Here is a 68,801-nt window from a genome sequence, read left to right as displayed (position 1 = left end):
TATAACTATTATTCGGGATCTCTTTCAATGCTAACTAGCGGAGGCAACCTTTTCTATGGTAGTCCTGTTGCGGCAGATGAACATACGTCTCATCTCATCTTGATTTGGCTATACTAGTATGTAGCCAGTATGTTAGCTTAGCATGCATTTTAAAATAAAGTTTAAACAGGCACTCATCAGTTAGCTTGCCATTTCCTATTTTGTTTTGCCGCCTAGTTAGCGGTCCGCCTTTCATCTAAATCAATGTTATAAATGCAAGAACCAATTAATAGAAAGGATTTGGATTTCGATGTCCCTTTCTAGATGAGAAGCAGAACTCGTCATTAACATTTCAGATTGATCTTAGCTAGGAAGATCTTCTCGTAAATCTCTTCTTGCTTATTAGAGAACCTTGAAGAAGACTATGCAATTGATCCCTTCTTGTGATCAATTTAGCACTAGCATGGAAATTACTAATTAGTAAAGTGATGGTTCATTGTTTCAATTTAATCAAGTTTTCTTTCGTTTTTCTCTTTCTTCTCCACTATTCATGAGCACATTTTCCTTCCAAGATATTTAAAGAAAATAAATGTGTTCATCAATATTGTGATGTTATTACTTGTTAGAGTTGATGGTGCTGGGCACGAATAATTGGTACTTTGATCTTTTGAAAGAGATAATAAATTTTTAAAAAAGGAGTTAAAAAGAAGTTGTTTATGATGATATAGGCACAGGTCATCTACTTAGAGTAATTGGCTAAAAAGATCCAACAAGGCCACAAGTGCTTGAATCATCCCTTCTCTTTCAGACAGACATTAATATTTATTGGGACACGATTAATTAATGATCAAGATTTAATTGATTAAAACAAAACTCTAACCATAGTTTATATAATTAATAACTTATCCACTTTCTCTCTCTTCATATTTAATATTCCATCTTTTTCTTTCAAAATTAACTCTTTAAGATACTTAAAGATACAATTAAATATGTGAATTAGTAAGCATCATAATTGAAAAAATGAAAAATATCACCAATTGAATAATGGGTCTATTAGGGGAAAAATTAAGTGGCAAAAATAATCTCAAGAAATTAGAAAAGATGATGTACGGATAAGTTATTAATACTTGTTAGAGTTTATAGTGCTGAGCACGAATAATTGGTACTTTGATCTTTTGAAAGAGCTCCCTCCATTTTCCCTCTCTCCATTTCCCCCAAAAATTAATAACTTAATGACTAAGATTTAATTGACTAAAACAAGGCCCTCCATAGTTTATATAATTCATAACTTATCCATAAAAATATTTTCTCTCTCTTCCTTATTTTAATATTCCATCTTTTTTTCAATCATGAAACTCAGGTATATTATGTGAATTAGTAAGCATCATAATTGAAAAAATGAAAATATCACCAATTGAATAATGGGTCTATTAGGGAAAAAAATTTAGTGAAAAAAAAAATAATCCAAAATTAAAAACGGGTCCATTAGGAAAAAGTAAATAGGAAGAAAAAAAATATTCTAATATATTTTACCGGAGAAGTTATTAATTATGTATAGTTATTAATTATGGATATTGTTTTAGTCAATTAAATCTAGCCATTAATTATAATTCATGCCATATGTCTTTTGTCACACCCCGATCTCACTAGGGGCGTGATGGGCACCCGACCCCGTAGCCGAGCGATCGACTCTTACAACGTTCTAAATTTTTTTTTTGATCTCTACGTCAAGTAAACATAATAAGATTTCTCGAAATATTCCTTTGTTGCTTTTAAATCAAGCAGTATCGAACTTGTATCATAACCGACTCCCCGAAATCCACGACCGTGTCCGCAAAGCTCTAACTTCGAGCAAGACATCAGGCCGGCCTTCGGGAACAACAAGGCTCGATCGTTCCTGTGTACCGCGCGCACGAAACGCAGCCCCCCGAAGAAGAGGGGTCGCACGAGCAATGTACCTAGCCATGAATAGTATCATCAAAATTAAAGTCTAATACCGTATCTTCGTCTATCTACCCCGACAATTATTATGCAAGTTTTTACTTATGCAGTTACGTAAAACAATAATTTGAGTGAGTCATCTCGAGTGCCCTCGGGGGCACGCCACGCATGCTAGCCTTTTTTTAAAAAGAGCCACGAACAGGCCCGCGTCCGTGCCTCCCGCCCGACCAGGCGGTCGCCCGCCGCCTACTGACCGTCAGTCCATATAGGGAACTGAGCCCGCTGCCATGTAGTAATTCCGCCCACCGCAAATAGAAAACGGCGGCTAACCATGGTCATCATGGTTAGTACTTTATCGTACGAGAGCCCAAGTGAAAGTATCGAGAGGACGTAAGGCGCAACCTCCGGACATGGAACAATCATGGTCATCATGTCTCAATCAAGGAACTAGTTGCGAGACCGTCAACGAAGAATAACATGGAAGGGAATCATAATCCTTATACGACTATATATATACTTTGGAGTTTTTAGAAAAATAAGATCAAGGTCTCTTGATACTTTCACACTCATCTTAACTCCTTAACTCGAGACTCTTAGTCATGGAATCATTAACGTCATACTCATCATAGACATATTCTTTTCCTTAACACCATCGTTACCATTGTTATCATAGAATTTCTTATTAGAATGGTTACAACACTTATCGTTGGTAAATGAAACGCAGTGGAAGTCCGGAACAATGGGCCCGCCGGTCGGGTCCGATGGCGCGTACACAATTTACGTACATTACCTTTTATGACATTCCGTGAGAGCTTAAGATAGTCGGGTGTTGTTCATGCAAGTTCTCGGTGTTTAGGAAGCTTTTTCAACATTTTACACAATTTCTAGTTCAAAGATAGTAACTAATTTCAATCTCGGATTTCTAGGAAAGGAATTGTCCCAGGCCGTGTTCAAACCTACTACATCAAAGACATTCAGCATGGTGATGCCTTACATACCCTTTCCTTTACTACTCCAACCAAGATCAAAAATCTTTTCCAGCCGGAAACGAAAACGGATGGCCTATCTCCCGAAACAATTATACCATGTAGAGGACCTCCATGGGTTTACAAGAAGAAAATGATTTTTTTGAACCATGTTCTTTTCACCAAACTCTCTCTCTTTCTCTTTTTTTTTTTGTTTTGTTTTTTCTTCTCCTTTTTAAAGCTTAATCTCTCTCATATATATATATATTAAGTCATTTGGCTCAATCTTTTTTTTTTTCTTCCTTTTTTTTTCACATGGTCAATATGACCTCCTTGGAACATCAAAAACTTTGAAAGACTTTCTCAATATTACCATTTTGTCCCCGACCTTCCGCATTATTTCCACGCCCATTTTTATTCTCAATATTTGTCCAATAATATTCATAAATAATATTCATAACCCACTTGTATATTAAAATAGTTTTACCTTGTCTTTCCACGTTCCACGCTAAGACTTGGGGGAAATGGAGAGGAGCCCAATCCCATTTTCGTGCTGATCTTAATTATTATTTTAGTTTATGCATGGCGAAAGGGGGCATTGGAATAGTCGCTGAATATTAAAAAATAAAAAGAAAAACGGAAAAAATAAGATTGAGACAGTTATGAATTCCATTCATTTTCCTTTACTTGATCGAACGGCCCAAAATTCAGTTATTTCATAATGATCATTTTCACCAAATTGAAAGTTTATCTCTTCTTATTTTCTTTGGCTCAAAATAAAAATTTGAAAGCTTACCTCTTCTTATTTCTTTGGCTCAAAACTAGTATGCTAAGATGGTTGAATTGCAAAACAGGAATACGCTTTAAACATCCAATACACTTTCTTCTTCTTCTTCTTCTTCTTCTTTTATTTTTTATGTTTTTTTATCCAATACACTTTCTATAAAGGAAACAAAAAAAGTATTTTAACCTCAAAATGTACATTAAGCCCAATCCGAATTTTGACCAAGTGAAAACCGACTCTTATTTTGTTTTGAACATCCGGCCTAAGGCCTGTCAAGACAGCCGAACAAAACCAATTAAGGCCCAGTTGAACTTGCATAGCATTTTTGGATAGATTGAATAGTTTTTCGTTGTATCCCTAAATTAAGCATATAGGCTATAGTCTCTAGTTTTCATGAATAAACAGTATAATAATAATAAGAGAATTTTAAAGGCCGCATACCACATGGCAACAGATTCCCATTTATTTTATTTTAGAATAGAAATATGAACAAAACTATGGGAATGCATGGGGGTATAAAACTGGAAGTTAATGGTACGACGATCAATGAGGCATGTGAAGGAGAGGGAAGAAAGAAACAAAGAGATCAGTGAGATTTAGTTAAGTTAATATATAATAATAATTGAGTTTAAAGTTAAATATTTATAGATATTTAGTGGATTTACTTATGCAAATACAAAATTTGAGCAAAAGCTACTGAATTCAGGCGAACCAAATACTTTAACACTAGATCCGCTTATGATCTGACTTAAGTCTGACTTTAGAATATAAAATATTCAAGTTGAACTAAATTATAAATAGATCTTCTCCTCTTTGATAATCACGAGCTTTTCACAATTCCTCTTGTATGTACAGAGTTACAACACTAAGCCATAGTGATTTCTGCGTATCTCCATTATTGACTATTGCGTCCTTGTCTCCTTGAAACGAGTTAGGTTAGATTCTCACGAACCAAACTTTGAATTTCCCCCTCCCATGTCAGGCTTAAGTTTTAGTCAAAATTTTCACCCTTATGAATTAAACTCTACTTATAAATTATAATATATGAGTCACTGTAATTGTTGAAGGTTAATTATTGGTAAATAATTGCTGAGGATGTAAACAGGAGGGCGATTTCGTAGCCTAAAAATACGGGTCAAACAAAACTTAGATCTCTGCATTTGCCTTGCATTTAAAGCAAGGCCTTTATCACTCTTCACTCTGTTTTTCTATAAAATTAAGAAGTCTTTTATCCTCCCAATGCTTTTCCATGTTCCCACATCATATATTTCTCATAGTTTAACTTGTATGATGAGCCTAAAAGTGGTAGGAGTATACCCTATTATAGCATGTTAAGGATATATTGACTCTGTACAAATTCTTTATACTGTAGTTATAACTTGTGTAAATAACACAAGCTAAATCATATTCCCCCACCTTTTAATTAGTGGTTCTGGTTTCCCTCTTTTTTTCACACGTACTACGTCAGAGATTGCCAACTTTCAAACCATATTTTTGTTTTTAGTCCAAGAAATACCAGTAAATAAAATCAAATTAACTGAAAGACAAAGGAGAAATTAAAAGTGAGTAGTTAAGTGTCCATAAATGATCAGGGGCGGATTTAAAGGTAGGCCAGGGTGTTCGGGCAAAAAATTTGACTGTATATATAGGATAAATTTTTCTGAGTTTATGTAGATATATATGTTTTGAACACCCTCAACAACATGGAAAGGCTATTACTCGGTTTCGAACACTTGGATGAAAATTCGAATCCGCATGCAGATAAATGATACTATTAATACTTCAAATATAGTACTCCTATTTAAGAAAAAAATTGCCTAATAGTCATGTGTAAAAAATTGCCTAATAGTCATGTGTTGTTGTCTTGAAAGTCATTGAAGTAAGAATCCAAGAAGACGTGTAGCCTATTAATTTTTCAACGAGTAGAGGAGTTGGGTTATTGACGCTGACACTAAGAGAAAAAAAGCAAAATAAATAGGAAGTAGATGCCCACAAGAAATTGGACTTAGCTTCCTTGTTTGGCAATTGGCATGGATATACCTGTCTAAATTCATCTCATATTATTATCAGCTGGAAACGAGAATCCACTCACATTAAGTCATCCTATTCTGTTTACCATTCTCTTATACAAAACATATAAGTTCTCAAAATTTTGTATATTAGATATGTTTTTATTTGATTTAAGTTATGTACACCAACAATAATGTAATTAGTGCAAGAACATTTTATACTACACTTAGTTGATAAGTTATTATTATTTTTATCATCAGATTACCTATATTTATCATTAGAAATGTACTCATAACTACTTATAACTTACCCGATTGCGTAAATATTTTTAATAGCGACTTTACATAAAACTTCATGTTTTAAAAAAGTTTATTATTTTACTACTAATAACAAGACTAGAGACAGAAAGAAGAAAAAGAAAAGGTGTAGCAAACCTAAGTTTGGTTGGAATGAAAAGTCAATTGGTGCAATTAGTCACACGTGAGCACGCTTTGACTCGGCTGGCACTCTATAATATTTCACCGTCTCTCTCTGATAGAGAGTAAATTTATTTTTTTTAAATTTCTTCTGAAAGAACATTAATTATCTCTCAAAAAACCTTTGTCTAATTGCCTTTTAAGAACTCCTTTTCTCCATTTCTCTTCTTTCTTCTTTTCCTCTCTCACTCTGAAAACTCAATCTTCATCTTAGTTTCCAATTTATCTTCAACATCATAGAGGCTAACCTAAGGTCTTCTCGAATGTCAAGAGAGAGGTACGTAACCAAATTTACATGTTCAAATCAATAAAGTTTCTCTTTTTTATTTATTTATTAAATCCCTTTCAAGAACTAGATTAATTAGGTCTAATGTATAGGACAGAGCTAGGAGCACAGGGGTTCATTCGAATCTTCATCGCTGGAAAGTTGTATGGTACATTCACTATAAAAAAAATGGGTAATTTGCGAAGGTTGAAAGTTGCAATTCGCGGAGGTTTTAGCCTCCACTATTAGCTAGCGGAAGATAAAACCTCCGCGAATTGCAACTTTCAACCTCCACAAATTATTCCAGTGTAATAGATACGGGTTAGTAGAATACAGGAACTTTGAGCAGCTCAAACCTTGTATTTGTATGAAGAAATTTATTTAATGTGTTCAAATAATCCAGTCATAATCTAGTAAAATAAATGATTTGTATACAGAGCGTGTAAACTAAAAATCTGGATTCCGCATCTGATTTACAAGATTAAAATTATTTTTCATGTATAATAGTAGAAGTTGAATCCCTCGTCTTCTTTGTGCTTTATTTCTTCATATTTTGAATTCCCTAGTCGAAAAGCCTATCTAGCACGGCCGCCGCTAAATGAATTTATTTTTGACTTGTTGTGATGAATAGGGAGAGATTGGATGAGATCGGAAAGAAGTTAAAGACAGAGATCGATGCATCTAATTCACAGTTATATATGCAACACCAAATGGGCAGAAGACAGGTATTAGGGCCTGCTGCAGGAGGAGCAACGTTGAATAATGTTACACCTTGTGCTGCTTGTAAGCTTTTAAGAAGAAGATGCGCTGAGGAATGCCCTTTTTCTCCTTATTTCTCCCCACATGAACCCCAGAAGTTTGCTGCTGTCCATAAAGTCTTTGGTGCCAGCAATGTTTCCAAGTTGCTCCTGGTATTTTTTTTCAATTCAAATAGTTCCAACAAATACAGTTACTCACAATCAGTTAGTGTTTGTGATATCTAACTAAGCATACTTAACCTTCAATCAACTGAAACATAGACTTTTGATTCATTTTCTTGTGAATAATCATAAAATAACCTTGATTATATGCCGATTGTTCCACCACTAATTGATTAGCGATTTGTTATGTTAAGTTTGTACTATTACTTTATACACCATGTATTTCACAGAAATATAGTTCTAAAAATATTTCAAATATAACATACTTCCTACCTAATAGGAAGTTAAATGTGCTTTATCGAAAATCACAAGGACGGAACTCATAATTTACCAATAATTGAGAGACCAAAATACTATTATCCCTTTCTGCAATTTGTCTTTGAGTTTATATTAACTTCTACACGTGTGATAGCAGTGAAATTCTATTAGATCAGTTAAAACAATTGTTCATAAAAAGTGACACTAATAATAGCCTGAAAAATAAAGCCATGTTACTTGATAGAACATGTAAAATACATTAATAGTGATAAAATTCTTGCACTATCAATCAGTTTATACAAGTTAATATAGTCTCTTTCCTTCTATTTTCTATATATCATTTTCCAAGTTGTTTAGCATAAGATAATTCAAACCCCAGTTTAACCATTGACAGGAAAAAAAAAAAAGTTTAACCATTGACAGAAAAAAAAAACAAGTATTTAGTCATATATATCAGAGTGATCGATCCAGAATATTCATTTCTTTCGATGTGTATAGAGTTCGACTTTGAAACACTGAGTTCTGATATTGTGAACACAGTATTGATTCTATTACCGTTTATCTTTTTCCTCCTTTTTCTCTAACCCGTTTTCCAAGTTTTGGCTTATTTTCTTTCTTTATTTTTTTTTTTGTGGTGAAAAAATTGATTAGGAGGTGCCAGTGGGTCAAAGAGCGGATGCAGCAAATAGTTTGGTATATGAAGCAAATGTGAGGCTAAGGGATCCTGTCTACGGATGCATGGGTGCAATTTCAGCTTTGCAACAACAACTTCAGAATTTACAAGCTGAGCATAATGCAATTAGGGCTGAAATTCTGAGATACAAATATAGAGAAGCTGCCAATAGTCTTATTGCATCTATTTCCACTTCAGTGGCACCTGAGCTGCCCCAAGCTCCTCCTACTCCACCGCCACCTCCACCACCACCGTCCGTGGTGGTGGTTTCCTCCTCCTCTTCTTCTGCTTCGTCAGCTTCATCTAATTTGTACACACCTTCTTCTAGTGTGGCAAATTTTAGCGCCATTACCAACAATAGCCTATCGTATTTTGATCAGTAATAGTGTCACATAAAATGAAACACAGATAGTATTGATTTTAGTGCTGATGTGGGGGTGGGAGAAGGAACGAAGCAAAGACATTTGGAGAGTTTTAGTTTACATATTTTTCCTAATTTGTCACTGATAAGAGCATTATTATATATACATACCATTTTGTATCTCCAACTATGACAATTACAGCTAGAGAGATGATGATGAAGTATCTTATTTGCATAACTTTTGTGATGGACAATTAGACATGCATATTTTCTTGCTTGTTTTGTATCTAGAAGTGATTGTTCTTACAAGTAATTTCCAAACATGCAAGCATAGCCCTTTGTTTTATTTGGGGGAAGTCATTTCTCAATTCATATTAGAAAAGGACTTCTAGTCTATTTAACAAGCATTAGTAACATTGAATAAAGCCAAATAATTGATTAAAAGAAAAAAAGTAAATTATATTGATAATGTAAACAAAATTGTACTCCTAATGTATTCACTACAACAAAATATGCTTTTAGCGGCAATTAATTTGCGGCAATAATTTAATTGCAGCTAATTATATTCTAGAATTAATTATTCGAGTTAAGAATACCAAACTTTAGTTCCTAACAATAAATGTATCGGTTAAAGGCTGTTCGACCACTTTGATCTAACGGCATTAACCAATTCTTGATAAATATTTTTAATTACAATAACTATTCCATATATAAAAAGAAAAATATATTGCCACTAAAAGCCTCTTTTGGTGTAATGATTACATCCGTCCTAATTTATGTTAAGATGTTTGAGGGGGTGTAGAGTTTAAGAACAAAAGAAAGATTTTTTTTTTTTTTTTAATTTATGATTTGAGTAATCTTTTTGGATGGCTCCAATTGATCGAAATCGATCCACATCCTTGCCACCAAGTTCTTGCTTACCAAAGAGGCTAATAGTACCTTGTGAGTTGTGAATTGATTTATTGATGGTACATTTTTAAAATCGGAGCACTTTCTTTTAGCTACTTTATTCATTTTGCATCTCGTTAAAATGGGTTCTTTGTTCTTGAAATTTTTTTGTGTGATATCTTAACGGTTAAACGGATAACCGAACCGATACAAAAAATTAACCAATTAAACGTTCTTTAACGGTTTAACATGTCTACAAACCGATAACCGATAAGTTTAATCAATAACTTTCAAATAAAACCGAACAAGATTGTAGAGTTTAAAAACAAAAGAAATATTTTTGAAATCTTTTTTTGAAATATCTTGATCCATAGAAAACTACGATATAAAAGAAAAATAAGTCATTGCACGTGTGAGAAGCTAGTCATGCCTTTAAATAAAGCTAATAAAAGGTCTAGCATATTGTATTATGTTGTATCCATATAGTCGTATATGGAAGAGAGAAAATGTAGAATAGCTTCCTCCTTTCTTAAGTATGATACTGTAACTTGAAAAATGGAGTAATATCGAACTATAAGTAGTTAAAGAAAAGTACATTGAAAATGTCAAATTTCTTTACAAGATCGATATATGTTACTTAAACTCTAATAATTTACTTCATCCACATATACACATTGTATTTCTAGTTCTGTTAAGTTTGTACCTTACTTGCTTTGATGGATGATGTAACTTTAATTGGTTCTTCGCTATACGTGGTTATTACTTTTTTTCTTTTTCTAATTTCCATATTAAGACACATGATGCAAATTGAACTAATCTTCTCATCTAACGAATGATGATAAAAAGTTAAAAGGAAGAATAATAGAACCGCTAATTTAAACATAACAATTTTGCAACTCTCGAGAGATTCCTTAAGCAAATGAAAATCTTTTTTGATGTCAAGACAAAGTAGTGACCATAAATAAATTATTTAGGCTTCTAAATTAAAGCCCTATTAGCTTATAACGTTAATTAGAATTTTCATGTTTGAGTTTTGATTTGTAGTAACGATGAAAAGAATCTCAAAAGCACATTTTCCTAAGCAACTTACCATAGCATATAATTATTTGTTAGTTATGGAGTCAATTAAAACGGAAGCAATTGTCTTTCACACTAATTATTTAAATACTTTAAGTTAACATTGGGTATTGAGTAGTAGGTAATTAAAACTTTAGTTGGATGAACAATTAACGAGGGGGTATCATTAAACCTTCAATAGAGTAGGATGGTTCAATGAATCATAGGCTAGCCACTCTATTGACATTTCTAAAATCACAAGATGTAAAAAAATTTAATTGTAAAAGATTATGAAGAAAATTTCTCTGGACAAAATTTTTAACATTTCCCACAAAAATCTATCAAAGAAGTTAGAGCTGGAATTATATGAATCTATGAATATTATTCATCCACTAATTTGTGTATATAATTAAATCCTAGAAAAAAATGTAATTAATTAATCTTGATTATTTAAACGAACTTTATTAGAAATACGGGAAAATACTCAAAGATCTTATTTTATAAAATAAAAGTCTAAAAAGTCTAAGAACTGAGGATCTTATTCTCAATTAAAACGAGCAATTGTCTTAGATTTTAATACATGGTTGGGTTTTCTCTGTATATATATAAGTTCATCTACTCTAGTCGAATTTCTAAATTGGATCAGTACAAGAAAGAAAGAAATTATGCCAATAAAGAAAGAAATAATCTCTTGACAAGAATGTGACCCATAATCTCAAACTAGGAGTTAATTTCTTGAATGGTCATCTAAGTTTAGAAAATTTTTATACTTTTATTTCATAGAGGACACCGATTCACTCGTATCACCACTTTCCCAAAAAAGTTTTCCTTTCTATACCAAAAAGATTGTCTCTTTCTATATAGAAATAATTTAAACTTTTGTAGATGATTCACCACAAATATAAGGCTTGTTTTAAATATTGTTCAAAAAATATTTTTTATTTCTTAAAATATATCATGTATCAAAAGAAATATTAAAATATTTAAACACTGGTAATCATCAAGGAAAAGCTATTGGTTCTAAAGCCCCATTTTTTTAAATTTTAATAATAACATATTTAACTCATCAAACTATTTATCAAATTCATATTTTATACCCAATTAAATATGACATGGTTAAAAAACAAAAGAATCAAACCATACTTTCTATTAAGACTATTTCAAATCTAAATTTTCTTTAAATTATTTCAAATATATTATCTTTCAATTTAAATTAAAATTCAAGTAATTTAATTCTTTTTCTATTCAAATTCAACTTTTTTTAAATAGCATATTTTTCCACATTAAACTTCATATTCTTTCCACATTAAAATGAATTACATAGATAACACAAAGACTAATTAAGATTTTAACTTTTAAAAAATCTAATAAAATCGTATATTTTAAAAAATAAAAGTGAAAATTTCTTCTGCTTTATTTTTAGTTATTTATTTTTGTAGTGTATAATTTTTGGCATCTCCATTCCATACCATCGAGATCATTTTATTTCTCAGAAATATAATATATTCTTAATTTATTTCATGTTATGATATAGATATTCCGACTTGTCATGTTAATGTCTAGCAAAATATAAACTAAAGCTCTAAAGTAACTCAAATTCATTTTATTTTTATTTTAAAACTTATTTATAGATTTAAATAATTCATCTTTTAATTCTAATTCATTTAGATTGCATGCTAATTGTTAACAAGTCATATTTGATTGGATATAAAATATGAATTTAATTAAATGAGTTTGATAAGTTAAACAAATCTATTATTTAAAAAATATGGGGCTCTAATGATGTGGCATGCCAACTAGTTGAGAATGAGACTTTGAGGTGTTTAGGTACTTTTAGAGGAAAGTAGTGATACTTAAGTGACTTTATTGTCCCAAATGAAACAAAAATGACTTTTGTAGGAAATTCCTTAAACTTGAGTGACCATCCAGGGAATTAACTCCTCAAACTAGTTAGAGCTAATTATATGAATCTAAATATTATTCATCCACTAATTTGTATATCTCTTCCTATTAATACTCAATGATTGTCTTCTTAAACGAACTTTATTGGAAATACGAGAAAATACTCAGAGATCTTTTTTATTTCCTTCTAAGAACTGAGATCTTATTCTCGTAAAATCAACATGATAGATTTTAATACTGCTGTAAGTTCATCTAAGTCGAATTAAAGTTGGATCAGTCAAGAATGCTGCAATTGTATTATACAAACCTCTACAATTGCCATAGAATAATAGTAGTTAGTATATAACGATATGATTTTATACCGATTTTTCATGTTATATTTTAATCTTTGAACAATTTGGCATTAAATTATAGCGATACACTCTTTGTAAAATTAATCCATCACATGGGTCAAATATTGTGTAATAATATTTTGTAAGAAATATATCATGTATAAAAATAAAATATTAAAATATTTATGGTAATCTTCAAGGAAAAGCTATTGAGTTCCTTTTTCTTTGAAAGTTTGGACAAAACTCTTCATCAATTCAAGCGTTATATTATCACTAAGAGGCTGAAATTTACTAAACAACCTACCATTGTGGAATTCTTACGTCAAACTTGAAATATTTAAATTTTTAATTAATTTTAAATGCATATGTTCCTTAGATTTTAATTCTTTATATCAAGTCACTTCAATTTTTAATTAATGAAATATGAAAATCAATTTTTTCAATTTTAACAAGTACTATTTTATTTTTTGGTTTATAACATAAAAGTACAAAAAAAAAATAATTTTCGTCACTTTTGATACAATCTTAAGGACATCAATCAGAAGGTTACCAGCTTTTGAAACGGAATGAATGATAATATGATGATAATCCTACTATAAGTAAATTCCATCAAAATAATCTTTGAACAATTTTAAATTAGGATGACACTATTCAAATATTAATCCATCACATGGGTCATTAATTAGTTTCAATGCAGTCATTAATTATGGTACCTATTTTGTCTTGAAATAGGCCATTGAATTCAAATTGTTTCAATTGTGAGTCAACTTAGATGAATAGCAGAAGAACAGCGTAGACGTACACATTATATGTGTTGATTCAGGGGGGAGTCATCTTTATTTTTTCTTTCTGTATCAAGATTATTTATATAGTTCTTCAATCTCAAGATGTTGGTTGTCAACTGATTCAATCTGACTTTTCGTCATTGATAAATTCAATTAATTAAAAAGCTTACCAGCTTTTGAAACGGAATGAATGATAATATGATAATCCTTTTAAAAAGTAAATTTCACCTAACCCCTTAACTTTAAATAGTCAAAAAATAATAGTATTTCCTTTACCTTTTGAATTGAATTGGTAACCAGCTTGAACAACATTTTCCAGTGGGCTTTAAAATTTTAATAGGGAGATAATAGTTCTTTTGGTCTCTAAGTTATTGAAAAAATCTGTTTTTGATCCTTGTGATATGTATGATTCAACATATCTAAACTTCAATTAATTAAAATGTGCATTTTTGGTTCCTTCATGTAGAGAATATGTTATATTTGACTATTTATAGAATAAAATTTAGTCAAATATCATAGGAACGAAAATTAAAATTTATCAACAATTGAAGGATCAAAAGTGCTATTAACTCATTGTAATAAGTACAAGGAAGAGAGAAAAAAAGTTGATGCCCAATAAGGCGGGAGTACTATAATAAACACAATTGGAAATCAAAGGGGTCATTTGCATTTCCCCCTATTTTGTGCTGGTCTTTAATTTTTGCCCTTCAAATGGGCTGGTCTTTAATTTTTTGTCTTCAAAATCGAACTTATGCCTAGAGGGGCATAAGTTACACATCATAATATCCACAAATTATGTTAGTTCCCCCTTAGGCATAAGTTTGATTTTGAAGGGGCAAAATTAAAGACCAGCCCAGTTGAAGGGAAAACATTAAAGACCAGTCCATTTAAAGGGAAAACCGAGCGATTACTTCAAATTAAAGTCTTCATTCTCGCAAACAGTTATTTAAGTCCCCGCTGAATAATCAATTAAGTAATTGATTTTCCTGCAATTGGTACGAATCTGGCCATTGGGCTTAAATTCCCCATTTTCACTATAGCACTTGCAAAATTTGCATCAAATGTTGCATACTATAAGATTTGACCTGAGAATCCATAAAACCACCGCTAAAGAGTTGTTGGTTGTAGTGAAGAACCCCTTTATTTCACTCCTTTATTGTTCGTTCGTTGGAAATACTTTAAAAATCTTCATCACGAACACGCGTGTAGGGACTTTTCTTCTTGTAATAATGGTTATGGAATAATTAGACCGTAGTCTAAATAGTTCATAAATTGCAAGAGAAATAAAAAGAAGATCTTTTACTAAACTAACAAATTATTTCACAAAAAAAAAAATGATGTAAAACCCAAGACTACAAAATGCGAGTATACGTTTTTCCTACTCAAATAAACACAACTGGAAATTTATATTATATATTATTATATAGCAAACATTTGTTCTTAAAACAATAATACAGACAGATCATAACCCAAATGACGGATTTAATTTAAAAATTTTGCAACTCAGAAAACGAATTCAAGAATAATTATATAATCATATAGGTGATTAATGGCTAGTAAAAGAATAAAGATATTTCTTTTGTATTAAAGCCAATAAAAATTAATAAGTTTATTTTTGAGATATTAAATAGAAAATAATATTTTCTAACAAATTCTTGTAATAAGCGGGTTTAAATTTATAGGGTAGTCTAAATAGTTCATAAATGTTATAGGTAAAAGAAGATCTTTACTAAACTAACAAGTTTTCACAAAAAAAAAAAAAAAATGATGGCCTAAATAGTTGTAATAAACACAACTGGAAATTAATGTCTTTATGGTCACCAAGTTCTTAAAACATAATGGTTATCAAATATTTAAACAATTCATATAGGTGAATTGGCTGTGTATAATAAACTCATAATTAATAAGTTGATAAATCTGGACATTAGTTCCATTTAAATTTATAGGTGGTGCAAAATCTGCAAAAAAAAAAAAAAAAAAGAAAGTGTTTGGCCAAGTTCTTGTAATAATGGTTATCAAATATTTAAACACAATAAATTCAAGAAAAATAAAAAAAGGGAAAATGCAAAAAAAAAAAAAAGAAATGTTTGCCAATAACAGTACTATAATAAACACAATTGGTCAATAAATACCTTTATTCTTTTGGTGAGGGTGAATTAACCCACGTTGTAATTCCCTTCTCATTTCCCCTTCCCCTGCCCCCTATGCAATAATAAAATAAAATAAAATAAATAAACACAATTGGAAATTAAAGTTTTTATTCACGCAAACAGTTGTTCTTCTTAGAACAAAATACAAACACGTTACAAACTTAGAACAAAATACAAACACGTTACAAACTTGAGTTCACTGACAGTTACTTAAACATTGCTACTACCACAACTTATATAGGTGCACCCTGATTAATTAATTAGTTTATTTTCCTGCAATTGCTCCGAATCTGACCATTACTTCCAGTAAGTGGGCTTAAATTTCCCATTTTGACAATAGCACTTGCAAAATCTTCATGAAATGTTACTGGATGAGTACTATAAGTTTTGACCTGAGAGTCTGTAGAACCGCCGCTAAATAGTTGTTGGTCTGAGTGAAGAACCCCTTTATTGTCCACCAAGTTCTTGTAAAAATGGTTGTCGAATAATGAAGGGGTGGTTACATCAAGTGATGAAACGGTGTCGTCTCCGCCTGTACTAGGACAGTTTGATTTCAACGATGTAGCCAGGGTTGAATCAAGGTTTGTTTCGTTGTACACACGTTTTCGGAATGTTGAGCATTGTGCTTTGCCTATAGTGTGAGCACCTATATGAAAAATATGCATTGCATGATTAAAAGGTAGTGATATATCCATGATAGTTAAATACTTCCTGTAATAGTTGGAGTCGAATGGATTAAGTTATTGCATAATAACAATTTAATAATTTGTTCTGCACTATATATAATAACAAGAGTTACGCAATTAATAGCATGACACTACAAGAAAAAAGAAAAAAAAGGGAGATTAGTTACAAAATTTGTTGCTAATCTGTCGTTACGTAGTCCATTGCTAATTACTTTTCTGATAATTCGTCATTAAATAGGATTAATGATGATTAACATATAGGTAATTCATTATTTTTTCAAGTTTCCAATCAATTCTAATTATAAAAAGTTTACCTATAACTATGTAAAATGACCGGATTGTGTAAATTTTTACGCATCTAATCCTATCAATGCATAGAACTTAAACTCGAGCGAATATCTGGACTTTTTATATCCATTTGGCTATATTCGGCCCCCAAGATGCATTTCGAATGATTTTAAAAGAAAATAATAAATTACACAAAATGGTCTTAAAATTAAATAAGTAAAAAACTTTTCACCTGCGAGGGCAACCATTTCTTTAGCAGTGAACCCTTTATTGGCGAAGTTAGAAATAAGGTCACTAAGATCCGATAAAGGAGAGGGGATATCGCTATTTGCTGCACTTAGACTTGCTGTTGTAGAATCTCTTCTGCCTAATTGGACTGTCCACGAAGGCCCACCTAACTGAACCAAGAAAAAAGGAACTCCATTGAGCTTATGGGTTACATTTTTGTTTCGGGAAAATGACACAAATGGCCATTCGGGTGAAACTATTGACACCCGATGGTCCAAGAATCTTAAAAGTCATTTTTTAGTTTTTTCAAAATAATTCCATTTTCTAGCCATTTTTCAACTAATTCTAGCATAGGTATATAAACTGTATCATTGTTGTATGAGTATCACGACTGTATATGTATAGAAGCTGTATCATTGTTGTATAAGTATCACGACTGTATATGTATAGAAAATGTATCTTACGTATAGAAACTGTATCATTGTTGTATAATTTATGTTTAATAAATGTATAATTAATGTATACTTATAAATTATACACATATTATACATGTTTTGGGATATTTTTTGAAGGCTCAATATGAAAATTTTTTTGTCGATCTTTAGTGGCGACTTTTCCATCTTTAGTCGCCACAAATCACTACAACATAGTATACTTTTAGCGGCAATTAATTTGCGGCAATAACTTAATTGCTGCTAATTATATTTTAGAATCAATTATTACCGGCAATACCAAATTTTAGTTTTAACAATAAATACCGCTAAAGGCTTTAGCGACCTTGGATCTAATGGCATTAACCAATTTCCGGTAAAAGTTTTTGTGGCAATGACCAAAAGAAAATTATATTGCCACCAAAAGCCTCTTTTGGTGTAGTGAATAGTCCTGTTCTTTTTGTAGCGAACCTTTTAGTGACGACTTTCCGCTCTTTTGTGGCGACTAAAAATCTGATTTTTTTGCAGTGAACAGGCTGGGCGGCTAGCGCCTGGTATTAATTTGGGCCGAACGACCAACTCGGGTCATTTGCTTAAAACGAGGCCTTTTGGGCCTTTTTTTCATTTTTTTGCGCGGATTGTCCTCCAAAGGCACTGGTCTTTAATTGTTTTCCCCTCAAATTGTTGATCTTTAATTTTTGCCCTTCGCCTAAAAACCCATGGGTTTCGGGTTCGAAACCACTCTCAGTCAAAAAATTTTAAAAAAATCAAAAGACAGAGTTTTGGATTCAAACTCTACCTATGCTTGAAGGCAAACTTTGCCTTAAGGTAGAGTTTTGCCTGCCTTACGAATCCATACTCTACCTTGCGATTTTTTTAAAAAAAATTTGATTGAGCGGGAATTCGAACCCAGAACCCATGAATTTTTAGGTGAAGGACAAAAATTAAAGACTAGCAATTTGAGGGGAAAAAATTTAAGACCACCCCCGAATAAGGGAAATCATGCAAATTGCCCCCTTTTTTTTTTTTGGCTGGTGGTCACACCATGTACTTCCCTTTTGTTTTTGTGGTGGTCTTTAATTTTTTCTCTTCAAACGGGATGGTCTTTAATTTTTGTCCTTCAAAATCGAACTTATGCATATAGGGCATAAGTTACATATTATAATAGCCACAAGCTATGTCTCGCCCTTAAAAAACTCATGCCCCTATAAGTATAAATTCAATTTTGAAGGAGACCAGCCCGTTTGAAGGACAAAAATTACAGACCAGTTCATTTGAAGGACAAAAATTAAAGACCAGTTCATTTTGAAGGATACACCGTGCAATTACTTGCTATGATGACCATTACGGCCCAAATCCTTGTGGAAGTTGAAATTGTAAAAATTGCACGGACTAGCAGCATTTCGGACAAGTTTGAAAAAATAACCAGCATTTCGAAGTTTGTCCCAACTTGAAAGGGGTTGGTAGACTTCAAGCTGGGTCAGCTAGACCTAAGTAAGTAGGCATCGAAAGAGGATTGTAGTAAGGAGTTTTGCGATTTAACTACTTTTTAGTTGAAGAATTTGAAAATTTATCACTTTTAGTGCGGAAATCCATGACAATTTTATAGATTTAAAATTTAACAAGTGAAAATTAATTTCAGGATATTGCCATGAAATAGTCATGGATTTCGAACTTTAAAAAAATAAAAATAAAAACTCCATGAAAATTTCCTAGGTTTTATTCTAGCGTACTGTAATAGAGTTTCACCTCTTAAAGTTTGAAATCCATAACATTATGGATTTCAAAAATTGATTATTTCTCAATGAAATTATCGGGCAAGTTTAAGGGGTCAGTCGTGTATTTAGCCAGTTATAGACTTGTTTTATGGCGAGGGAGAAGATTTAAATTAAAATACTTACCTCTGCAACAGAATCCCGTGCAGCAACAGCTATTATATCAGCACAAGAAACAATTCCAGGACATACTTTCTCTACTTGAGATTTGATTGTATCTATCACATCAAATCCTCTTAGCGAATTTGAATTTGGTGTTGCTGTTTTTTCTCCGGTGAAATCTGAAGTATCATCCAATAGTACGGATCCATCACATCCCTGTCAAAAACAAATAAATACATAAATATTTTGAAAGAAACAAAAATGAAATTGTTAAGATTATTAGTCCAAAACTTAATCGTAATATGTTCAGCCATAAATAAAGTTGATCTTGTCAGTGTAATTTAAGGATTAAAAGACTAATCGATCTTCCTAGCTAATATCTTGTATCTACATAGCAATATTACTGTGTACTTTTATGATAAGCAAATAAGTGATAGCCCTAGGCAATTGCTTGTTTCCTAGCTATCTTTTTTATATCAATAGAATGTAACGGGAAAACAATAAATAGTGTAGTATAATTATCATATAAGTTGGAATTACTCTCAAGGCATATATGTAGAGTCTCATTCTATACAAAGAAATTTTGTCCCTCCTTTTATTTTGACAAGAAGCAACAAAATAAAGCGTGACAGTATTAACAACTAATCAATCAATCGACTACACACCAAATCAATACTCAAGGTGTGTTATATGAACTCTATATATTCATTTCGTTCTAATGTTAATAGAACACAAATTTTATCAACTGAAAAAGCAAAGTTTAAGAGAGAATTAACGTGCATTAACGAAGCAATCATGAAAATGAAGACGAAGCAAAGAGGCCCCCATGCGGCGGTCCTTCCACACAGCATTTGCTACTGCGTTTTTAATGGTATACATAGCTTTTGGACATGATTCCTCATAGTAGTCCGAAGATAAATCTGCCGAACAAAGTCTAAAATTCACTGAAAACAACATCATTAACACAGACAAGTAGAAACTACAATGAAGTAGTTGTGAATAAAATGCCATCTTAATTAAGAAGATTGAAGAAAATACACAGCAAGTTAATTAGTTACTACTGGAATGATGAAGGGTATTAAATTGCTGCATTTTATAGATGATGATTATGATTGAATCTTTGACTTTTCCACTTAATCATATATATGCATTAGGTCAAAGTTCACCCGAGCTTGTTGATGTCCGTTTTTATATAGTAAATAATTGTTGGTGTCAAACAGCACTGAAGATTCTCTAGAAGGACAAGATAGCATATTCTTGCTGACAATGTAAAATTGGTTTATAAAGCACAAAGCATATTTTAACTAGGATCCCAACTACTATTTCCGAGATAAAAACAAGCATATTTTAACTAGGATCCCAACTATTATTTCCGAGATCTTGGATTCAAGCATTGTGACTAGAAAAATTCTGTGGACAAATGCATATATAGCCACTAGCTTTTGGAATCAATATTTAAGTCATGGTTGTAGTCTATTAATGTTTAATGTTTGCAAGTTTTAATCACTTCGGACTTCAGGTATACACAATTAAAGTTGCAAAATTTTTCATATGTATGAAGTTTGACATATCGATTTTGAAAGCAAACTTTCAATATTTTTGTCGAAGTTTGTTTTGCCAAGGCAAAACTTCAAACATGTGTTTGTGCTGAAGTTTCAAACATATATGTTTCGAACTAAAAGTATTTTTTTTGAAGTTTGAACTACCAATTTATCTTCTTCTCTGCCAATATTTCCAAGCTTTTCCAACAAAATCTACTTTATTTAAACTCAATTATTAAATTCAAAATTCAAGATCCACTTCTTCAAGCTTGCAACAATGGTGATTTTAATGCTGAAAACCTTTAATTACTTTTGGTTGGAGATGAAAAAAAAATGGTACGCCTTAAAATGGTGTTGTCAAATAGGTTGTCTGTACAAATTTTCAAAATTCTGGATAAGGTATGCCTTTCCTAGCTGGCTTTATTCTAAGTGAATTCAAATTATTCGGACTAAAAAATTTGAAATACGGGATTGTTATTTCACCGTGCACCATAATGGTGTTCTGTTTAACGTCAATCAATGGTTATCACTTATCTCTTTTACTTATTCCCTTTCACTATTCAAGAAAAGTAGCTTTTGAAAATAATAAAAAAAGATAAACAAATAAAGTCTAAAGCTATCTGATAGTTGGGGTGTTCGGGTTTCATATTTGATACGGATAAATGGATTTGTTGGGTTTGTTCAATTTCAACTCAAATAAAGAACTATTGGGTTACTAGTTTGGTGACTGGTGTGAACAAGCTATTTGTCGAAGAATCTGATAATTAGTTGACACATACAAGTCAAAAGATCCACCTTATTATATAAATAATTGCTCTCTATTGATCTTGTGATGGAATTTAAATGCGTACAAAATTTTAAAAAGAAAAGAAACTTTTGAAATTTATGGGAAAACATTTGTATGGTAATAATTTCATTAAAAACAAATTTAAATTAAATTATTTTCAAATAATAAAAAAACTCATTTTGCATAAAACACACTAAGAAAAATATGTCAAATAAATTAAAATAATTGAAATATTAAATACATGTAAATAATACAATATCTTTATCTGTTTATCTTTGGGAGGACCCCCAACTTGAGAACCTTTCCTAATCGAGTGAGTATACTTCCACCAGAAAAGGAGTTAAGTAAATTTTTCCTTTCTTTTCACATCCTGAAAACTTTGTTAGCTGTTACTTTAAGAAATTTATCAACTACAAACAAAGATTGTATTTATTGATTGATTTAATAAACACTCCGAGAATAGATGGGAATTCTCTGAACTTGATGATTTTTATTCTAGTGCATACTTGAACTTTACCAACAGCCTAATTACCCTGTTAGTGATGAAGTCCACAAGGTTTTATTGCAAGTTTGCAACTTGCAAGCAGAGACTAACGCAGTAGGGTTACTTTTTCGTATATTGAGTAAATTTTATGAATATGTTTCAAGTTTAACACTATTCATGATTAAAAATGATTTGTAGTATATGTATATTTAGAAAGTCAATCTTATTTCGAGATCACAAAGAAAATCAGATTTTTTGACATATCATGTTCGAACTATATAGACAATTTAATTATAATTATTGTTGAGGTAACATGACCATAATATAGAAACTTTCATACAAGGGCAATGTATTCAAACTCGAAACAAAATCTTTTAGGTTCAAATTAAGGACAACCTAGAAGTTAGAATTCCCAAGTCCTGATTTTGTTCAAGCAACTGCTTCTTCGTAAAAAGCTAACCTACTTTTTTTTCTTCTTGGATACCTGCCTATTAATGGAGTAATAAATGAGCGAACAAGTTAAAATGAGTTGAATTAAGAAATAAATAGTTAATACCAAATTTGAGATAGGTTATTTCTAGATGGGATAAACATGGGTCACAACCCCCACCTGCCCAACTCTTATCAAGTTTTAGTTTTCTTCATTTGTTTCTTATTGTTTGTTTGGTTATCAAACAAAACTATAAAACATTTCTTTATTATGTCTATTCCTAACATCTCAAATAACTTTTTAAAAATATTATACAAGTTTTTTTATGAGTCAACTTAAGCTATATATTTAGACCAAATAAGTCTAATTTTTAAAAGGGCGGTCTCTGATTGTGCCCAAATTGACTCAGAATGAAAAAATTGTCCAACCCAACCAGTCCAAGCGTAAGCAAGCACGAGCAGACAAAAGTAGGGATGGCAATAGGGCGGGTTAGGGGTGTTAGGGCGGGGCAAGCCTTGACCTGCTAAGATTTCGACCCGCCCTGCCCTGCCCTGTTTAGCTTTTTTCAAAGAAATTACCCTGCCACGCCCCGCCCCGCCCCGTTTATATTATCTTTCATTTTTCCTCTTTATTTTTCACTTTGAAGCATGACATATTTTCTTAAAAACAATTAGATGAATGATTAGTTCCTAAAATTGGATTTTTTTCTTTTGATAGTTCAAATTTCAAAATAGAACTAGAATTTACATATTTTACTATGTTTAGCATGAGAATACACAAAACCAACTTTAATATAATTAAATAAGCTTGAAGGAATGTCTGAGTTAAAAAAAAAAAAGATTTGTCTTAATTACTAAAGACCAACTTGTGATGTAAGTATAACTAGCAAGTAGTAGTATTTCACCTTTTTGTAGATGTCTTTTTAGTGATTTCTTCTAAATGAATATTGTTAATCGTAAGATCAGTTAATTAGGCGATCACTTTTGTGATAAATAGGAAAGGTTTTGTACAAGCTTAAACAAATAGAATAGTTCTATTACTGGGTTTACTTCGTAAGTTTAGTTTTATAATCAATATTGATTTTAATTTATGCTAGAAGTCACATTTTAACAAATAAGAATTTAATAACAGAAATGAGAAATCTTACAAACTTCCAAGCAATCATGCTTATACTTTTAATAGTAAAGAACGACGCTTCAAAATGTGGATTCAAACTAAGGAACAAGAATAAAATAGTCATTTTTTACTCAACCCACTTATAACCCATTTCTTGCCCTACCCTGCCCTGCCCTACTAAAAATTTTCAAAAATTAAATTTTACCCTGCCCTGCCCCACCCTGTTTATATGTTTCCTTGCCCTGCCCCGCCCTGCCCTAATTGCCATCCCTAGACAAAAGCAAAGAACTTGGAGGAGAGTACCATGTGCTAGTTGGCTCTAAAGTAAAACATAGATGCCTAACTCTTAATAAATTGTTGCCCACTTCACTTTTGGAGTTCGGTTATTATTAATAAATTTCATCCATCGACTTTTTCTTTAAATGGTCCTCCATTAAGAATTGCTCCCAAAACTTGAACTTTGTCATCCCAAAATTTATTATTTGCATCACTGTTTAGACTTTAACATGAGAAAAAATTACTATTTCTATTGTTGTACCAAATTGTGGTTGAAAACTTTTAGGTTCATTGTATATGTCTCTAGAACCTATAATATGGTTCGAAGATCTTTTTTATCATGGAACATATAGATATTCGGTGTCTAGTACTTGCATTAGGGTTCGACTAATCCAGATTCGTGCTAGAAAGTCTCTAAGGGTGAAACACTTCTTACCAAAGACAATTTCATTCTCAAGACTCAAATTTAAAATCTCTAATTAAGAACAAAGGGGTACTTACCACCCGTGTATGCAACTTGCAAGGTTAAGAACATTGAGTGCATTTAGTTCAAAGGTTTACTTTTAACAGCTAAATTGCACTTTAAAGAACCTACCCTAATAAATCAAAATCAAAGGCTAAAAGGGACAGCATAAAAAATGTGAAAAGGAATATCGGAGATCAATCAAAAGAGATCAGGAGACTATATAGAAAATGCGACGATAGTATTTTGCAACATAAGTCACCAATCAAATAAATACAGTATATGTGTCTTGAATATAATTTCTATTACTTAACAATTATTTTTTTCGCATCACTGATCATTGTTAAATTAACAGATATTTTCACTATAACATGTGAGCTTATAGTTAAATTGTTGGTTTGGTGTAAACATTATGTTTGAGTAAATATTTTAGTAGGACTATACTTTTATTTTTTTTAGCAGTACGACTATACTTGAATAGATGTGGGTCGTGAAATATTCCTCCAAATGTTTGGTCTCCAATACTTAATGTACGTTAGATTTTTTTGGGGCGGGGGGCGGGGGGGGGGGGGGAATCACAATTTTGATGTCCAATCATGTAGGAATAGGCTGCAATGATGCTTTAATCGGGCTTGATTTTGAAGTACCTGTATTAAATGTAACACTGTTAGCAGTGGGTGAATGGGTGGTCTAAGTAAATAGTAATCACGTCACAACAATAATAGTACGTCTTATATTCTTTGAGTTATTTCTCGTCTAGATTTGGAGAATAATGAGTGGAGTAACTAACAGTTAACACTATAAGAAAGTAAGGTCAATTAAATGCTATACTTTTGAAAAGATAATATATGGTCATTTTTTATATATGTGGACGAAAATGCTTAAGAGAATTACGTGACAAATTTTTGTTGTTACTGTTAATGAATAGCAATGAGTGGAGTACCTAACAGTTGACACTATAAGAAAGTTAAACAGGTTAATTAAATGCTATACTTTTGAAAAGATAATATATGATCATATTTTATATATGTGGACGAAAATGCTTAAGAGAATTACGAGACAAATTTTTGTTGTTGCTGTTAATGAATAACTCACATGTCTTTTTCATACAAAAATGGTTTTATATGATAATAGAAATAGTACGTAGTGTGTCATAATAATTTCAGATTAGCCCAAAAGTTGCATATGAAAATGTGCATCTCTTGAAAATGACTTCACTTAGGACCATTTGGACATGATTTGAAACCATAGTTTGAAATTATGAGATGAAACCATGATTTGAAATTATATTTGGACGTGCAATTTGAATTTTTTAAGTTGTATTTTTTTATAAACATAAAAACTCCACAAGTTATGAAAATTATCAAAATATTTTCAATTTTTATACAATCTTACCAAATGAGCAAGTCATAGTTCATAACAAAATTAGTACCCTATTAGAAGGCCTTTCTAAAAAATACAACATCAATTGATCAAACTTTAGTTCAATAAAAAAGAAAATTTAACATGTGTAACTACTCTTTAATATAATCCTCTCACATGGTAGACATAAATAAAGGTTGGTAAATGATTGATGGGAGTAATTGTTAAAAATATCTACCAACTTATGGGTCTTTTTTTACAAAAATATAAACTTATGGGTTAACTTTTTTGAAACCCCAAATCATGCCTTTTTGGATGATTTGGGGTTTGAAACCATGAGATGAAATGCACGTCCAAACGCTGGTTTCATCTCATGGTTTCAAACCGCATGTCCAAACGTCTACTAAACCATGAGATGAAACCAGCGTTTGAACGTGCATTTCATCTCATAGTTTCAAAAATTTTAGATATAAAACTTGACCCATAAATTTATATTTTATAAAAAAAGACCCATAAGTTGGTAAATATTTTTAACAATTACTCCCACCAGCCATTTACCAACCTCATTAACTTCCACCAAACTTTATTTATGTCTACCGTGTGGGAGGATTATATTAAAGAGTAGTTACATTACTATTCATGTTAAATTTTTGTTTTTATTGAACTAAAGTTTGATCAATTGATGTTGTATTTTTTAGAAAGGCCTTTCTAAGTAGCGTATTAATTTTGTTATGAACTATGACTTGCTCATTTGGTAAGATTGTATAAGAATTGGGAATGTTTTGATAGTTTTCACAACTTGTGAATTTTTATGTCTATAAGAGAAAATACAACTTAAGATATTCAAATTACATGTCCAAACGTTTCCTTATATCGTGGAACTGTTAATAATACTGACAAATTGTGAATAAATTCATAAGGGATCAATTGGCACATTTCAAGTGATTGAAGGTTACATGTGTTCAGTCAAATATTGTAAAGATTAAAATTAGAATTTATCCACAATTAAGGGACAAAAAGTGTTATTTACACTTTTAAACCACTAGCTATAGCTATGAAAAAAATGAGAGAAAAAATCTAATAGATAAAGAGTGATAACTTGTTGTATTGATTCTTGCATTGTTTCCTGCATTGAAATTAAGAGACTACATCACTATTTATAGAGAAATAAAATAAAAGGAAATATGTTATTTTCCTTATAGATTCTAAACTAGAAAAAAACTAAATATTATGTAATTAATGTAGATCCTAGACTTAGAAGGAAAATAAATATTCTAGACTAAAAGTAAAGTAAAATATTTGATCATTAATGTAAAACATAACATAGATGGAATGTAAATTTTAACACAAACTAGTTCTTATAAATATTTTTTTAATATCTTTGAATTAATGACATGGCCAAACGGATTCCAATTTTCTTCTCTATAATGATCATACGTAAAACATGATTAGCCTCCCACGTACCCTTCATCATTTTTAAAGCCATGGACAGGGAACTTTAATATGGTCTTACTATTGGGTCCCTAAAGCTGCTTTCATGAAAAATGCAGTTGGCACTGAATTTTATTTAAGGTTCACAACTACCTGAAATTCCAATACGTTAAATTTGAATTCTCTATTTAATTATATTTGACAGTAATCTCATGACTCGTGATTTGGGGTTCAGCAGGAGAAATTGACATTTCTTTGTATTATTCTAACAATTTTTCGTCATCGATAAATCCTTCACTAGAGATTCTCTTCTCGATTTTACCTAGCCAAATCAGAATTAGTTGTGTACGCAGAATTTTGAACATTGTTGGCACATTGTTACAGTCTTGCAATTAAGTTTGGATCTAGGCGATGTTAGTTTTGAGTGTATTAATTTCCTGTTCCAAACTGACATTTATTTGTATCATATTTAAATGGTGCAGAATTACTTCATATATGCATATATTATTTATCAGAAAATAATATTTACATACTCTTTTGCGTAGCGATGTCAAGTGAAACCTTTAAGGCATAATACATAAACAGACCCTTTAAACTTCAAAGTAAAAGTATGTTTTCAGGTGTCAAGTAGGTAACTCAACTTGCCAGAGTTAAACGCTAACACAAATGTTGACGCAAGACATAAATTTTGGAGGGTACGTATGTCAGTCGTAAAGCATTTGTGTTTACGTGTTGCTCAACTTTATACAAGCTTAAGCGTTTTTACTACTTGCACATACAAAGTTGAAGAAGCATACTTGTCGACGCCAAGTTTAAAGGTCTGTTTATGTATTATGCCAACCTTTAAAGGTGCATCCGCCAATGATCAAAATGGGAATCATCACTATATAGATCATTCGGCAAAAAAATTCATTCGGCGAAATGCCATTTATGTCATAGTACATTGTTGTTTAGAAAATCATTTTTTTTACATCATATCTCAATTTATGTACGTAGGTATACATGGATGTTACATCTAACTACTAAACAACGTGACAATAACGTACTTAAAAAAAAACAATTACATAAACTCAGTTTGTACTGTCCAATAAGCTTAGTATAAGGTAACTCTATAAGTTAATACTATATGTAACTCCTACTAGTTTAATTTCCTCCACGTAACTGTCTATAGAATTTTTGAGTTCTTGTATGAAGAATAAAAGCCAAACAAGTTCCTAGGAAACAAAGACAACCCCATATAACAAAAGATGTCTGAAAACATTTCATGCCCGAACAACTTCCATCATTAGTTGATGTTGAATTTTCTTGTCTTCTGTAGAGCATAGCTGCTAAGTCCCCAAATAAAAATGAACCAATTGGGATATTAGCCACCACAATATTGTGATTAACACCAAAATTCTTGGTCCCAAAAAGCTCAGTGGTTTGCGAAACAGAAATAGAAGTAATGGCTCCTGTGCAAATCCCAACTATAGCTGTGCTGATATAGAGAGCAATGTGACTACTGTTGAGTAGCAAAAAGAAAGCTCCTGTCATTGGGGCTAGTATCACTGCTATGGTAGCTGGTCTTGATATTGCATATTTACTCCTGAAATAAACAACATACAAGTTTCAGTTTGCGCACTGACAATATATAGACTTTTTACACTACCCTATTAAATTGATATTGTAATAATGCATAACTCTTCATAATAACAATGATATGATTAACCTAAAAAATATAACAATAACCTACCATAAGAGGTATAAACCAATAACAATGTTTTTTAGAGTTGGCCTCCATGGTCCACGATGATCACTCATCATTAAAAAGAGAAGTTTTGCACGATCAGGTTAAGTTATATGCCTACACCTAGTAACTCTATACATCAAATTGATAGGGTAACTGAAAAAATATAGTACTAATAATTAGTAAGAATATTTTATATTTTCAATGTATATATGTCTATATTAACTTAAAACTTTTTTGTAAAACGGGTTTAGAGACCTAGTTATTTTTTAATATAGAGATTGAAACGAGTATATAAATGGAAAGGTTAGACATATGTATACTTTAATCAGTATTTGGGCTAAGACATGCTTTGAGTATATATGCATGATGGTGAAATTTCAACCATCAATATAAACTATCGATAAAGTAAGTTGAGAAAAGCATAAATTCAAGAGAAACACATTAATTTTTGTGTCATAAATCCAAATTGAAATATCCAGTCAGATATTATTTGATTTGACATTTGTGCTTGAGAAAAGCATAAATTCAAGAGAAACACATTAGTTTTTGTGTCGTAAATCCAAATTGAAATATGTCATAAATCCAAATTGAAATATCCAGTCAGATATTATTTGATTTGACATTTGTGTTGCTTAAAACCAGGCAATTCTTATAATCTTTTTGTGCTTACAATAAGAACACGAAGTACGTACCTTACCAAACTAAGTTATTACTCGTGCTGATATTTGTTTAGTGTTTAATGCATGAAATAGTTGGTCTAAATTAAAATTTCGGAAGAAAAAAGAAATGAATGGTGATGATTATACTCGGGCTTTCCCATATTAACACACACATTAATATCTTGCACGTATACAACCATATAAGCGGCTCCTTAAATTTTACCAACTAATATTCTTTCAAGAATCAATTTTGCATTAAAAATCAAAAAAGAACTAGCAAGAAGTGTGGTGCAATAGATGCCCATCTCTCAATGTCAGATTTAATCTTCGAAAATGAATGAAACTCTTGGGTGTGGAACATTTATCTTCTAAGTTCTAATTGACCATATGTGGCTCCATGACGTGAATTAATGTTAGTCCGATCAGTAAATATATTTTGCTAGATAATGAAAAAACATGAAGGGAGAACCAGCAAGAAGTGTGGCGTGTTGGGCTAAAACAATTCAATAATATTCTTAACATGATGTGACATCGTTCGCTTTGAGTCAAACCCGCACGTTATTCCCCAAAAGATCTGACATTATTAAGAGTATTCAACACCTTAGACTTTGTTCACGCACACCCAACATGGTGGCAATAGATATGATTTCTCAATACTAAATGTTTCAGGTCTGAGCTTCAACTTCTGGTAGGGAGCACACTTCCATGAAAAACTGAGTACTACTTAATATACATAGAATATACACACACACGCATATATATATATATATATATATATATATATTAAATCTTGAACATTTTTAGCGAAATTTCTCACTTCGCCACTAGTAGGGAACGTGATATGAATCTAAATTAGTCGGACCAAGAATTTCAAATACCAAATAATGAAAAATAAAAACTCCTATTTAGAGAGATTGTTTTACCTGGAGAAGAGATAGTCGAAGAGTGAAGGAAGAAGGCGACCAAAGAAACCAAATGAAGATGATAATGAAACCAATGAAGAAGTGGCAGTGCATCCACGAGTATCAGCAATTTGTCCCAAATTATTCAAATAAACCAAACCCAATGTTGCACCAAATAAGTATACAAAGAAATACAACCAGAAATCCACTCTCATCAACATTTTTTTTGCTCCAATTTCCTCCATTACAGCAAATCCAACATCATTATCCTCTTTATTAGCCCCATAATTAATCTCCTCTTGTGGTGTTCTAATTTCTTCCTCCAAATTACTTAAATCACAAATTCTTGGATCTCTCCTTATCCAACATTTTCCATGCCAATGTTCTTTGATTCTTTCACTCAATGGGACCAATATTGGAAGTACTAAAAAAATCCCCATTCCCATTAAAATCAACAATCTTGGTAACAATTTCGAATTCGCGGGCCCCATGCTAGTGATCACAGCAAAAGTCCCCGTTGCCAGCGTTATAACGAACATCACTCGAAATCCAGCTGATAATTTTCTTGATTTTTCAACCTTAGTCTCACGAATTAGTGGTGCAACAATAATCGCAAAAAATAGGGGCAAAACAGAGTTTAAAAGGAGATAAGTTTTAGCCCTGTCACTCGGGGTGGAAACGTTAATAACATCAACTATGTCTGTAATAATCTTGGCACTTAAACTTATGTAACTAGTCGATATTCCAACAGCAACTTGTCTATCCAACGGGAAATTCTGAATCGATACTATGTAAGAAACAGTATTGATCCAACAAATGCTGTTGCCAGCCAAAAAAGTGAGTGAAAAAACATGCCAATAGGATAAAGAGTGTATGTGATTTGTAAGAAAAAGATATTGCACCCCATAGCCAATTAATCCTAGTGATGAACCAATTAAAAGAACTAGCCAAAGGGGTAAATAATTAGCTGCAATTCCAGCAAACCAACCGAGTAATTTTCCAGCATCAGAAGCAAAAGCTAAGTTGTTGAGTTGAACTTGGGATATGGATAGGAGTTTTTTTATTTGAGAAGAATAAGCTGGGAAATTTGTGTTTGTTCCAGCCATAGACTGTAACCATAATGCTCCAACTAGGTTCATCCATTGCTTAGACATTTGAGTTCTTTTTTTTTCGTTGGGAAAGAACTAAAGATGTCTGAAGCTTAATGAGTAATTAAAAAGAAGAATTTGAGCAGCTTTTATAGATGGGGATGGGAAGGTGAAACTGGTTTATATGGAAAATGTGGTTGGCAGGAGGCAGGGCCTGAGTTACATGTATTAAAGAGTGTTCAATTAAATTTCTTTACTGAAAAATTGTATGTACTATGTAAATCGGGTAAAAATAAAATTGGCACCTGTATGTAAAATTATTGTTGAATAGCAGCAAAAATGACCCAAAATTTTCTTTAGGTCGTGCGTTTATATTGCATCTTCATCTTTTTTTAGGTCAACGAAGTGGAGAAAATTATGAAGCCTAGTTTCTCTCAAGGATTTGCCCTGATTTTTTTTACCATATTTGAATTTTACCTTTTCTTGAATGAAGGGCGAAGAATTTACCATATTGAGTTTTATTTTCCCAAAAGGAAAATTTTAATATTCTATATTTGGGTAACCTTTTTCTTGGAGAGAAAAATTTTAGACCTCTATAAAGTGAGGAATATTATTCTCTTAATAGGTTTTATGCTTTTTAGTATTATTTTTTCATATGTAGGTTAATTGACCAAATTATATTAACATATTATTTTTTTATTATATTTTCTTTATTGTCTAATTTATCATCGTTCAAGATTTACAATAGTTAGCTTCCGCATGACGCCCGATTATTTCGATCCCAACAGGTTTAGATCCTACTAGAGACGACAAAAATGTTAGCTAATCTCTTCTATATGTCCAAGCATGGATGATTCAAATTACCATGTACATGTCCTCAGGAGCGGAGATAGAGCTTCGTTTACAGGTTCGGTTGAATCTAGTAACTTTGGTTCAAATCTTATATTTAACTTAAATATTCATTTAATATGTACAAATTATTAATTTAGAATCTACTAACTTAGATGGACTAGAATCCCCAACACATAAATGTCAAATTCTGGTTGTGCCTCTGTATATTCTGGTGAATGATAACAGACACTCGATGAAATAATCAATGTATGCATAAATTGATCCGTGCATCACTGTTATAAAAAAGATGTGGTGCCAGGAGAAATAGAAGATGTGTGGAGTTAAAAGCCGCCAAATAAGGTTAGGGGCCATTAAAGGCTGATTACAATTGCGTATATTTTAGAAGTATGAAAAGTTTGCAAATGTGCGGCTGTGATGTGAAATACTTAACAGAGGAGTATAAAATTTGTTGGAAACGCAATATCAAAGAGGGAACAATCTGTTTTGCAGTTTGGTTAATTAACTAAGTGTGTTAAGAGCCTTGGACTCTTTAACTTTGTTAGGCTCACATTGATTTATTCATTCTTCTTTGGAATATTGACTTCTGTTTTTGGATATTAGTTAGTTCTAATAGAGATGGAAAAAAAATTGTTTCTTAGTATGGCACTATGGCATGTGAGACTTAGATTGCATGATACTGGTTTCGTCACTCAAATTATCAAGAAATAAGCCAGATTAAGGAGCATATATACTTCAAGTCATAAAACTTCTAAAATTAGAATTCATTTTATGGTCTCGGATTTTCCAAATTTAGATGCATCGATTTTATTTAAACGGCTCTCTATTTTCTAACCATGAAACATAGATATATAATCTTATTTATGATTACACATAATTTTCTTATTTCTAATTTAACCAACATAAAATTAGAAATTACATCTAGCTATCCACACATAAAAGTCCTTATTTTGTGAATCAAACCCTTTATCGTAACAAATACTCGACAATTATTGGATGCAAGTCCATAAATTCTAACAAGACATCTGTTTCTAGATAATAATTACTAATTAGTTTTAGTAGCACTAAAAAAATTAGTCATTTTTGTTTACCTTTATATGGCACTGTGGCATGTGAGACTCTTAAATTACATGATAATAGTTTCGTCAAAGTTATTGTTCTTGTAATTTTCGACATTTATAGATGCATTCCTCTTCCCTTTTTTCCATTTCATGTTCGTTTGACATAAATTTTCTTGTTTAGAATTTACAAGGCAGTTTTCAACATGGCATATTGTATTTGTTGCTTGTGTGTAGGGAGGCACCGAAATAACACTTCATCTGATAGTGATATATAGCAACAAGATCATTCCAGTCAATAAAACATCAGTACTGATTTGATGACTATCCAACACATCTTTCATTCAATTAATTCAATCAATTCATGTTTCTTGTGTCATGCTGACCTAATTATTTCGTATACTTTTAATTTTGTGCTCTTTTTTTTTCTTTCTTTCTTTTCCTGTTGATATATTGGTTTGTCTGAACTTTTTAGATTACTAATTCTGCTTATTATAGGTAGATACATGTAATTATCTGGTGATCGACAGTGTAGAAATTCGTTTATATTGTGTGTCAAAGTTAAACCCTTTTTTACTTAAATTCCCATTTTCTACCTTATAGGATAAACTCTTTCCTCAAACTAGAATAACCAGATAATCCCTCTACGTCATCCTATGCGACACTAGTCCGACAATATTCCCTGTTTAGTAAGTTCAATAAAGAATGATACCATATACATTTTATAATGGTGGTATTTGGATATCTCCCACCGCATTCTGGCATTTGATGTGAATGGCTCTATCATGCTAATGACAGATGAGAAAAAAATAACTTAATTTTTTTTGTCTCTGCTAAAATATGAACCAAAGATCTCATGTGTTCTTAATCCATTTCATTGACCACCAAACTACGACATAAGACATTGGATGCATGTCTTTTTTCTTGCAGAGGTATGAATCCACCACATATATACTAAGAGCCTATATCTTGGCAGATAGTTATCATAATAAAAGGGCCGTGCTGATATATGATTTTCTTGTAGCTGATCATATTACTTGTTGGCTTTGTCAGTAATATTGATGATATTGGTTGTATCATAGTTATTATGTACGTAATTATATGGTGGAGTCATCAGAATATAATTACTCCCATGGGGTATGGAAGTTAATGGTCCTTCGATTGGTAGACCTAGCCTATAGCAGATAATTCTGGTAAATTCAACTAGTCAATTACAAAAATCAGTATTCACTGATCACTATTATATGTGAATGGATAATTCTGGATTTCTCAAGCAATTAATTAAACCTTTCCCCATGTTCCAAGTAACTGAAGAGTGTAATCTGATCCTGGACTTTTGGGACTCCAAAATTTTGTTTCACTACCTGTCATGATTCAAGATTGGAAAAAGTCTAATGTTTATCATCCTCTGCGTTAAACTTTTAACCTAGCAATGGTGAAAAATTAATCATGACTAGTTAACATATAAATCTTTAACATATATTTTTATTTTGAAAAATTACTTAACTATAGTAAGGTTGATATTTAGTTGATGTAATCGCCCAGTATGAATAAGTTTTTACCTTATTATAGTTGGATTTTAAAACGGAAAAGGGTCAAAAATACCCTTAAACTATGTGAAATGAACAAAAATGTCCTCCGTTCATAGTTTGGTCCAAGAATATCCTTAAACTATATGAAATTGAACAAAAATGCCCCTATTGTTACTTAATTGGGTCAAAAATGTCTTTTTCCTAATAAACATAAACACATTATTTTTATAAAAAATATTATTTTTAAAGAAACCTTTTCTTGTTTCTTTTCTTTTAAAAATCCCTTTAACTAATAAAAAAGTGGGAAGTAATTTCTTTTACTCTAATCTCGTTTTATCAATTAAAATAGAATTACCTTATGTACTTTGTTAACTGATAATATAACTCATACATATAAGTTCATAGTAACCCTATCACAAATTATAATTTATTAACGATAAAATTCTTTTTCCTAATAAAATAGAAAATGTTTTTATTTTTTAATCTTTTCCGAATTGAAGTAGGATAAGCATTTGCTGATATAATCCTTGGTTTTAAAGTTAAATACAACAATTATAATGCCATAAAACAAGAAAAGTTATTACATTGCTTCAAATCACAAAATATCATTAAGATATCGTCGATGGAGTTATTGTTGACCTTTTTCATTTTAACTTTAAATCCAAGGATTATATTAGCAAATGCTTATCCTACTTCAATTCGGAAAAGATTAAAAAATAAAAATATTTTCTATTTTATTAGGAAAACTAATGTTATCGTTATCTAAATGAAGATTAATGATGTGGTTATTATGATCTTATATATAATGTATATTATCAATTAAAAAAGTACATGGGATAATTTTCTTTTAATTGATAAAATGAGATTAAGAACAAAAAAAAATTATCTCCCACTTTTTTATTAGGTAAAGATATTTTAAATGAAAATGTTTCTTTAAAAATAATATTTTTATAAAAATAATGTGTTTAAAAAGAAAAGAAACAATATGTTTATTAGGAAAAGGGCTTTTTTGACCCCATTTAGTAACAATAGGGGCATTTTTGTTCAATTTCATCTAGTTAAAAGGCATTTTTTGATCAAATTATGAACGGAGGATATTTTTGTTCTTTTCGCATAATTTAAAGGAAAATTTACTTGTCATAACTACTTCTAAGACCTATTTATGAATAATAACTACCTTTGATTTTATTTATTGTTCATAACTAAAATATTTTCTTAAATTACACATCATAACTAGTGTCCGTATTTTACAAGTTTTCTTTTAAATTAGTTTTCTCTCACCTCTCAAATTTATTTCTCCCTCACCCTTCTCTTTCTCTCTCTCTCTCTCTCTCTCTCTCTCGCCCCCCGACCGTCGGATCTATTTCCCTTGCCTCGATTCCTTCAAATATGTCAAGTTACTTCATCGGGAAAATTGTTCAAGATTGTGACGGTGGAAGTGTCGAATGACAAGAACTAATGTGAACTCTTCTTGATGGCATAGAGCACATAATCTACGCAATCCTCGTCGAATTTACGAAGAATAACACTAGAGAGCTCGTACCCTTCTCGATTTAGTTATGGAGGCAACTCTTGTTTGTTGATGTTGCTATAAATCGATTCCTTTGAAACTTTTAAGTTTTCTCGATTTATAAATCTATGAAGAAAAGGAGTGACGTTTTGGTTTGTTCTTTACTTTTTCGACACTGCCACTTCTTCTCCGCGGTGGCAGCGGTGGTTCACCGGTGGTTAAACGCATATCCACCTCCGATGAGAGTTGTGGAGCTTCATGCTCACCAAGTGTTTGATAAAATGCTTCAGTATATTTCATTGTATTCCATTGTATATATGCATACTACAATTTTATATTTCTTAAACAATCAACCATATTTTATTGTATTCCAGTGTATATTTTTCTGTATTTGGAAGTATTTAAAAGTTTGGAATGGAGTAATTTGAGAGAGAAACGTGGGTTATTATGGAACTTCATGATTATGCGTGATACATGGTTGATTTAATTTGATTTACCATTTAAAATGAAAGAAGAGAATGCGTTCCATAGATACGCCTATTTTGACTCTCGCTTAGATTTTGTATTTCGGTGTATTTCAAAAATGCGAACTCGGCCGAACTTTGTATTTAGTGTATTTACGTATTTCAAAAACGCGAAATACAACGAAATATAACAAAACTATTACGATTTGTAAATATAGAAAAAGTAGTATAAATTGTTAGTGTTGTTAAAAAGGTATTGTTTATGTAAGTTTCCTAATTTAAAACCATTTTGTACCCTTTTCTGTTTTGAAAATGACGGGCCACAGATATTTTCAAACTGTCCTTGTTCTTTTCTTTTAAATAGTAAAAGCATAGCCAGACTCTATAATTCTATACTATTACTCTGATTAATTAATCTCTTTCTACCGAGACAAATCTGCTGCTCCCAGTTACTGATGTGATGTTTGCAAGTTGCAACTTTAGCTTTGACATGTAATTTAGTTATTGCTTTTGATGGCCAAACTAGGTTTCTATTACCATGATTTTTTTTATTCCCAATCAAAACGCCAAGTGTTTTGTTCATGCATAAGCAAAGTATAAAAGATGAGTTACTCATGTACAAGCCATATAGAAAACTATTATACCTCATGTATTAGAACCTTGAAGGCTAAATGTGCTCAATTGAAAAGCACAAGGACCAAAACTATATTTGAGAGAACCTGAAACTCTTATACCTCATGTATTAGAACCTTGAAGGCTAAATGTGCTCAATTGGAAAGCACAAGGACCAAAACTATATTTGAGAGAACCTGAAACCGTTATACCTCATGTATTATATCCAGCCTGCTATCCATCAAATTTTATAAGTGTAGACTGTAACTCGCACTCTGATACCAGTTTGCCAAACTTAATTTGAAACTAGACAACTAACTTATGGTGTACTTGGGATTGGAAACCAAAATGAGATTTACAATACTGGCGAGATTTGTTTTAGCAAGTTAGGGAAATTTTTTTGCCCAATCACACTAAATTTGATCAGCCGGCAACCTAGATAGCAGAAATAGCCAGTTCAAAAAACATAACTAGATGCCATTCACAACGGAAGGTAACTATAATCTGAAGAGACATATACAGTTATGCACGAAATAGGTGTACTTGATGAGAAATTAAACAGGGCATGTAGCGATGGTCACCACATGTCTTCATCATCATAATCATCACCGAAAGCTTCACCATCGGACTCACCATCTATACCACCGTCAAGGATTGGATCTGCATAATCTGACCAGTCCTCGCGGCGCACATCCTCATTTTGAAAAGAAATTACATCAACAGTTTCAGATCCATATTGTTCCTGAGAAGTGCTGCTTAAAACTTCTGACTCGTCACTTGATGACTGGGTTCCATCTTCATCCTCATCTTCAGATTCCTCTTCATCAGGATAATCATTCCAGGGATTATGTTCAGCTGAAGACCAAAAATGCCAATTACTAAACCATGTCTGACAAAAAGCACCTTAAATAACAAATGATACCAAAAGGGGATGGAAAGGCAAGGGATATATGACCATTGGAATCATCCGATTCGTAGTCTGAATGATCAGGGCCATCATAGTAGTCATCATCCTCATCAACCTGTATCCTAAAACAACCACATCAACTATTTTAGTAAGAATTTAAAAGGAAAAAGTACCATCTGAAGAAAAACTATTTTGCTTTATGAATCCTTACAATGGGAAAGGGCTAGCAATATCCTCGTCAGTGTTGGTATTGTTCTTAACAGCATAATAATCATAAACATAACCATCTGAAGATGCTGCACGGCAATTAGCAACACTTTCAATAAACTCACAATAAACAGTAAACATGGAACATAGACAGTATGTTCCATTGCCCATTTGCCCAAACCCACAATAGTGACCCTTCCACAGACTCGGGAATGAGGATTTCTACCATTTCATTTTGTTTCAGAATATGAAATAAGATGAAGAAATTTCTCAAACTGATGAAACTATAGGGATTCTGTTGCCGGGGAAAGCAAATCATGATATTGAATTTGAAAAAAAAAAAAAATCCCTGGAAAAAAGACAAGCAATATAGGACCTTGGTTTGACATGTAATTATGAATTTCTGACTCAATTTCTTCAGCAGCACTTGGCATGACTTCTCGTAAAAGAGGCAAATATTGGGACATCATCTTGTGATCTTCGAGCTCGGTAGTCCTGAATTGATGTCATAAAACCAGCTTTTTTTTCACTCGTGCAGGAAAAGGATAACACTGCATAACAGTAACTTTAAAAAGGTAGCATGTAATGACAATAACACTTACTCCTCTTGCACTTCATGGCTTTTTTCTTCAGTATCAACACGAATAACATCATATAGTCGACACATCTCACTCAGCTCTTCGTCGTGCCTTAGTTTTCTCTTTTGTTTTCTGCTTTTCCATATTTGCTCAAATCGGGCACTTTTTGACGAATCCTAAAAGAGGGAAGAGCATGATAAGTTAAATCGTAAACGGCCTTGAAGCATTTAATTAGGAGAAAAGATAAGTAACTCTAACAAACAAGGAATTACTACTAAGGTATTCAAAACCACTTGAAACCCAACGTTAATAGCATGAATCAATTTTGATATTATCATAATAAAGAAAAGAACAAGGGTGACGCTTTCTGCACAAACTTCAAAACCCAATATGTGCCATTGAATTCAATCACAAACACAAAGTTCTAGAATGCAGCAACTAATAGCAACTCAGATGCGGACTTCCTTAACTACCAATACACCTTCATAAGCTAGATTTAGCAACAAGCACCTACAGATGCAGAGTTAAAAAGGTTAGAACTTTGTTTGAGAGTGGGCATTGAAGCTTATGACCGCACTGTAATATACTAAAGAAATGTTTATTCTTCATCCACTGTTCCACACACATAATACTCTGTATATTATTCCTTAGCTGAAATATATCAGATTGAAAGGAATATATATAGTTCCACTTGCTTGTTTGTTCAGATAGATAGTCATGTAAACTGTTCTTATAGATAGTTTTGTTTCCTCATATCAATATAATCAGATCTGTTCAAGTATAATCATCTTCCCTTCTTGAGGTATTCCAATTTTTTTCTGAATATGTCATCAAACAGCATTAAGAACGTAAGTTGGTATTATTTCTCTCTTTTTCTTTTTGTCAGTTAACATTACTATTATTATTACTCCTATTAGAACGACAAACCACTTCAAGTAATTCTGTTTTATTCCTACGATTGTTCTTCTATCAGCATAATGACCTCCCTCACTAGAAATAAATACGAAAGATGAATTGGAGAAAAAAAATCCACAAATAAAACATAGAATAGCAAGTTACACACTGCGTGGCGAAAATGTTATTAGCTAGTAAAAAAGGAAAGATTCCATCCACGAATGTAGCTACAATAAACAACTCCACATAATATAACCATCTTCTGTGTAATAACAGTTAAACAAATATTGAATTATTATAGATAAGAAGATCTGATGGTATAGAACTCTGGTAATACCTCTTGCTTTTGCTTAGCCTTGGCAAGTAGTTCAGCTTGTTTCTGCACATACCACATTAAGCGCATACACTCGTCATTTATAATTAGACTGAAGCTCTGAGTGATGCAGATTTCTTATACATTTATGCACATGTCTGTAAGTAATCAAGAAAGAGCTTACCTTTTCTGTCCTAAAACTTCGCCTTATCTCAGATTTCTCTTTGACTTCTGACAAATCTGCTGGAGCCGACTGCTAAAACACAGCTATTAGAAAACTAATAGTAGCTAACTATCAGAGCGAGAACCAAGCTAGTTAAATAATAGCACGTGCAACCAAGAGACCCTTCTAAAAGTTATGGCTTGATAATGCAAGTATTACAAAATCTCACACTTCAAGCATATTACTCGAAAAATACGATGCGTACATGAGAAAGTTAAAAATGTAGAATATATCACACTTACCACAAACGACTTCAGGATATCAACAGTGACCTCTGAGCTAGTTACTGTCTCCACATGTCGCACAAGTACCTTTCTGCTCTTCAATTCATCTACTGAAAACAATTATTAGTACATAAAAGTGAAAAAGCCAAAAAATTAAAAAGACCTGGTGTGTTACAATCATACAAGTGCATTTGTTGCCTCTTCAACTACAATAAACATCAGGAATCCACAAAGTAACCAATTACTTATTTCAGCAGATATGTTCGAGATAATCCTCCCTCAACCCAGCTTTGTCTTTAACTAAAAATTTTATCAAACATTTTTTGAATGCTTTAAGAGATAATGGTCAATAACACACCTGAACTGTCAGCTTTTTTTGTGAGTTTCACACCCCAACTATCACATGATCGCTTTTCCTACTTGGAACTATCACTATCTATGTAGGAAAAGGGAACAAGTGATAGTTCAGTGTGTTTTTGACCATTAATTCTACTTTTAACTATAGAAGTATCTTTTAGATATGCCAATTCTACATTTTTTTTAGAAAAACTAAAAGAAAATCAATGTCCGAATTATCATACTAAAAATTAAAAGTGTTAAGTATTGTATATTTAACAAACCTTTACTCGAAGACTCATCAATTGAAAGCTTAGCAAAGTCAAGCAATGGTCGTTTGACTGGCCTCTCATTGATTTCTAGCCCTGTCAGTCCACAACACAGTTAGAAAATTTGAAAATCTCTAAGGTTGGAAATAAAGTGAAAATAGCAAAGTTCAAAACCCTAGTAACTCACAGAAAGCGTCAAGGCGAGACTGGAATGCTTTTCTCTTAACCCTAACAATGACCGGTTTGTCTTCCTTCAACGGAACTGAAGAACCCTCGCCGGCGACTGCAGCCATTGTTGCCGGAAAGAAAGTCAGTTGCGATGTGAGCTCCTTCGTCGAGTTATATATTGTGATTGTGAGTGCGTTTTTTTCAATTTTATTTTCCGCGATTCCGAGTATAAATTTAGCAATTTTAGTCCCTCATATATTGATAAGTTCTAGTTTTGGTCCTTGTCATTACTGGTTAACCTTCAATTAATTGATATGTCCACTTCTGATCTCTTGAATCTTCACATTGTTAAGTGCTAAACCATTTTGATGTATTATGTTAATTTTGTACTACTTACTATACAATCCATATTTTAGAGTAATATTCCTATATAAATGATCAAAAACACATAATAGAATTAATTGAAGGTTAAATACGCTTAACCAAATATTCACAAGGAATAAATTCAAAAATCGAGGGACCAAAATTGCAACTATCTCATAATTTATATGAAACCTGGTGGCATATTTTAGCGAGGAAATGGGCGGAGTGAGAAATAAAGGGTCAAATTTACTACTCATTCAAAATTGAATAATTTCGCCCTCTAGTTGAATATTGGTCTAATATTATACTCTTAATTATTGAAAAAAGGTCAAAAAAAAAAAAAAACATTTAACAGATTTTTAGTCTAAATTATAATATTATTAGGAAAAGTATTTTTTTTAATTTACCCTAAACCAACTCTAACTTGAGTATAATTTTAAATTTAAAATCAAAACTTAAAGGTATATATTACATTCTTGCATCCTAAACTACTGTGAATTTCCACGTTCTTCATAGCAAAGTCGAAAGAAAAAGAAAAAAATACAATCAAAGGGTGGAATCATCCTTGTCCAAAAAGATTCAACTGACAACAACACTTTATAAATAGGTAAAAGAATATTATGTAATATTTATTTATTGAATTCTTTTGTTTTTCAAGTTGAGAAAATACTAAAATACTGGTGGACGTTCTCGTATTTTTATGTTTATTATTTGATTTTACATTTTATAACATACCTCTGCATGAAGACGAATCATCAATTGAAAGCTTAGCAAAGTCAAGCAATGGTCTTTTGAGTGGCCCTGTGGATGAATAATTGTAAATTTAAGATACCAAATAGACTGAAATCAAATAGTAAAGGGTCGACGGTAAATAGCCCTAGAACTTACTGAATGTGTCACTGCGAGATCGGAACTTTTTTCTTTTAGCCCTATTGATGGCGGGCTTTTCATCCTTCGACGGAACAGAAGAACTCAAGGTAGTTGCAGACATTGCCGGAAGAAAGTCGATCGGCGATGTTTCGGGAATTCTGTCGAGTACAAATATGGTGATCGCGAGTAACAAATTTTTAGGCCTTATCAAGTCATCAAAAGATATTTATTACTCCTGTTAGAGATAAGATTTGTGATGAGGAAATGGGTAAATATAACTTTTTATACTTGAATTAGATGAAACAATTTTGTGTGGGTAAAAAATGAAAATCTCTTATAAAAAGTAATACGAGAAATGGACATTCTGAAAATTTTCTTATCAAACTAAATAGATTTTTTCAAAATAAATAGCTAAATCGTATGTAAATGTGGGTGAAATTGAGCTCCCGTCCGGGGTTCTGTTTGACAGGAAGGTATTGCCAAGGCCAAGGTTGAAGGGTAAGTTATGCACAACGAGTGGCTTCCGTGGAAAATAAGATAAGGAATGCGAAGCTGAGGTGATTTGGACATGTGAAGAAGAGGTGCGTGGATGCACCAGTGAGGAGGTGTGAGCGGTTGGCTTCGGGTGTTAGGAGAGGTACATGTAAGCCAAAAAAAATTAGGGGAGGTGATTCGGTAAGACATGACACACCTCCAACTAACTGATGACATAACCCTAGATAGGAAGGTTCGGAGGTCGTGAATTTGGCTAAAAAGTTAGTCGATAGCCGAGTGTTCTGTAACTTCTTTAGTAATAATATTTAGTATTCGCATTGTACTACATTCTTCTTTATTACTATCTAGTTGTTTATCTTGTTATTTTTTATTTTATTTTTGTCGTTATTTTCCTTTTATCCTGTTTTGATTACACTTCTTTTGAACCGAGAGTCTATCGAAAAAAACATTCTCTCCTTCACAAAGCAAATAAATCTATTGAAATTTTAGGGGGAGCAAGACGTGTGTACATTCTCGACGGGCTTATGTCCTTAGAACCAACATTATAGTATATTGTTGGTGGTGGTGTATGCAAATAAATCTATTGAAATTTTAGGGGAAAAAAGTGCTTGTAGTTATATTCGTGAAACCTAATTAGATCGAGTTGCATCATCCAAATAGGCGAAGGGATGGGGATTAAGTATGGAGAAAAAATATACATTTTGGTAAAAAGGATATTGGTGAATCTGTCTTTACAATTTGAACAGAAGAGAGTAATTTTACAAAAATATGTGTATTATTCCAAATTTCTTATTAACAAAACGATTCTTGTAAAAAAGATATAAAATTATATATGGAAAGGACTACAGAGCTAATTGACCCAAAAAATTCTACAATTTCAATGGAATATGGTAAATTATTAAATAGATTTTTTTTTTTTTAAAGCATTATAAGCATGTCGCATATTGTTGTACTAGTTGCATGAGGCCCGTGCTAAGCCCGGATCCAAACTCATGCTCTAAAAATAACAAAATTTAATTATAAAAATATAAATTATTTGTATTACATTTTTCTATTGTATAATTAATTTAATTTAACAGCACATTAATCGTGTCTTATTGGTAATTATTAAAGTTTTTTAGTCATAATTGAATAATTTTGACGGAGAATTAGCAAATACAAAGGGACACAATATTCAATATTCACTAAAGAAGAAAAATTTTAGAGGTTTAAAACAAATAAAGTGTGTGTTTGGTATGGAGAAGAATATTTATCAAAAAATATTTTTTAATTTTTTCATATTCGCTGGTCAAAATTATTTAAAAACATTTTCTCTAAGAGTTAAGTTAGGAAATCAAGTTCCACAAATGAAATTCCACATTCATCAAGTTGCCTTCCCCGCCCTCCAATACACCTCATTTTTAGTACCCCACCCCGTAGCCCCCATCCCCACGACCCACCGCACCCCCAGCCCCAACCCCACTTCCCATAGTACTTGTTTAGATTATATATAAATGATTTTAAGATAATATTTTTTATTACGTACCAATACAAGAAAATAAGTAAGAACACACTTATTTTTGATGAAAAATAGTTTTAACATAATATTTTCCTTCATAAACACATCCAAAGAAAAGAATTGGGGTACTAAGTAGTAAGATCTAATAAATGCTCTAATTGAAATGAAACAGTGCCTCCAAAGTTGCATAAATTTTAGGAAAATATGTAATAACAAATAACGTAAAAGGTGCTCCCTTGATTCTTTTTTACTTGTCTCTCGTTGACTCAGCACTTCGCTTAAGAAATTTTTTATTAGGAGTAAAATATACTAATTACCCTTATTAATTATGCTTTGAAAATAAGTTTGATTATTAATACTCTATATAGTTACTTAATGATAAGGGTAATATAGGAAGAATTAATAAAGCTTTTGTGATTTGTTAAAATAAACAAGTAAAAAATAGTCCCCTATTTCAATTTATATGAACCTTTTACTGTTTGGAGAGTCTACGAGATGCTTCTTTGATCACGTTTTTCTTATATTTTTTCTAAATATATAAAATATATTTTTACCAATTTGAAAAATTTATGTTAAAATTTACAGTCAAAGTTATAAAGTTTGATCTCTCATATTTCGAAAATATTCACATAAATTGAAACAAGAGGAATATATTTTTAGACATCCATGAAAGAAAAAGGAAAAAAAGACATATGATCCATTTAGAGAGACCCAAGTGGGCATAGCTATGAAAGAAAGCAAAAGTAAGCAGCCACATGATGCAGCATCACAGGGCAAAGCATAATGGGAGGACTACAAAAAGTCTCACATTTGCTCTTATATATAATAGTAAAGTAATGAAGGGAACTACCATAAAAGTCCATAACTACTCTCCCTTTAGTTTACGAGTATTTCAAGCAGCTATGAGCTATCCTTTGGCATAATAATATATTTTTGCCAAATAAAATGTTTATCAAATTGTTAACATTTGGTTATCTTGATGTCTTTAATCTTTACCAAATTAAAATATCATTTACTAATCATCCCCCATATGCGCTTATAAAATATTCCCTCTTGTCACTCTAACGCCAGAAGAAATTTATAAAATAAAAAGTCCTCCAAATTTCAATTTGATTCTTGTCCAAGCAAAAACCAGTCATTGCCACCACCATCTCCAAATTTTCCATCTCTTTATTACAATTGTAACACAAAATTGATTCTTTCATACACAAACAAGATTAATTCACTGAGTTCGTCTTCAATATAAGTTTATTTTAGGTGGTTGATGGGAACAACTACCACGCCAGAAGAATGGCCGCCGGATGGGCAATTCCCATTTGATCTTTTTATATCGAAGAAATATAAGTATTTTTGGGATGTTGGAAATATCCAATTTACTGATTCTGTTGGAAATTTGTTCTTCAGAGTTGACCGTGGTCAACCACCTGATTCATTAGCTCGTAATACCCAAAGTCAGAAACTAATTCTTGATGCATCGGATAATACCCTCATTCGCTTAGTTCGATTAGTTGTAAGTTTTCTCTTTTGCTGTCCCTAATTTGTTGACACTGTGTTTTAGCTGCTTAATTGAGGAAGACTTAATTATGTTTTAGCTGCTTAATTTAGGATCATTACTGTTTCTTATTACTGATGCTTTTACATCTTTCCTTGAGCCAGGGTCTATCGGAAACAACCTCTCTGCACTCCCGCAGGTTGCAGTGGGGGCTCGCGTACACTCATACTCCCTCCCTAGACTCCACCTGGTGGGGTTTTACTGGGTTGTTGTTGTTATTGTTAATTTAGGAAGAATTAGGGTGTGTTTGGTATGACGGAAAATGCTCTCCTCGGAAAATGTTTTCCTAGAAAATGTATTTTTAAAAAACAAGTGGATTTCTTACTTATTTTCTAGTAGTCGGTAAGTAAACAAAAAATATTACCGCAAGAGTAAAATACTAGGGGAGTGGGAAGTGGGGGTGGGTGGGGGTAGGAGACAATAAACTTAAAATGTCACTTATGAAATTTGTTTTCCCTACTTCCATTAGGAAAGTCATTTTCCTCATTTTTAAGGAACTTATTCTCCTAATCAAAATGTTTTCCGACCAACCAAATATGAAAAAATTGGAAAATATTTTCCTCCATACCCAACACACCCTCAATTACTAAAATGTTGTTCATTCCTACGTGCAAAACTTGAAAAACCTAAAGTTTATAGTCAGCTCATTCCCATAATCAGAAACTGCTTCATTATGCATCTGCTAATACCCTCATTTGCATAGGTTCCATTGTCTTTCTCTATTGCTGAATATAATTTGTTGAGACAATGTTTAGCTATTTACATTAGGAAGAACAAATACAAAAACGAAGTTCCTTTCTATGTGCAAATGGAAATAGTAGAGTTGTAATGTTAATGGTGCTTGTTATTGGACCTATTAGAAGCTAATCAGGTGATCAGAAAGTAGATTTATCGGGGACTATGCCACAGTGCAATAGCTTTTCCAATTCAGTGCTTGTTTTCTTACTAAAAAATGAGTTAATCAAGTAATCAAAAAGTGGATTTACCAGGGAATATGCCACAGCGCCATAGGTTTTCCCATCATTGTATTGCTGAACATCTGGATGAGGTATTAGCTACAAGTACGGAACTAGGGGAGTATGAGCTCGCCCCTCTACTCTGCTCTCACTTAAATACGAGGCTTCAATCAGTGACATAGTTCGAACTTATGATGAGTGCCAAAACCACACTTCAGCTGTTGCGTCCTTATCACTGAACCAAAGCCCTGGAGGCTACTGATGATCAGTTATTGTCCATTCTAAGGTGGTCAAGTTCAGTACTGAGGGGTCTTTCCTCAAAGAAGACACTAGAACTGCAATCTTTTAGGGTTGATGTTTATTGTTGGCACTTGCAATTTTTTGAGTTGGACTTGACTAACAATTCAGAGGTGTCCAGGATTCTGTAGACACTTCGTAGCTAGATTCTATAAAATAATCTTAATGCATCGACATCACCTCTTAAATGATCTTGTCTATCTTCCTAATCTCTTTTCTCTAAGTACTTCGAATGTAAGATGTAGTATGATGCTATTTCTTTTCTCTTGTTGTAGAAAGGATCATGGCAAGGTTTTATGGTAGGCGATACTGAAGAGAAGGAGTTGTTGTTCAGTGTGAATAGGACGCTAAATACATTTACTAAACTAGAGTTTGACATATTTCTTGGTGATAAACATGGTGAAGGTGCAGCGGCTGATCTCAAGATGACAGGTTCCGCCCTCAGAAGATCCTGCACCATCTACAAAGGCAATTCCATAGTAGCTGAGGTATTATATTTTATAGTATAAGCAAGTTAAATTATCAAGGTAGAGTTACCCGGTACTTCTGCTAGTGGAAGGCAGTAGGGACCCAGAGGAAAAGTCGAGGTGTGCACAAGTTGCCCCCGACAACATATCATAACCAAAAAAAAAAAAAAAAAAAAAGGTAAGTGAAACTCAAGTTTTAGGGGAGGAAAATCACTATGATTCTAGGCCTTTATGGGCTGGAAAAGAATTGGTTTACACCTCTTCTGCTGCAACCAACATGAGCTCCATTAGGAATCTTTCACACAGGATATAGCTATTTCAATGTGTTTTTTCTAGTTAGGAAGAATATATTTGTAGTAGAAAAAAAGGACTTCCGCCGAAAAACTTCCCCTCCTATTGAAAGGTGCTCCCACCCTTGGACGCCGTTCGTTTGTCCTACGTAAACATCTATTTTCTCCCGAATTTATCAGGGAAAAGCTTAAATAGATTTACATCGTGTATCATACTTCATATCCTGGATTGTCATAGAAACAACCAAGTTTGAGCCTTTAGAAATATATAGCATGATAAAACACTTAAATTCTTCAAAGAGGGTTTTACTCTGTGTAAAAGCTTACTTCTCTGTTTTTAATTTACCCAGCAGGCATTTTGGGTTTGGTATAATATCTAGTCATTGGCCGTTGTGACATTTTGTCATATAGTCAGAGCCGGAGCCATAATTTTGAGTTTATAAGTTTTGAATTCTAAAAAAGATAGTTTACTAGGTTCTGTATAAAGTTTTTGTACATATTACGTGATTTTCTTAATATAAAAATACAGGGCAGCTCTCTCTCTAGCTCCGTCCCTGCATATAGTTGTTCCCTGGTAGAGCCATACTTGTAGGGAATTATGTTTGCATTTGTTGTGCTTGTAGGTGTAGGTTTTGACATGAACTCTTTAGATATACTCAGATCCTTATTGCCTTTTAGTTCTAGTTTTTGTACTCATGTAATTTTCGTGTGTTCTTGTTTCACGTTTGTCATATCTTGAGTTTTTAACCTGCTTTGTTTTACTTAAATGCAGACTAGTCTTATGTACACACTTGGATTTCGGAAGTATTTCATTCCGAGGAACAGATTTCGTGTAACCATATTTCCCGGTTTTGCTGAGCTTAGTTTGGTTGTGGCTCTGGTTGTAATCTTTTTTGATAAACGGAAATTTTGGGTATAAAAGGGGATCAACATCTCAGCAAGGTGGACGGCTTTATAACAAATATTATTGAATTTAATGTGTTGTCATTCCCCTTTTTATTTCAATGTTATTTAATTAAAACTTCATGTGACAATGTTATGATTTTATCTTTTCCTACGTAAAATTTCAAAAGATGAGCAAACAATATGATCGGATACTAAGAGACATTATTGCGGGAGCCATGAGTGAAGAAGTGGCATCTTTGCGGGGTAAATCTAAAAGCATCCACCTCGTTAAGGATAAATCCTAAAAAATCAGAAGGTTTAATATGTTGTGCAGTTACAACATTATTGAATACATACACCAGATCAGAAAAACAAGTAAAAGATAACGGACTGAACTATGCCCAGTGTGATGATGTATATATGAATCTTTGACAACGTTCTAGATATCAAAGCATTCAAACACAGGCAATATATGCCTGAACTATCCTAGAGTACAAAGCAAAATTTCCGGAGGTAAACCTCACTGTTTCTCCAAAGAGTTGGTCAAGAGAGCAGCCAGATTATTTGCCAAGAATGACCAGATTCGCAAAGCATCAGCAGATTCAACACTTTCCCTGTTAAAATCTCAATGTTATCTCTCAAAGTTCGATTCTTCGTGGCTCATCGCATGAAAGGAACCAGCCATCTCATTTCTGCGCCATTTCCATTTGCCAGATAATAGATTTTCTTCCAGCTTTCTTCTGTAAATGCCTCACGTTGAATGAGTCGTTGTCTGCCACAGAGAGGAAATTTTACAAGAACAGTTAGTACTAAATAATGGTGTTCCAGCTTTATGAAGCAGAACCTTCAACAACTAAATTCTATTCTAATAGAAAATAACTCTACGTTCCTCCTCTTAGCACTCCAGTTGTTTTTTCAAAAAAGAAATGGTTCAAAATTTTATTGAACAGGTCATCCCGCCGTTCTTCTTCTTCCCTGCATATTTGCTTATGTTCATTCCTTTTCCTCCCTTTTTTATAATTCAATTGTTCACTTCTTTTCTGTTTCTAACGGTTCAAATGTTCTCCTTTTTCTTTTCCCTGTTCTATCATAAGTCTGTTTTCTTCAGTATTTATGTGGGGAGTGAAGTGAGAACAGAATCCTCGGTATACACTCTTTCTTAGGTTTTACAAGGTATGAGCATACCTCAGGTAGTAATGACAAACGGCTGCTGCTTCATCCACACTATATCGTGGGAAATTGACGCGAGCATCAGCAGGAACATCTGGTAAGTCCTTACGCAGCTTCCCTACAGCAGTTGAATGCGAGAAAGCACCCACCATCATATTGTCATGAATCATGGACCTAAATGCATTCACCTGAATATGATAAAACTACGTCAGAAACCACACTTTAACCAGAAGGCTACAGTAAGAAGTGTTAACAAAATGTAACTATTCATCAAGATTTTTCCTAGCCATGCCAAACAAAAATCAGATGACATCCTTAGCTGCTTATCACTGATTAATTTCTTGTATTTGAGTGAAAAGGTATTATTAGAAGTGTATCAAATAATTGGAAGGAGACATTCCATAATATTACATATTACTAGCATTAATGGCAGCACAGAAGAAAGACAGCTAATTTGCCAGTGCCCCACCAAAAAATTGAAGGTATATATCAGGCTAACAAAAGCTCTGAGCTCCAAATAATCACCCTCAGCCATTTACGCATTGTGGTGTAGCCTCTTTGATCAAAAAGTACAAATCCCGAGCTCCTGTCAGTGAAAACTGACATCTCATGACTCTAGAGAGCTCTTTGCTTCACACCTTCCGAGTCAATTACATGAGGCAAAAAGGAGACTTTTCACATTAAATTTTGGCCTTTGCTCAGCCATCCATCTCCGTTCAAAACATTATATACACTAGAAGCATATCCTAATAATTCAGAAAAGGAACACATAATCACATTAAAAGCCCCTATCTTCCATATGTTTCAGCTATAAGGATGGCACTACAGGCAGTATGTCATAGAAAAATTTCGTTGTCATTTCTTGTAAGTACTACATTTTCATTGGTTACAGTACGTCAGTAGCTTTTTCCACCTCATGCATCTAAGTAAGGTTTATGGAGGCTGTCCTAGTTTCAAATTGACAACCACCATAAAAACATGCCAATGCATGATGAATCCTCTCAAGTATTCCACCAAAATTTCTTCGTAACATTCAGCGTTCATATTCATAGTGTTCTTAACCAGAATGCTCAAAAACCTAGAATCAAAAGAGGATTCTAGTTTCAAATTTGAGCCAAGGACACCCTCCTAGATCCAAATTAGCAGGCTAACATTATATTAAACACAATGTCTAAAAATTAAATAAACCGTTCGCCAAGACAATGAAGGCAGGAGAACTGTGTGAATAATTAATGAAGCAACATTTGAACACTTAAAAAACTTACAGTAGCAAGTTCTCTAGCATGAATAGGTCGGCAAGAACGAACAGTTACTGGCTCCTCATACTCGCTGAATGTGAACCAACTGTTGTACTGTCCATGACCAAAAGAAAAATCAGGAAAAGGGAATGCGTGATCAATATCAATTAAAAAAGGAAATAATAATAGCCCTATCCCACGAACAGTTCAAAGGACAGAAACAAGAGAACTTTTCTCACTTGATCAACTGCAATAAGAACAGGCATGTCCTTCACAAGTGATAATTCTTCCCTCAAACGAACTACCACCCCAACAGCAGCGTGAGTGGAATTAAGCCCGACCTGAACCAGGTCAAGCAGAGTATAATCTTCTGGTATTTGTACCACGTCCGCACCCTTCATCCATCCAACACCAGCTCCTTCTCCCAATGGAATAGGTTCAAAAATTTTGCACGGCAGCTTTTGGAGGTGATCCTTATTATACTTCAAAAAATCCTGAATTGAGAGAGAGGAATTAACTATCCCAAAGTTTAACTCTTAGATTTGTAAACAAATTTAGTCAATAAAGGATGCTAATATTTTTCCAGAACAACAAGCACAGGATAATATATGGACAATATCAGGAGTTTGGTATCAATCTTATTTTGTTTGAATATAGAAGTTACGTTAGACCTGCACATGTATATAACTTAATTTCTCAACTTTCATGTTTATGGAATAGTATTAAAATGAAAGACACAAAGTCAAGCACTTGATGGAGGAGATAGAGCAATAGTGAAGTCACAGGAAAAACATGCAGAAATCATGATCCATATTTACTAGATGACATTGAACAACTTCACATTCTTTTTCTAAAGCAACATATCAAGATCCACTGTCTATACACAGCAGTGCCAAGTTAAACAATTTCCAACTATATCATACAAGCAGATCTTTTTCCACTTCCTCGTGGACTCAAATAAAACTGTTTCTGAATTCTATAATCTAATATTTGAAACAATGAGCGAAGAGAACTTGGGTTCATTTAGTTACTGCAGTATCGAAAATGTAAGACGATATCAATTGCCACATGAAATTCATCTAGTCAAATTATGTCTCATATATTAGAAAAAGTACAGGTTTCTTACCTGGAGAACATTTGCTGCTTGCACAGGAGTATCCCATAATCCTGTTTTAGGATTTTTATAGAAAAAGCCTCCATGAGTCCATTCTCGGCCTTTAGGAACATAAAGAACTAGCCAACCTTCATCACGCGCCCAATGAACAAGCATTGCAAGGGCAATACTCTTTCCACTACTTACAGGCCCATCTAATACAACTTGCTTTCGAGCTTTAAGACCTGCAAATTGAGGAAGAGCCTGAATTATTTCTTCTAATCATGAGTTACAGTAAAACAGCTCATAAACAACAGACTTCTTAAAAAATCAAATGAAGTGAAACACATAGCAGGCTACCATTTAATTGTTCTTCTTAAGATAAATTAAGGAAACTTCCCACCAAAGGTTATGGTGTGATGGATAAGATCTCTCCTTATCAAAAAAGATAAAGTAAGTAACCTTCTTTACGCAACTATAAGTTGAGATATAAAAACCAGCTGAGTGTCACCAGGCCTCTGCATAGTCTTGACATCTTTAGGAAGGATTTCATTCAAGAGAAAGAAAAATATGTCCGAGGACTAGGAAAAGGCTAGAAAAATAAGAAAAGAAAGTGAAGCTAATGTGTACAGTTTATTAGGAAAACAGTAAAACCTGGTAACAGTAAGGATGGTTTTATTCTGGATGGATCCATTTTTGATCGAGTTTTGAACCGTCCGCCACCGGCATTCAAGGATTTCTTGGTTGTAAAAATGGTTCTTCCTAGATCAAGTCATTAATAATATTCCACACAAAAGCAAAACGTTTAAAAGGACTATAAAGTGAATCTTCCCATCTTATGAAACCATATTCTGCAACCATCTGATTCTGATTTCTGGAGAGGAGTTTATATTGCTGAATGTATCCTAATGAGTTGATGTTCTTATCTCCAATTTACTGTCTTTAGTCAGTTCCACCAAATGAGCTCAAATGGGCATTTCCGGCCAGTTTTGGGTTTAGGAGTCGGAGTTTAAAACTTGGCAAAGGCATCAGCCTAGCTAGGAACTTAAGTAGAAGTGTTATCACTTATTTGTCCATGTTGTCTGTTTTCCGCTAAAGGCAGCATGAAAAGCACCTATATTGTAATACGTAAGAGGAAGGACGACTAAGCAACTATGCTACTATTGGCACCCCAAACTAAAAACTACAACTGGAAATCCAACTTTAGGTGGTCATGATTCAACTAACCTTCCATTGAACACTTATTACTGATAATAAATCAACAAACTTAAAGAAACTAAATTCGCATTAGTCAATCAATTATGCCTTGATGCCAAACAAGTCGGGTCGCCGGCTGCATGAATAATATGTAACCATCTGGTCCATTGTTTAATACTAAGTATTCAAGGAAAATTAAGGGTTCTACTAGAAGTTCATACTCCACTAAACCACATTTCACATCAGTAATCCTGACAAATACAATTCTTCTCCATTATAATTCATGATCCATACAGAGAATAAAACCTTAAACATATGTAGCACCAAAAAGACAAAGAACACACCTTTAGCATTCGATTGCAAAGTAGGATCAACAACCCTTCTAAAATTATCTCGAAGATCCAGAAAACTCTGACGTATTAGCAATGCATCTCTCATTGAGTCCCCGAATTCCTTCAGCATCCCAATTGGTAATCCCTCCGGCAAAGCACTCTCCAGCTCTTCCCTCCTAAAACAACCATTTCAATAGTACATACACAAACTAGCTCAGCAACAAAGTGAATCCAAAACTTTAATTCCACACGTATCACTTACCACTGTACCCACTAATGCTTAGTTACAATTTGTACAGATTAGTATAAGCACATATTTTCAAAACCTTTTTTACTTCAATATATAGGACCCGTTTGGACATGGAAATTTTTCACTTTTTTCCGGAATTGTATTCCGGAATCATATTTGGACATAGAATTGTTACAATTTTCCGGTTCGAAAAAACTCCAAATACCTGTTTTTACATTTTTCACTACAAATCACTCACAAAAATTCAACATTTTTTCCAAGTTGTATTCATGTCCAAACACAGCTCCATTTTCGAAATACTACTTTTTTTTTCAAAGTTCACATTTCTTTATGTCCAAACGCCCACATAGTATGAGGGACATACAGTGGATAAATACGCACTCAAAATATAAATCAAAAGCATTTCGTTAATATACAGTTCAAGCTAAAGGCATTAGGTGTATCCACCGCTCAAAAATCTACACCATCACTCATCAATGATGACCTAATAATATAGGAACAAAGAAAGATGTACCTGAATTTCATGTACCCAATAAAATGAATTATTGGAACGAGGGTATCCAACTTCTTAAATGCATTATTGACTACAAACAACAACATACACAAGTGTAATCCCATAAATGGGATTTGGGGAGTATAGAATGTAAGCAGACCTTACCCCTACCCGAAAGATACAAAATAAATGCAGCAAAAGATAGGAATACACTTCAAATCATAGGAGAATATGCGATAATAATTAGTAAGCTCATGTATTAGAAATGAATTTTCTAACATTTGACTATGTACCTGAATTTCATGTAAGTAGATGTATCTTTTTTGGTTAATTCAGAAATCTTAGTTGCGTTAGTGAATAATGGACGACCATGTGGACCAATATCAAGTGATCTATCCTTCTCATCTTCTTTAAGAGCACGTGCACGAACTTCCTTATTAAGCGTATCTGCAACTTTAGCTCCTGCATTTTCGGGTTTTATATCGGGTCGGAAATTTGGTTTTTTCGGGTGTTGTGTGCCTGTAGCGAAGGTTCTAGAAGATGCTGATACTGCTGACGTGGTAGGGTGGGATTTGGCCGCCTTAGCGGCGGCGGTTCGAAGTATTGATCGGAGCATTTGAGGGTTTTGTGAATTCCAGGGTTTTAGCTGGGTAATGGTTGCTGTTACATTTGCTGAGATCGGGAAATTTGAAAGTTTTTTGAGGGTATTTTTGTCTTGTGAAGGAAAAGTGTTGGTAAGCCCAATCTTGAGGTCCATTTAGGAACTGATGAGCCCAAGTAGGATGGTACTCGAATTAATTGCACTGTATGTCCTTTTTTAGTCCATTCTTTAAATTAAGTTCCCTGTTAGTTTAGTGGTCTAAGTTGAAAAGTGATATAATCCAAAAAACAAAAGTTCCACCTTTAAAAGTAATAAAATTTACTTGGCATAGCTTACATTATTACCTATTTATGGAACATAACTAAACTTTACAATAATTATATTAGTAGCTAAAATATAACATATTTGCTTCCTATAGCTACCACTTTTTTACCACTCATGTGATAACTTCCCACACTCCTAAATTTAAGCAAAAAAAAAAAAACGTCCCTCTCTCCTATCTCCCTAAATACACGCCATTATGCCCAATATCCCTTAATTTTCTCCAATTTCAAATCAGTTTTACAATAGTTCAACTTCCTTATTTATCTCTAATTAACTACTCATTAATTTCACTCATAATTCAAATCTAATTCCCAAAAAAGGTAAGATTCTATCGATTTTTACGTTTCACCGTGTATTTAACTTATATTTTTTTTTTTTTTCTTCGTTTGAATCAACAATGCAACTCTAAATAATTAATTATCATGTTTGTTCTTGGTTGTTTTTTGATAGATTCAAGTGAAATGACTAAGAAAGCTTCGCTCCGATGAAGACTAGAGGTATAGAACCCGAATTTTCAAGTTTTGGATTGATATTTTAATAGTTGTTTTTCATATATATTTTGGCTATATTTTTAATTGTATTTTGATTATTATGTTCAATATTATTTATTAAGTTTTCGTTGACTATATTTCGGATATATATATTTTGACTATATTTAGAAAAATCTCAGAAAAAAATTGCAGTGAAACATTGCTACCTCAATTATGAACTCAATTATGACTATAGTTTGGCTATATTTTAATTGTATTTTGATTATTATGTTCAATATTACTTATTCTGGTTTACATGACTATATTTTATATATTTTTCATATATTTTGACTATATTTTTCAAAATTTCAGAAAAATCAAACAAATAAAAAAGTTGTAGGGAAAACGTTGTTACCTCAATTATGAACTCAACTTGAATTCGATATTTCAACAGATGAATTCAAATATATATTCGTCATTTAAAACGAGCTCTGTTCACTGGTTTGATATTGTTATTTTTCAAAGTTTTTTGATGAACTAATTTTTGAACCTTTTTTTTTTTTTGGTTAAAAATATGAATGTAACTTTTGAATTCAATTTTTTTTGAATTTGTTTTGTTTGAATGAGATATGAGATCGGATATGGAATGAGAGGATATTTGCGTGAATAGGGAACATTAAAAACTGATTTTCATTAAAAACTGACTATATTGATAATATAATTTATTTTATAATATCAGTATATATAACTTAAACTCTATATGGTAAATAAGAAAAATGTTAAATATGTGACAAATTCCCGTTGAAGAACCCCTTGACTATCTGACTATATTTTTGAATGTGCCGGTCAACAATTCAATATTATCGTTTATTCCAGACTTATAATGTTTAAACTGGAAAATAAAAGTGATAATTTATTATAGCGAATTAAACTACGTTAGTATTATATTATTATATAAAAAAAAAAAAAATTTATAATGGGCCGGTCGTCAATTTCAGCCCACTATTCCTTCCAGACCAATAAACCCATAACCCACTTTGTACTTTGTACTCACCTTTCTTGCAGCTCCAACATCTTGGAATTTTCTGGCGCACATTCAGAAATCACAGAGACAAGCAAAGCTACTCGGGTAATGATGCTTACAGGGGACATTCCACCCAACCAAACTATTTACATTAAGAACATTAATGAGAAGGTCAAGAAAGAAGGTAACTTTTTCTCTCTGTTTCAAGATTTAAGCTAGGGTTTTAGCATAAATTATTGTTTTCTTAAAACAAATCAAGAATTGTTAAGAATGTGAAATTTGAGCTGTTTGTAAGCTTTTCATAAACTTATGCATTGTTGGGTAGTTGTAAATGGCAGCAAAATACCCTATAACTCCATTGTGTATGAGCACTTATTAAAAAGAAGTTTTTTTTTTCTTTCTTTCTTTTGGCTCCCTGTTTTGGTTAGGGTCTATCGGAAACAGCCTCTCTACCTCCCACGGTAGGGGTAAGGTTTGCGTACGCTCTACCCTTGCCAGACCCCACTTTGTGGAATTATACTGGGTATATTGTTGTTGCTGTTCTTGTTGCTCCCTGTTTGGTTGAGTGGAGTTAGAGTTTGAGCAAAGTTAGGTCATATTGTGGTGGTTTTCCTGGTCCCATTAATCGACACTGTCAAAAGAAAAGTTGTTGCTAATGGAACCCTAGTATGTTAGGGCTCGTTTGGTATGATGGATAGAGAAAAATAGTCTTAGGATAAAAATTAGTACCGCCTTATCCCACGTTTGGTTGGAAAAAAAACTCGGGATAACTAATCCCGGGATTAGAGTGTTTTTTTATCCCACCTTGAGGGTGGAATAACTAATCCCGGGATAAGCTGTTTCCAACCAAACGAGCCCTTAGTGTTTATAGAACCCTATTTTGCTCTAAGAGACAATTTTATGCAGTAGTGGAATACAATTTTACCGAATAGAGTTGAACTGATACACCAACGGACACCAACTAGGGATTGAGAAGACAACAGAGTTGATTCATTGATTTCATTTGTCTTTCTTTTTTCGCTTTTGGCTTGTTGAACTCATTATTTGTGATGTTGTGTTCATAGCGGATCATTTCATGGTTCTTGCAGATACATGTCGTATCGCTGAAGTAAGTCGAGTTCATTTGCCCAGTGTCTCCATGATTGCTGCTAGTTTGTCGAGTTTCAGGAGGAACGGAACTTCTAGTAACTGGAAATCTAGACCAGCTGTTAAAACTGTAATGAGATTCATTGTCGTCTTGACCCTACATAGGAAGCCATTAATGAATATTCTCTTGAACTATTATGTACAGCAAAAACGAGTTTTTCTTGGTTAGCTGTTGAGATAGTTATGTGCTAAAGAGATGGAGAGTTAGTGGAGAAAGATTGGGCTAAAGTTCCCTTCTCTCTCTCTCTCTGAAGAAGCACACAGAAATATTTCTGAAATCTTCGTTGGCAGGAGATAAAAAATTAAAATCCTCATAGAAGTCCAACATCTGTCACTCGTCAATGCTGCCACTGCCTTCTCGCTATTATAATCTTAATATTTAGTAATTGCATCAAGTGAAAACAATGCATTTTGATCAAATTATTTTCAATGAATTTGCTGTCTCTTGCTTACAAGATTAAGAACTTGCTATACAAATGGCTTTTATTACCGATGGATAATTCAGTGAATATAGTTATGGGTTGCTTCGATACTCTGAAATGTCCTTTGCTGAACGATTTTGATCGTTAATGCGAGTGTTTTCATTTGGAAGGAATCACACTGTGACTGGTTATTATTTTATTATGCATGTTTATGGGCTCTTTTGGCTACATAATGTGTAATAAGTAGTTCGTGTGTGCTTCTTGTCCCTTTATTCTTATTATTGTTTGTCTACTTTATTTTTTAACATTCACGGATCCTGCATGATACTCTCTTTTTTCCAAGGTCCTTTCATAAACATCAGGGCAAAATACTCTTCATGTTCATCAAGCTGTCTGGTGATAATTTCCTTCTTATTTTTGTACATTTTTGCCTCAAAAGCCTATATTATAATTTCTGCATTGAGGGTTAAAATTGGCACAGGAAAAAAAAAAAAAGCACTTATCAAGGAGAAAGCTTCAAGATTCACTCTGTTAGTGTTTTTTTTTTTTTTTTTTTTTTTTTTTTGACAATGACTTTGTTAGCATTCTATCAAGTAACGGAACTTATAACTCTTACGTAATACTGCCTCGAGAAATGGTCCCCTAATTACAACAGAATTTTGCAAGTTTTCTGTTTGTTTATGGTGTGCCTGGTGTTTGTTATGTGTACCGGTGATGTCGCCATTTTGAACCTATTCTCTTTTCTAGTTACTGAAAATGCCAAACTGCTCTCTGGCTTGTCGTGTGTAGGTGCAAAATTATTAACTCTTACGATTTAATGTCTATGACAACAGCTGTTTCCGGGAGGGCCGGTGTTTGGCCTTTGCTTTATGCTAATGTTTTCTTGTTTTGCAGAGCTAAAGAGGTCTCTTTATTGCTTGTTCTCGCAGTACGGGAGGATTGTGGATATAGTAGCGCTGAAGACTCCCAAACTTAGAGGACAAGCATGGGTTGTGTTTAGTGAAGTTACAGCTGCCAGTAATGCTGTGAGGCAAATGCAAAACTTCCCGTTTTACGACAAACCAATGGTGAGCATAATGACAGTTGGGATTGTAATCTGTTTTCTCTGTGCATGTTTTCAGAATTAACATGGCTGTTGTGGCTTAACTGTTCAAAAATGTCCTGCTTCATTATTTCCTTATTTTCTCTAGCTATCTCCTGAAGGATGTGATGAGCCGAAATGGTTAGTCTCCTTGAGAGGCATATGCTAATGTTTATGTGATCCTTTATTAACTTGTTATGTTTATGTGATATCCTTTGTCCTGTCAGAAAAAGCTACTGCACTGTCTACTGTACTATAGTCTTCTAAATGTATCTTTTCAGCTTGGACTGCCCTGTTTCTGGTTTTATAGTGTGTCTTTAAATCATGTAGTCTTTCAAGATATGGAAACGTACTTCTGACTCCGCTCTATGCTTACAGATTAAAGCATTTCAATTTTTGGCTAAATACTCGGCGCTTCATTAAAACGGTATACCAAGTTTGGATGGAGGAGCTATATTACTAAAACTAATAATATTTGTCAAAAAGATATTCAAATCTTTTTTACCGAATGTGGTAATGCTCACGCTGACTACCCTGCTCAGGAGCCAAATACTGGTTTTTCCACTTTGCTTCAATGGTGACTCTCACTCCCGATCGCATGGTTGGAGGTGGAGGCCCTTCTCACTAGGCTATCCCTCCCTTGTTTGCGTAACTAAAGAATTTTGTAATTGATCTTTTAATTTTTTTTTCCCTCCTGATTATGGTTCTGGTGGCATAACGAAGTGAAAATATAGCTGCCTTGCCTGAATATTGATAGACTATGACCTTAGATAAATCCATGATTATTATTATTATTAAAAGATAAACGTAAACCCAAAATGTCACCATTCGAAGCCCCCAGGTTTTGGTGGAGTGGTAAGAGCGCATCACGTGATGTGTAGGTTAGGCGCAGGTCGCACGTTCGAATTCCTGTTGCTGGCAGAAGCCTGGTATTTAAGTGGAGAAGAGTAGAGGGGTGGACCCGTTATTCAACATAGTATCGAATCATGTGCCACTGGCCCTCGGGGTTTCTCGGTTATAAAAGAATGACTCCATTATAAAAATTAGATACATGTATGCTTGTGTTTTGTGTGAATGGGCTTTCTGTTCCAGTTAGAAGGGAAAGTTTGATGATCTCTGAAAGCTCTACACAGATAGGCAAATTAAAATATGGACTAAGCTCCACAACAATTGTTAACATGGAAAGGGTAGATTGAGGTTGGTGAAATAATTATACAGAGTAGATCTCTGTATCTGTTACTCATTTTTTTCTAAATCCTTATGACCACGTGCTTGATTTGAAAGAAATTTACTAAGTTTTGTAGAATAATACAAATCACAAAATATGCACCCCTCTAGAGTAACTTGTTGCTTGGTTTTAGTATTCAATTTTTGGAGCATATCCTATATGTCTCTATGGTTTGCTCATGTCGGACACAAGTGTGTCCTCTAGAGTTTCATCTCATAACCTGTATACAAGTGCACAGGAGACACTTTAGGGACTCCTATCTTTCTAAAGATGGGCCTTTTTTAGTTTTAACTTTCTTTGGGGCTAATTGTTTGTGTTATATGCTTGAATTGGCTCGCCGTTGATCATTTTATATGGTGTAGAGCAGTAGAAGGATGTCAGTGACTAACTAAGCTTTTGGTATGATACAGCGGATACAATATGCTAAATCGAAGTCAGATTGTATTGCTAAGGCAGAGGGGACCTATGACAAGAAAAAGAAACAAGAGGAAAAAGGTAAAAATCATTCTTTTGTACATTATTCACCTGCTCCATCTTCTCTTAAGCTTCTCACTGGTCCCAAAATGCATGTTATGGAAACTCATATCTGAAATGTCAAAAATTGAATCTTATAGTTCAAGAAGAGCACTCTTGTGTAATTTCTGTACCTTTGATATTTGCCTTCCAAAATTCTTTTGTTACAATTTAGCTAGACAGGATAGTGGATAGTTCAACTGAAGGAGTTTAACATAAAAGTACTAGATGCATGATCATTGAGTAGCACCTGTCAAATTGCATGTAATGTTGTTCACATCCTGCTTACTATCTCTTCATCATTTGGGTGCCAAATGTTTATGATAGCAGAGAAGGGGCTTCAAAACTAAAATCATGGAGTAGCAATGATTTTTTTTTAATTATGAGTACTGTAATCACTCACATGCATGCTTTTCATTTTATCACAAACTTCATCTCAGTTTTTGAAGCCTGATAAGTGTTGCAGTTTTGATGAACCACATTTGTATTTGCATTGCATGCCTAACTTTTAAAATGCATTTGTCAGCTATTTAATTGGCTTGTAGTGATCTGGACTAACCTGACATATAAATGTGTAGTGGAAAAAAGGAAACGTACTGAAGAAACTCCGCAAACTGGTGCAGCTAATGGCCCAAGGGCTGACAGTAATGGAGGTCCAGCTGTAAGTTTGTTGCAATTTTATTATTTCTCCCAACATATAGATTCTTTTCTTTGCTTAGTTGTAAATAAACCTGCCTTTCCTTTGTCGATTATTATGCAAAAGATTATCCATATCAAACGTTGTAATGACCCCAAAGTAATGTGAGCACAGCCTGGTTATACTTGTACTCGTAACTCTGAATGGCTAGCAGCTGGACATCATGACAAATTCTTATATGTTACAGTTGATCTCTTTTTGTTCAATACTAGTTTCTGATTATGTTCATCTATTATATTTATTAATTGCATATTGTTTTAACATTTTTTGCAGGCTGCATCTCGACAAGGAAAGCCTAGTGCGGAAGATGTTGCAGAACCAAATAATATTCTCTTTATACAGAATCTGCCCCACGAGACAACAAGCATGATGCTTGAAGTGCTCTTCAAACAGTATCCTGGCTTCAGAGAAGTTCGAATGATTGAAGCGAAGCCAGGTATTGCGTTTGTGGAATTTGACGATGATGTCCAGTCTTCGGTCGCCATGCAGGCCCTTCAAGGCTTCAAAATCACCCCCCAAAATCCCATGGCTATCACCTATGCCAAGAAATGAGCAGTCTTAATTCCAGAACATGCTATATGTCATGTTGAGAAAATGCAGCAACTGAAGATCTTTAGGGGTCGTTTGGTACAAGAATAGTGCTGAACATGGTGTACTAGTAATGCATTAGTTATGCTGAGATTATTTGTTATCGACTATTTGGTTCGGTGTATTAACAATTATATGCATTGCATAATTTCTAAAAGAAATTGCTTATTTACAAAAATACCCTCCACATTCGTTAGCTTTTATATGCTTTCTTTGCATAGACTAGTTATTCATTCTTAAAAACGGAAAACAAAAAATGCTTGGTACGTATTCTCACTCAAACTATTTAGGGTTGGGTTTTTGGTGGGGTTGGGGAGAGGAATTGTCATCTTGTTAAGATGGAAAATAAGTGATTCGTGCTATATAATTATAGAGCATGAAAACCAAAAAGAATAAACAAAATGAAAAAAGAAAAGAAATACTCACATCAGTCGTGAGCTCAATGCATTGCTCAATCAAAGCTGAAACTACCCTCTAAACCTCGAATATTCTTCTAATAGTAATTAAAGAGGTCTAATATATTATATAAATAAATATATAAAAGGAAAGAAAACTATAATCTGTAACATATTATCCATCGACATATTTGTACTCATCGAAGATTGTCTTGTTTGGTACTGAACCACGTGAATTATTATACGATGCTATAATGAGAAAGTATTTTGATAGAGTAACAAAATAGTTAGTTTACTTGACTGACCGATCACGAAAGATTGTTGAATTTTATGGGGTTAATTTAAATATGTGTGTAATATATTTAAAATATTCTTTGAATTTCGTGAATTTTGAATATAAAATATAAGAAATATATAGTCATTAAGGATAAAATAAAGAATATTATTATAAGAAATTTATTAAATATAAAAAGAAATATTCTTCTTTTAATTAATTATTAGATAGAGAAGAGAGAGCAACGCCTTTCTAGAATTCTCTGAAAAATGTTGGAAAGGATTTGGTAAAGGTTTTGAGGGATTTTCAGTTGTGTCTTTAACCATGCTTATCCATGTATTAATAACTCAGGTATTGCTAATATATACCATGGTTTGATATGTATATAATATTATCGAATAGGGTGTATAACTAGTAAAGATAGATTGAAAAATTTAAAAACACTATCAAACAAGAAATCAAATAATACAAAAGCTAATACATGTATTATTTTCTCTAATGCGTCATACCAAACAACCCTTAGTTTTCTATACACAACATGCTTAATTTAAGCCTGGAAGGTTTTTAGGTCTTTGCACTCAATTAAATATGCTTTGTTATTTATATTGGTTTAAACAATTTGATTTTGTGTACCAGTGCTGTTGAATCCTAAGAAGAGGTGTTTGATTGAATCTGAAAGAGTTTAATTGCATCGACATTGTATATGTTTTTTACACCATTAAGTTAAGTTGTTAAGTTGAGTTGATGTATTGACATATACCTACTCAAAAAAAAGTTTATTTATAACATATAACTTTACATAGCAAAAGTGATCTGGTAGTTTGGATAATTATATAGTAATTATAAGCTCTAATTGGTTAAGATTGTGCTTTAATGGTGTCTATAACATAAATCTATTTACTTTTATAAATTTTACAAAATGACTTGGTCAATATGAAATTCTCTTAACTATATTAACCTAGTATAGTTTAGATTTTTAGTTTAAGTTTTCACATAGTTTTCAAATTTTTAGCCGATCTTTTGGTTTATAAAGTTGTAATCTCCGATTTTAAGCAAAAGTAAAAGAGAATTATAGTGTTCCTATACATTTTGATTACAATTCTCTTTTTTTTTTTTTTAACTCATCTAGTTTCCTCACTGCTATTTTATATTTAATTGTTGGGGATATGGTGTATGTGGTATCAATAAGTTGTCGACGATGAGAAATCAAGAAAAATATATAAAACCTACTACTCGGTTAAATTAAAATGTACCTTTGTTCATTACTAGTTGAAGATGCTTTTAGTTGCACTACCTTCATTATTGTTTAAATGATTTCAATTATGAAAAATATTTTCAGTCAACTTTTAACGTTCGTTTCAAAGCATGTAAAAAAAGTATTTGTTTTTAAAAACCAATTTTTCTTAGAAACAAGTTTTTGATTTGCAAAAACTCAATCTCAAATAGAATCTCTGTGCAACAGAGCTTTTTCAAGCCTTCTTGGGGACAAGGTCCAGAATAAAATATAATGACCCCAATACTAGTGGAATCTCTTGAAGTCAAACGAACCTACGTAAATCATTTTTATTAATCTGTTTTCTCTCTTATATTTTACTGATTTTTTGTGAAGATATCTATCCTGTACGCTTGTGCTACAACATAAGAACGGGGAAGGAAATATCCACAGTGAAACTTTACATGTACGCTTTCAGTAAGTTGCCTCATGCAAAACTCGTGTTAAATTTGAGTATAAACCTTTGGAATTGTTTTTGCTATGCTTGAACACCTACCAAAATTAGACACAACCCATCATTGTTGTGAATTATATTGTGCAATTGTTCAAAAGAACATTGTTAGGAACCATCACATTTCGAGTCTGCGAGACAAAATGCAAAAGGGAAAAAATATGATTCTCCATATCCGGTGCTACAATAGACAACAACACTCGGCTGAACTGGCCAGTAAAAGATGTCCCGTCAATATATAGGACTTTCTCGTATGCACAAATTTAACAATCGAAGCTCAATAAGGTATAAAAAAAAAAAAAAAAAAAAAAAAAACTTGAATATCAATTTTGGAGGTGTTTAAAACTATAAAAAATCATAGAAAATAAGTTTTAGTGCTGCACGAGTCAATCAACCCCATTAATATCATACAAAATAACTTGAAAATATGAATATCGTGAAGAAATAAAAGTGACACGAGCCAAAGAGGAGAATCAATTTTGCATAACCAAGCTAACCAACTTAACTTGAGGAACATATAGAAATACACAAGCAAAATTTTAAACCACATCTGAGAGAGACACAGACAACTTTTTCTTTTCACAATAAGTACTTTATCTACATAATTAACTATCAACTTCTGTGAATGGGGAAAACGAATACACGAACATTATTTATTTTTTGACAAATAAGAATATAAAATTGGAAAAAAACTTTTTTAAGAATGCAAGTCTATTTCTAATAAAATATTAAACTAGGTGTTTTTTGGACTTCAACACATTACTTGCCCAACGTAGCAAAAATCTGGAACAACAGAGTCAAGTTAATGCTCATACAAAACTAAATCCTTCGCTCCAACTCTTCATCCTCACAAACCTTCCGTTGCGGTCAGTTACCATAGGAATATTGATACGATATCAAAAGGTACAACTCTTCCAAGACCTTTCACTCGGAGTTAAGTTAAGGAGCTTCAAGCCTTTCAAGCAAAAGGCCATGTTTATGCAAATAGAGACCTTGGGAAACCTTGGAGATCAACACACACGAGTCTACAACATTTGGATGATCGTGTGGGACGAAAAGGAAGAAGGATTGCAAGATGCGGCCAAGAATGCGGTGGAGGATGCGACCGCAAACTGCCATATGCGACCCCATTCCACCGTGTCCCAACCAGTGGCTGAGACAAAATGCCACCAAATGCGGCCAGGATGTGGCCCCGCAAACTCAGTATCCAGCCACATATGCGACCGCATCTTGAGTTTCTGTTATTTCGTTTTGGGCTTTCTTTTAAGTCAAGCTATGGTCACTTTTGGGCCTAGTTGTAATAAGCCTAGACTATAGATAGTACTTCTTAAGCTTAGAGTAAGGTTAGCTTGAATTTTGATGAAAACCTAAATTGGTGAATTATAGTTTCTTTGGTAGATTATCTAATATCTTAGTTGAGTGATTAGTGACTACGAGTGTGATTTTTTAGTTGTTGAAGAATCTTTGTCCTTGAAGTTCATATTGAGTTACTCTGTGGAATCAAATTGTGTAATTCTTTGTTGGGTTTCAATTAACTTAGGTGCTTTTTAGTTGAGTTTAGTGAGAGGATTTGATTCTTTCCCAAGTTTGCTCATTAATTCAATCCAAATTTTGAGTTTTCTATCTTAATTTCTTGCAATTAGTTACCTAGAGTTTCCCCTTTAGGAATCCTATCATATGGTCACCAAAATCCTTGACATTGTCTACAATTTTTTCATTGACCAAATTCACACCAACAAACTCATGGAAAAATACTTCAATCATCCAACCACCATAAAAATGTATTCATACAACCTACACATTCAAAAATAATGAGTGGTGCCTAAACGTTCCTCTCAGCATGGAGATAAGTGATAGTGTTGGATCCAGGAACTAGGGTTCACAATCCCAATACAAGAACAAATTTTACACTTCTACTTAAGGTTGAATTCTTTTCAATTGTTCTCCACGGTCTGATTCAAATAAGCACATTGTTCTACAGTTACTTTCCCACGTTTTTTTGCATTTCATCTTGAACAAGTAACTCATATCTTCATTAATCCACCATTTTCCTTGGCAAATAATTTGCATTCTCCAAGGTAGCTGAGGTTTCGAGTAAAACTTCATGTTGCAAAGATTTGATTGATTTGCAAATACTATGTAATTTGCAGGTTTAGAAGTCAAAATAAGAACTTACGTAACTACAGAATTGTATTCAAATTTTTAAAATTTAAAATTCTTTAACTTATATCACCTTATCATTTTAGTGTTCATATAATAAATATTTTAATATAAATTTTGAAATAAATTCGCCTAACATCATGCCCTAAGAACCACCTGGGTAAGGATCGGGATCCTCCTAAAAATTTCCTTAATCCCTGACCACCTACAACCCTTAATCACGGCCCCCCTAAATCTTCTGATTGAGATCAGCTTGAGATCATTTCACAGGACCACAATTGGCCCGATCCGATCCCTTAGACGATACTAAGTTGATGTTTACATCTATCAAACACTTATGTCAATTTAATAGGCAGTACCAATCCAACAACATGTTGGACCATCTGACATATATCTAAAAGTTTTATAGTTAAGATTTAAAATATTATTTGAGCTTTTATCTGTAATTTACCCTATGTTTTAGTAAAGTGATTACTTAAAATTACATTAAAAAACGACCTCGTAAGTCGTCTCTTTTTTCATGAATATTAATACATGTGACATTACATAGTAGGAAGATAAATTTACTATATAGAGGTATGCCAGATTTGGGCTGTTATTTTAAGGCCTAAACAATTATTACTGTTGTACAATTGGAAAGCATGTGAGTATTATAATTTCAAACACAAAGAACCAACCCAACGAAAACAAGGCTGATTTTCTCTTTTCTCCACCACTAAGATAATAACTTTGGGTTTTTTAAAGCCAAAACTTCCGATAGTTAACAATGGGAGATACTCACATTCAACAAATAACAAATTATATCATTCATGACTTGGTTCCGGGTATCGTCAATTGTTGAGAAGCAACGTATATTGCCAACGGGGATGATACACAGCTTCAAGCGAGTGCATTATATTTTTTGAATTTTGTAACTGCTAGTGCTGCAGTAAATAGGATGCTACTTGCTGGAAGAAGATGTGTAGAGGGTATAGCTACGCCCTTTGCATATGCTTCTCACCCCAATGGAGAGGTCATCGTCTTCATTGAGCGACTTTACAA

At 32.9% G+C, this 68,801-nt stretch overlaps 7 protein-coding genes across 14 annotated transcripts; 3 read left to right on the top strand and 4 right to left on the bottom strand.

Moving 5' to 3' along the window:
* The first annotated feature begins 6,228 nt into the window (after window positions 1-6,228).
* Window positions 6,229-8,819, top strand: LOC132052955 (LOB domain-containing protein 15). The gene is made up of 3 exons (XM_059444710.1): window positions 6,229-6,432; window positions 7,052-7,331; window positions 8,250-8,819. Exons 1-3 carry the CDS (start codon window positions 6,419-6,421, stop codon window positions 8,652-8,654), a joined length of 699 nt encoding a protein of 232 aa, XP_059300693.1. The 5' UTR covers window positions 6,229-6,418; the 3' UTR covers window positions 8,655-8,819.
* Window positions 8,820-15,836: 7,017 nt separating this feature from the next.
* On the bottom strand, window positions 15,837-20,316 carry LOC132054710 (cationic peroxidase 1-like). Its single transcript, XM_059446682.1, has 4 exons — window positions 20,036-20,316; window positions 19,280-19,471; window positions 16,952-17,117; window positions 15,837-16,391 (listed from the first exon to the last, which is right to left on the bottom strand). Exons 1-4 carry the CDS (start codon window positions 20,264-20,266, stop codon window positions 16,006-16,008), a joined length of 975 nt encoding a protein of 324 aa, XP_059302665.1. The 5' UTR covers window positions 20,267-20,316; the 3' UTR covers window positions 15,837-16,005.
* A 7,724-nt stretch (window positions 20,317-28,040) lies between these two features.
* Window positions 28,041-31,684, bottom strand: LOC132052954 (protein NUCLEAR FUSION DEFECTIVE 4). The gene is made up of 2 exons (XM_059444709.1): window positions 30,457-31,684; window positions 28,041-28,730 (listed from the first exon to the last, which is right to left on the bottom strand). Exons 1-2 carry the CDS (start codon window positions 31,587-31,589, stop codon window positions 28,289-28,291), a joined length of 1,575 nt encoding a protein of 524 aa, XP_059300692.1. The 5' UTR covers window positions 31,590-31,684; the 3' UTR covers window positions 28,041-28,288.
* A 6,159-nt stretch (window positions 31,685-37,843) lies between these two features.
* On the bottom strand, window positions 37,844-43,078 carry LOC132052952 (RNA-directed DNA methylation 4). Of its 7 annotated transcripts, none has more exons than XM_059444705.1 (12): window positions 42,919-43,078; window positions 42,766-42,831; window positions 41,687-41,782; window positions 41,515-41,595; window positions 40,913-41,004; window positions 40,632-40,703; window positions 40,472-40,513; window positions 39,265-39,416; window positions 39,039-39,157; window positions 38,667-38,742; window positions 38,504-38,577; window positions 37,844-38,403 (listed from the first exon to the last, which is right to left on the bottom strand). In XM_059444705.1, the coding sequence occupies exons 1-12, from the start codon at window positions 43,019-43,021 to the stop codon at window positions 38,126-38,128; spliced, it is 1,251 nt and encodes a 416-aa protein (XP_059300688.1). In that variant the 5' UTR covers window positions 43,022-43,078; the 3' UTR covers window positions 37,844-38,125. The 7 variants fall into 7 exon arrangements, with proteins under 7 accessions (XP_059300688.1, XP_059300684.1, XP_059300686.1 ...); XM_059444701.1 differs by having other exon boundaries at window positions 38,667-38,751; window positions 42,919-43,073; XM_059444703.1 differs by having other exon boundaries at window positions 38,667-38,751; window positions 40,913-41,001; window positions 42,919-43,073.
* Window positions 43,079-45,931: 2,853 nt separating this feature from the next.
* LOC132052951 (protein LURP-one-related 7) lies at window positions 45,932-49,474 on the top strand. Its single transcript, XM_059444700.1, has 3 exons — window positions 45,932-46,403; window positions 47,974-48,186; window positions 49,228-49,474. The coding sequence occupies exons 1-3, from the start codon at window positions 46,158-46,160 to the stop codon at window positions 49,372-49,374; spliced, it is 606 nt and encodes a 201-aa protein (XP_059300683.1). The 5' UTR covers window positions 45,932-46,157; the 3' UTR covers window positions 49,375-49,474.
* A 131-nt stretch (window positions 49,475-49,605) lies between these two features.
* Window positions 49,606-55,885, bottom strand: LOC132052950 (uncharacterized). Of its 2 annotated transcripts, XM_059444698.1 has the most exons (7): window positions 55,407-55,885; window positions 54,383-54,546; window positions 52,875-53,086; window positions 51,988-52,242; window positions 51,776-51,862; window positions 50,526-50,698; window positions 49,606-50,112 (listed from the first exon to the last, which is right to left on the bottom strand). In XM_059444698.1, exons 1-7 carry the CDS (start codon window positions 55,868-55,870, stop codon window positions 50,001-50,003), a joined length of 1,467 nt encoding a protein of 488 aa, XP_059300681.1. In that variant the 5' UTR covers window positions 55,871-55,885; the 3' UTR covers window positions 49,606-50,000. The 2 variants fall into 2 exon arrangements, with proteins under 2 accessions (XP_059300681.1, XP_059300682.1); XM_059444699.1 differs by lacking the exons at window positions 49,606-50,112; window positions 50,526-50,698 and adding an exon at window positions 50,798-51,096.
* A 1,662-nt stretch (window positions 55,886-57,547) lies between these two features.
* Window positions 57,548-63,385, top strand: LOC132052949 (U2 small nuclear ribonucleoprotein B''). Its single transcript, XM_059444697.1, has 5 exons — window positions 57,548-57,716; window positions 59,995-60,167; window positions 61,820-61,904; window positions 62,501-62,583; window positions 62,893-63,385. The coding sequence occupies exons 1-5, from the start codon at window positions 57,641-57,643 to the stop codon at window positions 63,169-63,171; spliced, it is 696 nt and encodes a 231-aa protein (XP_059300680.1). The 5' UTR covers window positions 57,548-57,640; the 3' UTR covers window positions 63,172-63,385.
* The last annotated feature ends 5,416 nt before the right edge of the window (window positions 63,386-68,801 follow it).

Source organism: Lycium ferocissimum, chromosome 4 (genome assembly GCF_029784015.1).
Source record: "Lycium ferocissimum isolate CSIRO_LF1 chromosome 4, AGI_CSIRO_Lferr_CH_V1, whole genome shotgun sequence".
NCBI lineage: Eukaryota > Viridiplantae > Streptophyta > Magnoliopsida > Solanales > Solanaceae > Lycium > Lycium ferocissimum.
This window is presented reverse-complemented; position numbering and strand designations above follow the sequence as displayed.

Excerpts from the sequence above, each read along its gene's own strand:
- LOC132052955 (XM_059444710.1), top strand. Across the intron at positions 7,332-8,249 it reads ATGTTTCCAAGTTGCTCCTG|GAGGTGCCAGTGGGTCAAAG; the intron begins GTATTTTTTTTC and ends AAAATTGATTAG.
- LOC132054710 (XM_059446682.1), bottom strand. The coding sequence starts at position 20,266 with ATGGCATTTTATTCACAACTACTTCATTGTAGTTTCTACTTGTCTGTG. Across the intron at positions 17,118-19,279 it reads CACGGGATTCTGTTGCAGAG|TTAGGTGGGCCTTCGTGGAC; the intron begins GTAAGTATTTTA and ends TTCTTGGTTCAG. Across the intron at positions 16,392-16,951 it reads AGAAATGGTTGCCCTCGCAG|GTGCTCACACTATAGGCAAA; the intron begins GTGAAAAGTTTT and ends TTTTTCATATAG.
- LOC132052954 (XM_059444709.1), bottom strand. The coding sequence starts at position 31,589 with ATGTCTAAGCAATGGATGAACCTAGTTGGAGCATTATGGTTACAGTCT. Across the intron at positions 28,731-30,456 it reads TTCGACTATCTCTTCTCCAG|GAGTAAATATGCAATATCAA; the intron begins GTAAAACAATCT and ends TGTTTATTTCAG.
- LOC132052952 (XM_059444701.1), bottom strand. The coding sequence starts at position 43,021 with ATGTCTGCAACTACCTTGAGTTCTTCTGTTCCGTCGAAGGATGAAAAG. Across the intron at positions 41,005-41,514 it reads TGATGAGTCTTCGAGTAAAG|TAGATGAATTGAAGAGCAGA; the intron begins GTTTGTTAAATA and ends AATTGTTTTCAG. Across the intron at positions 38,578-38,666 it reads ATTGCTAGCCCTTTCCCATT|GATACAGGTTGATGAGGATG; the intron begins GTAAGGATTCAT and ends TGGTTGTTTTAG.
- LOC132052951 (XM_059444700.1), top strand. The coding sequence starts at position 46,158 with ATGGGAACAACTACCACGCCAGAAGAATGGCCGCCGGATGGGCAATTC. Across the intron at positions 46,404-47,973 it reads TTCGCTTAGTTCGATTAGTT|AAAGGATCATGGCAAGGTTT; the intron begins GTAAGTTTTCTC and ends CTCTTGTTGTAG. Across the intron at positions 48,187-49,227 it reads GCAATTCCATAGTAGCTGAG|ACTAGTCTTATGTACACACT; the intron begins GTATTATATTTT and ends ACTTAAATGCAG.
- LOC132052950 (XM_059444698.1), bottom strand. The coding sequence starts at position 55,870 with ATGGACCTCAAGATTGGGCTTACCAACACTTTTCCTTCACAAGACAAA. Across the intron at positions 53,087-54,382 it reads TTTGCAATCGAATGCTAAAG|GTCTTAAAGCTCGAAAGCAA; the intron begins GTGTGTTCTTTG and ends CTCAATTTGCAG. Across the intron at positions 52,243-52,874 it reads AAGCAGCAAATGTTCTCCAG|GATTTTTTGAAGTATAATAA; the intron begins GTAAGAAACCTG and ends CTCTCAATTCAG.
- LOC132052949 (XM_059444697.1), top strand. The coding sequence starts at position 57,641 with ATGATGCTTACAGGGGACATTCCACCCAACCAAACTATTTACATTAAG. Across the intron at positions 60,168-61,819 it reads CGTTTTACGACAAACCAATG|CGGATACAATATGCTAAATC; the intron begins GTGAGCATAATG and ends GGTATGATACAG. Across the intron at positions 62,584-62,892 it reads ACAGTAATGGAGGTCCAGCT|GCTGCATCTCGACAAGGAAA; the intron begins GTAAGTTTGTTG and ends CATTTTTTGCAG.